The sequence below is a fragment of the Camellia sinensis genome, chromosome 8, assembly GCF_055761805.1.
Source record: "Camellia sinensis isolate YWXY chromosome 8, ASM5576180v1, whole genome shotgun sequence".
Taxonomy (NCBI): domain Eukaryota; kingdom Viridiplantae; phylum Streptophyta; class Magnoliopsida; order Ericales; family Theaceae; genus Camellia; species Camellia sinensis.
Window position 1 is genome coordinate 130586884 of NC_138968.1, and position 72089 is coordinate 130658972.

Sequence of the window (72089 nt, forward strand, 5' to 3'; positions counted from 1 at the left end):
ATTTTTTGTATCCTTGAGTAATTTTTAGAACCCTGCTTTTCATTAAATTTTAGCAAATATATCATTAAATTTTATGCAAATTTTATTCAGCATATAAGAATAATCTTATAATAATTAATATATTATAATTTATTATTGTATGATGTATTATTATTATACTCATTTAACGGGTCTCAACACTTAATATTTATTAATGTTCTTATATTTTCTTAAAATAAATAAATAAAATAATAAGATTATCATGGTATGATGTTATTGGAGAGAAAAAGAGCCCAACTGATGATGACTGGAGAGAAAAAAAAGGAGCCTGGTGCGACTCAAGTTGACAATTCATTCTTGTCCATGTGCTTTTTAACTTCTAAGTAAGCCTCCTTTAAAAATTAACTATTTTAATTAATTTTTTAATCTTTTTTATAAAAGGACATGTTAAAAAAAAGTAAAGAAAGTGATATGATAATTGGTAGTATTTTTTGGCTAAAAATCATACTCTACAAACAAGGCCTAAGTTATGTTTAAATTACTTTGATTATTTGATGATTTTGAAATTGACATGGATAGGCCCACAAGGCACACGGCCCACGGTAAACCACCCCGAACCCAGTGCTTGGGGCCAATGGCACAACCCGGTTGCCTGGGTGACAAGGCCCAGAACAGCTGGAGGCCACCTAGACATGAAGGGCCAACGGCATTTAGGCACACGGCAGGTGGGACGCGGGCCACATCAGCAGACAAAGATCTGCAGAGTTATTATCACAACACATCACCATTAATGCAACCCATCACAGCATTTATTACAACAGCACTCCCCGCCGGAACAGAGTCTCCATCACCCTAAACAAGATGAGCTATGGCACAGGCTTTCGGCGAAAAAAGCACGTCACAAGAGACAGGAAAAATGATGACAAAAGGATATAAGCAAGGATAAGAGGCCAAAAAAAAGGAAGTTAGGTGGCTCTCTCTCTTGATCTCTCGATATACAGTCTTTTCATACTCTGCTCTTCTAATTCTTGCACCGGAGGGTTCACTGGGGGACTACCCCGTTCCCCCCCTGAACTTGCTTGCAGGTCATCTGACGGAGCCAGCCTTCCTGAGCCGGAGTCTGGAGAACCTGGGCCGGTCCGACCCATCCACCCGGGAATCGATACATCATCAGTTGGCGCCGTCTGTGGGAAGTTACTGGTTTATTCGCGCGGTAGTTGTGTTCACTACCGCCGGAGCCCTCCCTTCTCACTATCACCTCTCCTTTTTGCCCATCTAGGTGCATGGTCACGACTAGGTCCATGGCTTCTCACCACAATGCCTCCGGCCACCAAACAGACCCCTCCCACCCAATCAATCCACCGCAATACATCATCGAGCTCACCAACAGCATTAACCGCATGGCCGAGCAAAACCAGGCCCTGATCAATGCGTTACTCCAAAGAAACCCCCCCGTTCCACCTCCAAACGTTCCCCCCAACCAAGGAACAGCCCCAGACCATCCCGCTCCACAGCCCCCTCCACCTAACCCAGAAGGTTCGCAGCACCTTCCTCCCCAACATGAAAACATACCACCTCCACGCCCGCCGGTTGCAGTACTGACCCCTGAGGGGGAAGCTAGCAGCGTCCAGCCTCCATTGGCCGACCATGGCGACACCACCCCCCTCTGGGACGCTGAAATCCGAGCTATGAAACTCCAACTACAAGGGGTCATGCAGAACATCCAGCACAAGCCCTCGGCCACCGCCAACTCACCTTTTGTTGCCTCCATCCGCGACAAACCATTGCCTGCCAAATTCAAGATGCCTACCATTGACTCCTTCGATGGCACGACGGACCCAGTCGACCATCTGGAAACCTACCGCACCCTCATGGTCCTCCATGCCTTTCCTGATGAGATCATGTGCCGAGCTTTTCCAGTGACACTAAAGGGATCAGCTCGGCTGTGGTTTAGCCAACTACCGGCGGAGTCCGTCTCCGCCTTTCAACACCTCAGTGACTCCTTCCTGAGCCATTTTATTGGAGCCCAGCGTCAGAGGCGCCCGGCCACCCAGCTCCTTAACATTCGTCAGACAGAGGGGGAGTCGCTCCGCAGCTTTGTCACCCGTTTCAATACCGAAGCCCTTCAAGTAGCAGAAAATGACGACAAGGTCATCCTCACCGCCTTTATGGCCGGCCTGCGGTCGTCTGACTTCCTCTTCTCCCTCTCCAAAAACCCCCCAACCACCATGGCAACCCTACTATCCAAAGCTCAGAAATACATGAATGCTGAAGATTCCCTGGCCGCTCGACAAGAGCCAACCCCTAAAAATCCGACTCCCAGAGAGAAGAGGAAAGACTCCGAGCCTGGTCGGTCCCTTTCCCACCGGTCGAGGTCAGACCAAATTCGCAATCGTTGCCATCGATTACTTCACAAAGTGGGTCGAAGCTGAACCCCTTGCCACAATCACCGAGCGGAACACAACCAGGTTTATCTGGCAATCGATCATTTGCCGATTTGGCATCCCTCAAGCCATCATCTCTGACAATGGCAAACAATTCGATAACGCGAAGTACAGAAAATTTTGTGCAGATCTCCAGATCCAACCGTGCTTCTCCTCCCCCGGTCACCCCCAGGCAAACGGCCAAGTTGAAGTCACCAACCGTTCCCTTCTCAAAATCATCAAAACCAAGCTCGAAGCCGCTAAAGGCCTTTGGGCCGAGGAACTGCCCAATGTACTCTGGGCTTACCGAACCACTGCTCGCACCCCCACCGGCGAAACCCCTTTTCGTTTAACATATGGCGCTGAGGCGGTTATCCCGGTAGAGGTCGGCCTCCCCACTCCTAGGGTTTTACACCCGGATCTGGCCTCAGCCGAAGAGCTCCATCGAACACACCTCGATCTAATCGAAGAGCTCAGAGAAACCGCTGCTGTCAGATTGGCTTCTTACCAGCAGAAAATGAGAACACACTACAACCGCCGAGTCCGACCTCGGGAATTCTCCGTCGGGGATCTTGTCTTACGAGAAGTGACTCTCGCCACAAAGAATCCAGCCGAGGGCAAACTGGCAGCCAAATGGGAGGGCCCCTACATCGTCAAAGCCCGACCACGACCAGGCACTTACCGACTCCAAGACATGGAAGGCCGAGACCTGCCCCATCCCTGGAATGCAGAACATCTGAAGCGTTACTATCAATAAGTTCATATTTTTATATTACCAATATTGTTGTATTCCCCTTTTCTTTATATATAAAGCAAATTCCGATTGCAGATCTACACTGTCATAATTCAAATGTTTGTCTGACGATCCCAGCAACTCAAAACTTCACAACCTCGGCCAACCTCAGCACTTCAAAGCCTCGGCCAGTCCGAGCACTTCAAAGCCTCGGCCAGACCGAGCACTCAAAGCCTCGGCCAGTCCGAGCACTTCGAAGCCTCGGCCAGTCCAAGCACTTCAAAGCCTCGGCCAGTCCGAGCACCTAAAAGCCTCGGCCAGTCCGAGCACTTCAAAGCCTCGGCCAGACCGAGCACTCAAAGCCTCGGCCAGTCCGAGCACTTCAAAGCCTCGGCCAGTCCGAGCACCTCAAAGCCTCGGCCAGTCCGACCACTTCAAAGCCTCGACCAGTCCAAGCACTTCAAAGCCTCGGCCAGTCCGAGCACCTAAAAGCCTCGGCCAGTCCGAGCACTTCAAAGCCTCGGCCAGACCGAGCACTCAAAGCCTCGGCCAGTCCGAGCACTTCAAAGCCTCGGCCAGTCCGAGCACCTCAAAGCCTCGGCCAGTCCGACCACTTCAAAGCCTCGACCAGTCCAAGCACTTCAAAGCCTCGGCCAGTCCGAGCACCTAAAAGCCTCGGCCAGTCCGAGCACTTCAAAGCCTCGGCCAGACCGAGCACTCAAAGCCTCGGCCAGTCCGAGCACTTCAAAGCCTCGGCCAGTCCGAGCACCTCAAAGCCTCGGCCAGTCCGACCACTTCAAAGCCTCGACCAGTCCGAGCACTTCAAAGCCTCGGCCAGACCGAGCATTCAAAGCCTCGGCCAGTCCGAGCACTTCAAAGCCTCGGCCAGACCGAGCACTCAAAACCTCGGCCAGACCGAGCACTCAAAGCCTCGGCCAGTCCGAGCACTTCAAAGCCTCGGCCAGTCCGACCACTTCAAAGCCTCGACCAGTCCGAGCACTTCAAAGCCTCGGCCAGACCGAGCATTCAAAGCCTCGGCCAGTCCGAGCACTTCAAAGCCTCGGCCAGACCGAGCACTCAAAACCTCGGCCAGACCGAGCACTCAAAGCCTCGGCCAGTCCGAGCACCTCAAAGCCTCGACCAGTCCGAGCACCTAAAAGCCTCGGCCAGTCCGAGCACTTCAAAGCCTCGGCCAGACCGAGCACTCAAAGCCTCGGCCAGTCCGAGCACTTCAAAGCCTCGGCCAGTCCGAGCACCTCAAAGCCTCGGCCAGTCCGACCACTTCAAAGCCTCGACCAGTCCGAGCACTTCAAAGCCTCGGCCAGACCGAGCATTCAAAGCCTCGGCCAGTCCGAGCACTTCAAAGCCTCGGCCAGACCGAGCACTCAAAACCTCGGCCAGACCGAGCACTCAAAGCCTCGGCCAGTCCGAGCACTTCAAAGCCTCGGCCAGTCCGAGCACCTCAAAGCCTCGACCAGTCCGAGCACTTCAAAGCCTCGGCCAGTCCGACCACTTCAAAGCCTCGGTCCTCGGCCAGACCGAGCACTCAAAGCCTCGGCCAGACCGAGCACGTCAGAGCCTCGGCCAGACCAAGCACTTCAAAGCCCCAGCTAGACTGAACACTCGACCAAGCACTCCAAAACCAAACAAGGCTACATCTTTTCACACTTGGTCACATTTTTAAACTTCCCCGCAACACTTACTTACTCTTACCTTCATGTTTACACTCTCACTCGTCCGTTTTGAAACCTCCTCATAACACTTACCCTTTTCACATTCACTTTCAAATTTACACTTAACTGTCTAGCTACTACTTGTAACTTACCCTTTACCCTCATGATCGGCACGTCTCACGGCCGACCTCTCCCGCTCGGTCACCCCCGTGGTCGCCCCGCCTCACGGTCGACCCCTCCCGCTCGGCCACCCTCGTGATCGGCACGTCTCACGGCCGACCTCTCCCGCTCGGTCACCCCCGTGGTCGCCCCGCCTCACGGTCGACCCCTCCCGCTCGTGGTCGGCCCGCCTCACGGTCGACACCTCCCGCCCGGCTCTCCTCGCAGTCGGCACACCTTCCAGTCGGCCTCTCCACCCGTTTCACACTTCTCTCCCTTCTCACTATTCCCTTCGTTGGTCTAAAGCTGCACTCGGAAATGGGGGACTACTGACATGGATAGGCCCACAAGGCACACGGCCCACGGTAAACCACCCCGAACCCAGTGCTTGGGGCCAATGGCACAACCCGGTTGCCTGGGTGACAAGGCCCAGAACAGCTGGAGGCCACCTAGACATGAAGGGCCAACGGCATTTAGGCACACGGCAGGTGGGACGCGGGCCACATCAGCAGACAAAGATCTGCAGAGTTATTATCACAACACATCACCATTAATGCAACCCATCACAGCATTTATTACAACAGCACTCCCCGCCGGAACAGAGTCTCCATCACCCTAAACAAGATGAGCTATGGCACAGGCTTTCGGCGAAAAAAGCACGTCACAAGAGACAGGAAAAATGATGACAAAAGGATATAAGCAAGGATAAGAGGCCAAAAAAAAGGAAGTTAGGTGGCTCTCTCTCTTGATCTCTCGATATACAGTCTTTTCATACTCTGCTCTTCTAATTCTTGCACCGGAGGGTTCACTGGGGGACTACCCCGTTCCCCCCCTGAACTTGCTTGCAGGTCATCTGACGGAGCCAGCCTTCCTGAGCCGGAGTCTGGAGAACCTGGGCCGGTCCGACCCATCCACCCGGGAATCGATACATCATCAGAAATATTATCATATGAATTTAACCAGGACTATCTCATAAATTTTCCAGTTACATAAGCAATGTTTGTGATGAGACTACAATTCATATAATTATGTGGGTGGAGTCCACATGTGTAGGTTACACACGTGAGTAGCTGATAGAAAAATTGACAAATTAATTTGTAATGGTAATAAAACTGTTGAACTTGTGACTAATTAAAAATTGATATGTAATATATCACATCATTATATGTAAAATAAGAAATTTTTTTAGATGTCTCAATTTTTCTCCTTGTAGTTAATTCTAGAATGAATGACATCAAAAAATGAAGAGTTTCGAACATAATTCAAGCTGTCTCACTTTAGTAGGTTGATTGTCTTACATTATATATGTTTTGTAATTCAAAGTAGATATAAGAAAATATTATTATTTGTATATGTTTTTGTTTTTATTTTTCACTTGTTATGCTGGTAAAAGTTAAAGTTGTAGTCCATAATTTATTTTTATATTTTTTGTTAGTGTATTTATTCACCCCCATGTTAGAATCTTAGATCTGTTCCTGTTTTGAATGCTTCCCTTTGTATCACCACAACACACACACCTTGAATTCCTCATAATTTTGTTTGGATTAAAGATTTGAGGGGCAATTTATGGAGCCAAAAATAAATAAATAAATTATATTTCATTTACTTCTCCATTATTTTTTCTTCAAATTCACAATCCACAAGTCACATTCAAGCACAATTAGACAAGTGTGAATGCCTTCACCGTTGTAATAAAAATTTACCCAATACAAAGTGAAGCAGACACCTCAATAGCACACACATACACAGAGAGAGAGAGAGAGAGAGAGAGAGAAGTGATTATCATATACTAGAACATTAATATGAATAGCAAGACAGGTTATTTATAATGTCAAGTACTGAATATCATGAGCTCATCTATCTTGCTTAGCTCACCATTAACATATTCAAAACCTTAGACAATCAAAACTGAAAAAGGTTATGCGGCTGGCGCCACACCAACATCATCATCGTCATCATCGTCATCACCATCGCCCTCACGTCTCATATAAACAGGAGAGCTAGTCAAGACCCCTTCTTCATTGGCAATCAACTTGGAGTAATCAAGGTGGTGGTTGCTGCCAGTAGAGACAATAATAATCACCACCATTGGAATAGATATTGCGCTAAGAAATAAAGCAAGACTTTAAGGTGATGAGGTAAGGGTAAGGGACATTCTTCACCTATTTATAAGTGAAGAGCAATGGCATTCATTATCAAATTTTTTTTGAGACTTTTCTTTATCTATTTATTTATTATTTTCTTGCAACTTTTATTTGATTGTCATAATATGTAGGGCAGAGCAGGGTGAGTCAAAAAGGAGGAAAAAAGAGGTGACATGGTTGAACCAGTCTCCATAGAATTAGAGTAAAAAGGTGCAATGGGGGTCAAGCATGAGGTGAGCTCATGGAGAGTGGTTGCATAACACATTACTCACGTGGAAGCAACAATCCATGCACACTCTCAACTCAAGCTAACATAATTTTGTTGTCTCATGCAGGTGCTTACTGCTTAGCCAGGTTGGAAATGGATGGTGAATCAGTTTCAACTCTTACTCCAACATGAATTTGAAAAATGTCTCTTACACAACATATTTTTTTGCTAAAGTCAATACACTATTATTAAAATCAATATATATATATTTATTTTATTTTATATTTTTACATATTTTTAAGATTCTTTTTACACATTTCTTAACATTAAACAATGTATATGGGACACTTATTAGTATTTACTATAGTATATTAAAAAAAAACAAAAATGCTAGATATATCAAAAATTCAACCAAAAGTTCTACTAAATGTCTCACATGGGTGTGGGACGACCCACATTGTGAGGGTCCCATACCAATGTGAGACATTTGGTAGAATTTTTGATAGAATTTTTAGGATAGAGCATTACTAAAAAAAAAAATCTTATTTTTGTGGAGCTACTTTGTGAAAGAATCTTGACCTTATATTCTATATTGTGGATAGTTTTTTGGTCCTTTTCTGAATATATAGGCTCTCTTAAATAAATTTGTTAAATTAATAGTTTGTAATTGTTGGTGTCTGAAATCAAATAATCCTATGGGAATTGGTCATGTGGCAGTTAAATATATAATTCTATGGTACACGGCTTCCCCCGGACTACTTACTTCGCAGGATTAGTCTTGCCTTTCCGAAAAACTAGAGGGTTAGGGATACCTGCGTTATCAAAAAAAATATATATATATATATATATATAAATTATGGATAGTTATAGTAGAGCCCATATAAGACCCATTTGGTAAAATTGTGAAAAAGTGATTATAGATTATAAATTATAACTTAATAGATTATGGTTTATAACTGTGAATATAAGTTGTTACCTGTTTGGTGTAGCTGTGGGATTATGGATTTAAACAGTTAAGTAGTATTTGGTTAATAAACTATAAAATAACTTTTTATTGTGTAATTGTCATTTTCTCCCTTATATGATATAAAATGATTATTTTTTCATTTTTTTTAGTTTTAATTTAAAAAAATTATTTCATTAATAAAAGTTAATATAATTAGTATTACAAAAATTATCATTTCATTAATAGTATCAATTAGTATAAAATTATTTCATTTTTTCATTATAAATTAATTAGTGTCAATTAATGGCTTAATTAGCATCAATTAATACTAAAATTATTAATAGTATCAATTAATATAAATTTTTTTCATTTTTGCATTATAAATTAAGTAGTGTGAATTTATGGCTTAATAAGTATTAATTAATACTAAAATTATTAATAGTACCAATTAGTATAATTTTTTTTCTTTTTTTCATTATAAATTAATTAGTGTCAATTAATGGTTTAATTAACATCAATTAATACTAAAATTATTAATAGTATCAATTAGTATAATTTTTTTTTCATTTTTTCATTATAAATTAAGTAGTGTCAATTAATGACTTAATAAGTATCAATTACTACTAAAATTATTAATAGTACCAATTAGTATAAAATTATTTCATTTTTTCATTATAAATTAATTAGTGTCAATTAATGGCTTAATTAACATCAATTAATACTAAAATTATTAATAGTATCAATTAGTATAAATTTTTTTCATTTTTTCATTATAGATTAAGAATAATGCTATAGGTACTAATTAATGTACACACTAGTGTCTAACAGATGATGTGGCATCATTTGTATGCTTTAGATATTTGTAATTTGTATAATAAATGTGGTCAATAATAATATTATAACACTAGTTGGTACACTAGTGTGTACACTAATTGGTGCATGTAACACCACAGATAAATTAATTAGTGTCAATTAATGGCTTAATTAGCATCAATTAATACTAAAATTATTAATAGTATCAATTAGTATAAATTTTTTTCACTTTTCATTATAAATTAATTAGTATCAATTAATGGCTTAATAAGCATCAATTAATACTAAAATTATTAATAGTACCAATTAGTATAAATTTTTGAATAATGTTATATGTACCGATTAGTGTATTAACTAGTATACCAATTGATGATGTGACATAATTTAAGAGGCTTTTGGTACTTGTAATGTTATTAATGAGTAAGGTCAATAATAATGTCATAACTAGTGTACCAACGTGTTATGATATTATTATTAACCCTATTCATTAATCACATTACAAGTACCAAAAGTCTTTTAAATTATGTCACATCATCAATTGGTACATCAGTTAGTACACTAATTGGTACATATAGCATTATTCAATGTCATAACTAGTGTTGGTACACTAGTTGGTGCATGTAGCACTACCGTAATTTTTTTTCATTTTTTCATTATTAGGCTTAATTAGCATAAATTAATACTAAAATTATTAATAGTATCAATTAGTATAATTTTTTTTCATTTTTCATTATAAATTAATTAGTGTCAATTAATGGTTTAATAAGCATCAATTAATACTAAAATTATTAATAGTACCAATTAGTATAAAATTATTTCATTTTTTCATTATAAATTAATTAGTGTCAATTCATGGCTTAATTAGCATTAATTAATACTAAAATTATTAATAGTATCAATTAATGTAAATTTTTTTTTCATTTTTTCATTATAAATTAAGAATAATGCTATGTGTACCAATTGATATACAAACTAGTGTACCAATTGATGATATGACATAATTTAAGAGGTTTTTAGAATTTGTAATGTGATTAATGAGTGGGGTCAATAATCATGTCATAACTAGTGTTGGTACAGTAGTTATTTTACTAATTGGTGCATGTAGCATCACTAATAAATTAATTAGTGTCAATTAATGGCTTAATTAGCATCAATTAATATTAAAATTATTAATAGTGTCAATTAGTATAATTTTTTTTCATTTTTTCATTATAAATTAGTTAGTGTCAATTAATGACTTAATAAGCATCAATTAGTACTAAAATCATTAATAGTGCCAATTAGTATAATTTTTTTTCTTTTTTTCATTATAAATTAATTGGGGTCAATTAATGGCTTAATTAGTATCAATTAATATTAAAATTATTAATAGTTTCAATTACTATAATTTTTTTTTCATTTTTTATTATAAATTAATTAGCGTCAATTAATGGCTTAATAAGCATCAACTAATACTAAAATTATTAATAGTACCAATTAGTATAAAAAAATTTCATTATAAATTAATTAGTGTCGAGTAATGGCTTAATTAGTATCAATTAATACTAAAATTATTAATAGTACCAATTAGTATAATTTTTTTTTCATTTTTTCATTATAAATTAATTAGTGTCAATTAATGGCTTAATTAGCATCAATTAATGCTAAAATTATTAATAGTATCAATTAGTATAATTTTGTTTTCATTTTTTCATTATAAATTAATTAGTGTCAATTAATGGCTTAATTAGCATCAATTATTATTTTTTATTCATTAATTATTATTATTATTTATTAAAAAAACACTGAAAACCTCTACACAAAAAAAAGAAGAAAAAACTAAAAACCCTAGCTCCGGCAGGCACAGCGGCGACGAACCAGTGCTAGGGTTTGAGATTGATCCACAGAGAGAGAAAGTGAGCTGTTGAGAAAGCAGAGAGAGAGCCATTGAGAGAGCAACACCGAAGAGAGAGAGAGAGCTAGGGTTTTGTCACGCCGGAAACCCTTTCTTCTTCTTTTCCTCTTCCTTTTTATCTCACCGCCGACGTCGATTGTGAAGAGGGAGAGAGAGCTAACGGTCGCGATGGTTCAAATCGTGTTGGTTCAGATCGCGATGGTTCAAATCGAGATAGAGAGCAATCGGAGAACACCAGAAAGAGAGAGAGAGAGAAGAGACAGAGCTTTGGTCTCCGGAAATCGCCCTGGTTCCATAGAAATCACCTCTCCCATTTGTATGAGAGAGAAAGAATGAGGGTTCTTGGTTTATATACATGGCACACTTGTAATAACTAAAAATTGTAAAGGGCATTTAAGTCATTTTACGTCCCCCATTTCAGCTTGCTGCATAAGCTCAAATCAAGAAGCACCCCCAGAGCTGCTTACAAGTTTAAACTGAAAGTAGCTAAATTAAAGCTATAATCTATCCCTTTAAGTTTTACCAAACATGGCCTTCAAGCCTCTATCTTTGATTAAGAGGGAGAGTTTGATAAATCAGATCTGGAAACCTCGACTCTCGTCCTATGTAGGGTATCACATTCAAAGGCTCAACAAGTAAAACTATCAGCAAAGATAGGTCAACCAAGCAAGAGAGCATAACGAGATAAAAGTATGGAGGCTTTCCAACAGTAAAGTAGTAAAGTAAGATAATGGGCTTGTTCCCAGCTATTCAATCTAAGCAGACAAAGAGCTCAACGGCGGGAAAGCCCTTTCTGGTAGACCTTTCATACACGCCTACTTTAGAAGTCACTTCCGGTGCCAATACCGTGTTTTTGGCTTCAAATCGATCTTTTAGCAATCCACTCCATCTTTGGCAGAGGTAACCAGGTCAACCAGCTGGAGTTTCTTTCCATTCAAAGTACAATCACCACCTCTTCCTGTAACGAAGGTGCCTTCATTTTCTATTCCAGTAGGGCTGCTTGAAGTCTTAGATTCTGCTTTTTCGGGTGGTTGTTCCTAGGCCGGGGCCCCGATAGCGAGTTTGATTAAACTATTGGGAGGGATGACGCTCAAGGGGTCAAACGAAAGAAGTTGATAAAGGAAAATGGCAATTTACTCGATATTCGTTCCATCTTCTAGGGCTGACTTGGGATTGAATCCAAAACCAAAGGAATTGGAGGAACCGAAGCAACTCGCTAAATCCCAAAAAGGGAGAAAGTCACTCGCATTGCCAAAGTAAACTCCAGTTGGAAAGCCAGGATTAGAAGCAGTTCCAACACCAGCTTTGGGTCAACAAGACAAGCCAAGACCCGTACGCCGAGTTGTTGTCTCAGATTCATTCTGCAGATGTGGGATGGGAACTCGAATGCTAGGAGTTCAGACTGAAGTAAGCAGGGATAAGAACTAAGCCGGTATAAGTAGATTGCCTCCCGGTGTGTCAAGATCTCCCTTTTTTCTATTTAGAAGGCCCATGTGTAACTAAACTATTCATTGATTTCTCCCTAATCCAAGGAGTGTGTGCGTGTCTTCCTAAGCAAGTATGGTTCCTTTTGTAAAAAATACCCTTATTGCGGTCTCTTTCCTAGTATACGGAAGACTGAGGATATCAAGTCTGGTCCACCGACTAAGAGTGAGTGAAGTCATGGGATGTTATCTCCTTTCCTCGGCTTCGATTGATAGGTTAGTAGTAAGTATTATTATATGATTGCAGTGCTCTTGGGTCGTCTCCCGAATGCTGGTCTTTCCTCCTTCCCGCTGCCATTCCTGATCTTGATGTGATTTCTAGCCTTTCCTCTTTCTCTGTCTGAAGGGATTTCGATCTCCTTCTTTCCGCTCATCTCAGTCTCTGGGAATAATGTATATCTGGTTAGTTTCCATTATTAAGTGTAACAGGCCCAAAAGCAGTGGTTTTTGTCCCTGATTGAGAGTAGGCAATGCTTTTCTTTGTTTTAATCCGATTCTTGGTATTAGTCCCTGATTCTAAATGCAAGTCTCTTGTATTTCTCCCTTAGTAAGCAACTCATCAGTCTCTAAGTCGGGTATAGCCTTCAAATCCTATAGAGGTCATCACTCTCCCTGCGAGAATCAAGTAAGCGTGCCCTGCTTTACCGAGTGAGGAGAGAGTGGATCCCTGGTTTAAGAAGGGTGGAATCACCTATAGTGACTCGGGCTAGTTATGCCCTGTAAGCTATTCCCTCAGTCTATATAATATAGCTATGTATATATTCTTCTTCCTATTTCAATGAGTCCAATCCGATTCCGATGATTGGAGTGAAAGCGTACCCCTTCCCTCTTTGAAGAAAGATTGAATGCCAGTCTCTTGGCGGGTAAAGGACCATGTGTAAATGAGAGGTTTAGTCAGTTCTCTTTCCTCGTTTCATGTGGACTGCTTTAAGCGTCTTATTCTCCCGAATGCTAGTCTCGAGGGACTGAGTAAGCATCTAAGTCCTATGAGGGAAACGAAGGCAATGTGCCTATTGAGAAAGAGAGGATTTCTATTTTTCTTATTTTGTTGGTTGATAAGTTTGCCGATCTATCTCTGCAAATTCCCTGAGTGAGCCTCCTCTAAAGAAGAAAGAAGTCAAGGTTCTTTCCTTGAAGGTTGTATGTAGTGCTGTCATCAAATTGCGAGTTACTCTGTGCAAAGAGAAAGCAGAACCCAACCCGTGGTTCTCGTACAGTAGTTGGAGTGTGCAAGGATTCGTCAACCCTCGTCAAGCCGTAAAGCCTTGGAGTTAGACTCTTGGAGTGAAACCTTGGAGTTAGCCTACGGGCTCAAAAAGAAATAGAAAAGGAAGGAGTTCATCGAGAAAACCACTTGCCTGACTTCTTTCTTTTATTCCTTGCGCTTAAGGCGGTAGTCAAGTCAAGCCAAGCTAAAAGTAGTGAAAGCTCTTTTCTGATCTGTCTGCTGAACGTGTTTCCGACTTACGTAACCGGAAGAGAAAGCCAAAAGCAGGAGTTTTTACTAAAAAAACAGATTTTGTCTGGTTTGTTCCCTCGAGACGTCTACTCAACGAAGAAGCCCACTCGCTAGATAAAGCCGATACAGAAACAGATACCGCTAGCCGTAACGTAAAGAGTGGATTCTATGATCCTCCCTCGAGTACTGAGCTTACCGAAAGGAAGAGAGATTTTTAACTTCACTTACAGCTGGAACTCCAAGGTTGGTTTCATTAGCTGACTTTAAAGAAAGGGATGATCACTTATCCACTTTCAAGACTCACTTCTGTTATCCCCTTGACCCTACATCAAGGAATTTGAAGAGGCCTTCAGCTTCAATAAAATGCCCTACGAGAAAGACTCTGATTCAAACAAGGGATCGCAAACAAGCAACTAAGAAAATGTAATGGCATCCGTGATAGATTCATTCACCGAAGCGATTGACCGATACAGAACGCGATTTCTTTTTTCCACCGATTAGCCTAGCCTTACCCGATTGCTACAGATACGGATTCCCGAGCAGGGAAGGAAGAGAGGGAATATACTAATGAAGACAGGAGAAAGGAATGGTTGGGCCGATACCGATGACCGTTAGCCAAAAGACAGATTCCATCAGACAGAGCAGACCGATGACCAAACAAGCAAGGGATGAGCGCTCTCTGATCGTAGACCCTTGACTAGTAAAAGGTGCGCGTTAGCGCTTTTTTATACAAGAGAATTTTGGATGAGCTCAACGCGCGAAATCCATTTCTCGATAGTTATTCAAGGTATAGTCAATCCCTAGAAGATAGCTTTAAGAAGCCCGATGCTTAAACTCAAATTGCCATAGATCGCGATGAACTCATCAGATGAACTACTATAGGAAAGAAGACCAATTCGACCGAAGACCCTAGAGACCATTACAAGACAGCTCGACCGTATACAGTATGAGGGATTCGCCTTTGCCTCAGACAGAAGAAGAACGGATTGAAGAGGACAGGACAACCGGGAAGGGAAGCCTGACATAGATATTGATTTGAACAAAGGAACTTAACCCGGTACCAGAAACCAAACAAGAGATGGAATTCCAGATTGAACAGATGACCGACCTACAATAAGACGAAAATATAATTCCTAATTCCATTCTCTAAGACGAACTAAAGGGATGTCTCTAAGCAGCCAAGGCCAAGAGCAAGCAGGAGTAGTCCTATCTGCCTAGAAGGATTCGATAAAGAGAATGTGAGTGGGCAGGAGATCAATAGACACAGAAAGAGAAGACCAAAAGGAGCAGAAGGCACTCAGTTGTTTCTGTGAAATCAAGGAGCAAGAGGTTACACTTTTACACTTTCCCGAAGGACATATGCTTAACTCATGCCCCAGGAGGTGGACTAAATGCTGCTGCCTTACTCTTCCAAACTAAAGCAAGAAACGAGGATAACTGAAAATTAGATAATTCCCACCGCTACTGGGCATATGTATTGCGCCGCATCGGGTTTTGCTTTGTGGGCTTGTACCCTAGCCCATATCTGTCAACTCAACTGTTTTCTTTAGTTTGACTGGCTTGATCTCCACATTGGATTATTGATTATTGATTCGACTAGAGGGTCTTATTCCTACCTTACCTTATATATACTATTATCATAAAGATCTTGTTCCGGATCAATTCCAAACCCTATCTCATAGCTTTAGTCAATTATATAAAAGATTCCAAAACGTAAATCAACGACCCCGAGTCTTTTTTTATTGAATTATGGGTTCCAGTCCTACCTTATTCTTCTCGGTGCATATTATCATATAGAAAGAAGCGAAGTGAAGAAGGTCCCAAGGGTTAAGGTGGTAGCCATACCCCCTTGTTTATTGACAGCAAACAACGAGCTTTTCCTATCTTTTTGCTTCTTGCTCTTGCTTATCGACAATCCCACTAAGGGTGTCAGTAAGCAACAAGGGGGCATTTCTCAGTCAGGTCATCATCAAAAGAAAGAGTCACTTACTGTTACTAGAACAGCTCTCCTAAGCTGCTATTAGCCAAGCCCATTTCTACTCCAGTTTCGTCTGGTAAAAGTTCGGGACGGGAAGCTACTCGCCCTTGGTCAGTAGAACCCTACAGAGGGAAAGAGAGGACATAATGACTCGACTTTTCAAGATAGGAAAGCAAAATCCATAGAGAAGAGTACACTAAAAGCACAGGAAGGAAAGCCCGGCCCGATAAGAGTGATGATTCTGCATCTCGAAAAGCACCCTCCAAGTTTGACACCAACCTCGTCTTATATACGCTAATTCTGCCGTCTGCAGGTCCTCAATCTTCACGCGAAAGCAACCTCCTCGCAAGGGGGGACGCTCATTTCGACCCAACTACTCTCACCCTGTCGAGGCCTGAGTAAGGGTTTTGGTAGGGAAGGAACTTGTTAAGCCATAGAGTCTTGTTATTCCCGTCTGCTGCCTGCACCTCATTCATTTTCATGAATGTCGTAAGTGAAAGGTGTTATTAACATAAAGTTGTTTGATTTGCCAGCCTTGGCCTAGAGCAATGGAGAGGACTGTTCGTATAGTAGTTGGTTTGACAACTGGCTCATAAACATGCCATTAAACGCTAAGAAAACAGCCTTCTCGTGAAAGTCCCTCAGTGGGTTAATTGTTTGTGATCCTTCCGATGAAGGGAAGGATTTAAGTTCTCTTGTCAAGGAAAGAAAGACTAAGTAAAGGCAGACAACGAGGCGAAGATAGCAGACTTGCCTCGAGACAGGAACATAGGGACATTGCTCCGGACTAGTTAAGTAGTTGAGCCCGGTTCCTCCGCTTGGCGAGCTTCTCTTTGCTCCTAGTAGACTACTAGACATATTGTCTACTCTGCTTTTATGGAAGAGCTAAGTCCAAGAAGGGCTCTCCAAAGTCAATTGTCAAGCTTTCGAACTCGCCTTGAAGTTGATGAATGATTGCAAGGCTAGCAACAAGCAGGCTCGCTTATGATCTGCTGAAATAGTACATCCGTTTTTTTTTGATTAATCCCTCACATTCATGAAGCAGATTGTCGAAAAAGGGCTTTCTGCAAGCAGGAAAACGGCCTTTTTGACGATCCACAGGTTGTAGCTTGACCCCGGTCTCGAGACTTCCCAAGTCACTGAGTCTTTGATAAAGTTGTAAACAAAAGGAGTATACCCTATCCAATAATATCTATTTTCAAAAGACTTATAGTTAGTAAGACACCAAAATAACTTAATTTAAGCTAAAAGTTGATTTAAGCTGTTTTTAAGTGCTACCAAACAAGCACATACACACGCGAAAGAAAATTGGAAGGACATTTCAATACTAAGACATACCTAGTTAAAATCAATTTTTTTTTTTTAAACTTTCGATGGGTACTAAAAGATCAAAGGAGTTGGTGGTCATCTTTAAAAAAAAATTCAAAATTTTGTTTGGTTCAAAAAATTTCCAAAAGTACTTACTCTCTCCTACATGTTAATCAATCACTTTTTCTCTCTCCTCTCTCATTCTCAATCACTTTTTCTCTCACACATATCTACTCAATTACAACAAAATATCAAATCATTCCAAACTTTCAAACTCCAAAAATATTTTCTAAATATACAACCAAACAAATTAAAAAAATTTCTAAACTTTCTCCCCAATTTTTTTTTTTGAAAATTTATCTCAAAATACAAACCAAACCCACCATTGTGTCAATAAATACCAATTCAAATGAAGAGATGTCTCAAATGAAACCCTGTCAATCTTAAATTTTAATTTATTTTACTCCAGTGTTTTATCTTCTGTAATTGAGAAAATTTATTGTTGAATTACAATTTTCTATGTATTTATTTATTGCTATAAGGGACATTCTTTCCGTATTTATAAATTGAAATTATGATAACGTAGGTTAAGGAAAAGATATTGATGACATTGTATTTATGATCATATTTTAAGAAATGTTTATTATAGCAATTATGATAGTCACAGTGAACCTTGTTTTGGCCTAGTTGTAGTATTATTTTGTAGCGAGAGATTGTGGGTTCAACTTTTACAAGGAAGAATTTGATATCACTAATCATTACAAGATACAATGACAAGTGGAATTTTTAATGTTGTAAAAATTGAAAAATGAAAATAATGAATTAAGATTTTTTTTCATAGACATCTCATTGCTCTATAAATAACGTCAAATTGACCAAATTATATGGTGATGATGTTCTTAAGATTTGTTCTTCAATTTCCTTTCTTATTAAGGTGTGGTTTGTTTAAAAAAAAGAAAAAAATAATAATAATAACAATAATAATAATAATAATAATAATAATAATAATTTGGACTATTTCCCCAATATAGTTTAGCTAACTTAATTAAGTTGTATAATTATTATCATTATCATTCTAATTGAGAGTTCACGCTCTCAATCATTATCATTCTAAGAGCATCTCCAATGCATCCTCTATATCTTCAAATATAGAGGATTTGTTGCTCCAATCCATCCTCTAAATCCATCTCTATTTGGGAGGAGGATGAGTTAATCCTCCAAATATGAAGGGATGATGAAAAATAGAGGATGTCCTCTAAAACACTATTCATTTTATATTTTTTATTATATTACAAATAACTTTTAATATGTAAATTTAATTTTTATAAAATTGACATCATTAAAAAATGTGAAATCATACTTTTAAAATGAGTATAATATTAAATATATTTTACAAAAACTTTAAAATTAAATATTTGTTAATGAACAAAAATTACTTTTTGATGAAGGGAGGATGAAGGGTTTTGAAGGTTTGAATTTAAATGAATAGTAACATACTCTATATTTACTTTTAGAATAAAAAAAATTATTTTCATCCTCTTGGTGAGAGGATTGGGTTGGAGATGCTCAGAGGGTCTTTATTTTAAATCCAAAATATAGAAAAGAAAATGAACGATTTTATTAAATTATTTATTTCTTCTTCAATTTGTATTGTTAAACTTTCTTAAATATTGATGTTCAAATTTGTATGTTGATAATATATATATATATATATATATATTTTCTTACCCAAAAAAAATAAAAAAATACACTCAAACATTTTTTAAAATTTAAATAAGAGGGTCTTTTCAATTTGCGTGCAACAAAAAAATAAAAATCAATTTTTTAACAAAAACATGCATTGAATTCACTCACACTCAAACTATTATTGATTGAACAATGCTATATGTACCAATTAATATACTAATTAGTGTATTAATTGATGATGTGACATAATTTAAGAGATTTTTGGTATTTGTAATTTGTATAATGAGTGGAGTCAGTAATAATGTTATAACTAGTGTTGGTATATTAGTTAGTACACTAATTGGTGCATATAGCACTATCATTGTTGAATTCCCAAAATTATCCCTCCATTTAGTTTTATTAAATGCATAATTACTTATTTAGAAATAAGAATGTTGTAAAATCAAAGGTGAATTAATTTTTAAAAATCAAGAATGACCTGTACACTTAAAAAGGTTGAATTCATCTAAAAAATCAAAGAGTTGAATGGAAGAGCAGAAATGTTTAGTGTAATTGGAGCATCCAATAAATTTTGAAAGCATTTTTTGTATGTACACTCCCACTAGATTCTCTATTTTAATTATTACTAACCCCACCTATTATAAAAATTACAAATGTTTAAAATCTCTAAAATTATACCATATCATTTGTTAGTATACTAATTAGTACATTAATTGATACATATAATATTATTCCTATTTTAAAATTTAATTTTATGAAATATTCATTTTTATAATATGCTGGATAATATAAACAACCCTGCCTAAAGCAGCTTTTAAAAGGTTTTAGGAAAAGTTGTCATATTCATCAAAATAATAATAATAATAATGGTGCACAGCCGACCATATGGTTGAATGTTCGACCGGATGATTGACCGGATGTCCAATAATAAATGATAAAATATTGTATTTCATATTCTTAAAAAAAAAAAATGGTGTAGCAACCGGTCATCCGGCAGAATGTCCGGTCACGGTTAAAAATAAATGATAAAATATTTTTTGTATAATCTGTAAACAGTGCATCATCACATGTAGTGGTTTACTTTAGAAATGCCAAATTTAATTTTGGTGTAGGGAGACTAATGGAGGAGTGATTTTGCACCTTGTTAAACAAATTTTATTCTAAACCCGTAGTAACCTCCTGATGTGAATGCTCTTAGATTCTTAATGCCTCTTCTGCTCATTTTCAAAATATTATGAAAAAAAGCCTTGGAACGCAGATAACTGAAAATTTTATTGAGTGATCTAAGTAAAATGAAGAACATAAAAAAATTGGTACGTACATGGTATATTCAAATTGGTTTTAATATAGGAACAAAATCAAGTATAAAAAAGAAAGTAAAGAACAGATCTGACTTTGATGGGGTAAAAAGGGTAAAAAAATAAAATCTATGCAACAAAGGAATCCTTTTCTATCATTCCATTCTTAACTCTATGGTGTCATATTTTTTTTAGTATATTATATGAAACCAAACCACAAAGAAAAACAGATCAGTAGAGTAGAAGAAAAAGAAGAGGAAGAGGAAGAAGAAGAAAATGGGTTCAGTGTGGACATGTTGTGCGACTCTTTGCTTATTCTTAATGTTGTTATCTTTGGTGTGCATAACTGATGCCCGAGGAGGAGGAGGAGGAGGAGGTTGGCAGCCAGTGTTTTTTGATGTAACCCAGTTTGGTGCTGTGGCAGATGGCAAGACTGACAACTCCATGGTATCTAATCTATCTATCTCTATGCAGTGTGCAATACAGTCTCGTGATAGTATTAATTACATTTTTTTTATATTTTTATTAAAATCTCACTTTAATCACTTCACTTTAATTTTTAACACCTCCATACTTTTATCAAAATAATTTTTAAAATGGTGTCATAAAAAAGTGCCCAATTAATTATAACTTGACTAGAAATTTATGAGTTGATTGATACAATTAAACTAGGTGTAAAGTAAAAGCGTAAAAAGTGAAATTTGTCTAAATGTGTGCGATACAATATGGTACGTATCAACTGATATATGTGACCTGTATTATATTGATAGGCATTTTGGAAAGCATGGAACGAAGCGTGCCGTTGGAAGGGAAAGAGTAGGATATTGATACCGCGGGGGACGTACATGGTGAATTCTGTAATATTCAGGGGACCATGCCAAGGTCCAATGGTGCTTTTGATTAATGGGACGCTTATGGCTCCTTCTGATCCGAAACTGTTCATGAGTGACCATTGGATTGGGTTCCAATATGTCGATGGATTGGTAATAAAAGGAGGTGGAACTTTGGATGGACAAGGTCTTTCTGCTTGGTCTTACAATGATTGCTTCACTAATTCTCAATGCAAACCCCTTCCAGTTGTAAGTTCTTCTTGCTCTTAATCTTCTACCATATCATCATATATATACACACGCAAAATCTTTATTCTAATCAAATGTATGGAATAAAATAAATTGTTATTTATTTTTCCCATTTCGCTCCACTTTCTATTATTTTCACTTTTCAACATTTTTTTTTTTTTTAAATAATCCAATGGACATCAAAGCAATTGTTTATATAAATCTATGTAAATTGTAGTACATTTGCAAGTGTCGTTTTAGGGATCTTTAAGTATTTTTCTTTATTATTATTAAATTTGTTTTAATATTCGAATATTATCTATTTCTATAAGGGTTTATACAAGAAAAATATTCAATAATTGTGAATTTTTCATATTGGAATTGTTTCTACCTTCTTGATCATTCTTCTGTTTTTGGGTCTTGTTCTATTTCTTTATTTTTATCGTTCTTGATAGTTAAGTGGTACACTGTGGATCCAGATTTTGGATGAAATTTCACAAATGCCAGTGTTTGAATAATACTACAAAAAAAAAAAAAATAATAATAATAATGAAATTTAAGAAAACAGAAATTGATCTCAAAATCAGACACAACTCTTTTACATAAGGTGAGTCTTACTTTTTTGTGAGTCCTGGATTCATGAGAAAGGATTCTATGTGGTATTGTGATTGATTTCTGTACAAATAGAAGAAACTATACAATAATTAAAGCTAAATAAATTTGGTTTTAAGTTCTATTCCTTGATGAAATGTAAGGACTTATTAAATCTTGATGGTGATGTTAAATTTGAATTGGATTGGATCAGACAATGAGGTTCGATTTTGTGAACAATGCAAGGATTCGCCACATAAGATCAATTAACAGCAAGAACTCACACTTCAACATTTTTGCCTGCAACAATCTCAACATGAGCCACATTAAAATCTCAGCCCCTGAATTCAGCCCCAACACAGATGGTATCCACATTGGAAGCTCAAACAACATCAAGATCGCCCATTCCGTCATTGGCACCGGCGATGACTGCATTTCCATGGTCTCAGGGAGTCAAAACATCGACATTTCTGATGTCTCCTGTGGACCTGGACATGGCATTAGTATTGGTAGCCTTGGAAGGTCCCCGTATGAAGAACATGTGACCGGTATAACCATCAGAAACTGCACTCTCAACGGTACTCAAAATGGGGTCCGGATCAAGACATGGGCGCCTTCTTGGCCTAGCGTTGCTTCAGATTTTAAGTTTGAAAATATTTTCATGAGCAAAGTGAACAATCCCATCATCATCGATCAACAATACTGTCCTAGGCCCAATTGTGATGAAAATGTACGTACACTCCGTTTATTTTGGCGAAAAATATTTTATATCGAAAAGAAAAAAGTTTTCAAAGAAAATGGTTTTCTATATTTGGTTGTGAGCAGTAGTAGTGATGGTGGTAGTGGAAAAAAATTTAGTTAAAAAAACATTTTCTACTTTTCAAAAGTAAAAAATATTTTCTATTCAAATAAACTTGTTATCTGCTGCTCACAGAAACCTTCTTCACGTACTCTCATTTTCCATTGTACCAAATGCTAGAAAATAAGGAAAATGTTTTTGGCAAAACAAAACAAAACCTAAGCACTAATTTGTTTTACTCTATGAAATTTTCATTTTTCATTATGCACTTGTTAAATTAAATTTCATATTTTTTTCTTTTTTTCTTTCCACCCCTCTGTTTATAGGCTCAATCTGAAGTTCAGATCAGCAATGTGACATTCAAGAATATATGGGGGAGTTCAAGCTCAAAAGTAGCAGTGACGCTAAAATGTAGTAGGATTGTACCTTGTGAGAACATCACGCTTGTGAATATCAATTTGTCATATGATGGCCCTGGTGGAGGACCTTCATCTTCTTTTTGTTCTAATGTCCGAGGTCAAACTATTGGTACTCAAAACCCACCTGGTTGTCTATAGTCCTTTTTTGCTTTCAATTGTTGTTTTCACAACTTAGTTTTGTGAAGGGCCATAATGCAAATAACAGTTGCCTTTGTTTGTAGAGATTGACGAGTAATTGCAAGAAATTAGGACTTGCATTTTGAATTGAGCTATAATATGTTACTCAAGTAACTTCTAATAATTTCCAAAATGCATACAACCATGACTGAAATATTAATAAAAACAACACATTTGTAAATCATTTGTCAAATTGAAATGAACGACTTTAGACCTATCCAAACTGATCTAAGCTAGGTCATTGACAGTGTTCGCCCTGGTGCCCATGAATACACTTGCGGTGGCAGTGCCCCATTTCCTAGCATGTTTTGTGGCACCCCATAAATATCTGACACGTCGATGTGATGCTGCTGCTGACGCGCTGCAGCAGCAGCAGCCACTTCATCATCGTCCAATGGCAACCTATCAAAAGTGGCATTCATGAACGATGCAGCCATGATTACGACAGGTCCTGAAGCAATAAGTGCCCCCACCACAACCCCACCAACGACCTGACCTTGTGCCCCTGCAATGTAAATGGTTAGGCCTGTGACCCCAGGTGGGGCCGGCGGAGGCAAGATAGATCCGAGCAGTGACAGTATCTCAAACCGGCCATGGAGGGTCACAATTGCCCCTGATGAGGCCGGTTGGCGCAACGTGACGTTCATGACACAGCCAGTCACGCTGAGCACGCAGATGCCTCGCTGCTTCCGCCGTGCAAAGTTAGCCAAGCTTTCACTTACATCGCATCCAGAGCTCACCTCCATGGCGTGAGCTCGAAGGGCGTTAGCACTGTCCCGGGTGATGATAATGGGCGGCTTGGGCTTGTTTCTTGAGCCAGCTGGCCTTCCACGTGGCCTCCGATGAATGTTTTCTCCCTCAGCTTGTGATGACAGTAGTACCGGTATTGACTTTGGGACTTTAGGAGCCATTAGTAACCCCCTTGCTTCTGAATTGTTGTTCATCGTGCTTTTGGACCCGGTGGAAGGGAGAGTAAGGTCAGCACTGCCAGCCATTCATGCAGTCGACGAGAACATCACCAAACCTGTCTATGGAAATGATGAGTTTAAGTAAGGAATTTCGGCTATAAATTTATGACGAAAAATCAAAAGAATGATTGAGGGTTAGGAGATGGTTAAGTAAGCACAAAACCTGTAATTAATAATCTATTTCTATTATATGATTTTTCTTCCCACTGCCTAACTCTCAACAGACTTTTCTCTCATGTCGATTGTCTTTCCCAACAAATTCCCAAAATCTATATAAAAGTATTCAATTTAAGGCTGATCTTATTACAAGGAAATGAAAGTTTATTGATCTAGAAAAACAAATTCATACCAAATTGTTCCTGAACAAAACAGACAACAATGAAGAGAACTGAAAAAAAAAGGGGTCAGAAAAAAAAGTGAGTCCAAATAACATCTTGTAATGCTGACCAAAAGTCTACATTTTGAGTCCCTGCAGCATTCCAAAAGAACAAGGCAATTAAAGGATTTTGGCAAGCAATTAATGCATTATTCTTAATAACTAAAACAATTACAGGTAGATTTTCTTTGTAAAGTGCAATGTTGGAGACTCTAATCTGTTTTACTTTACATTCTACTTTTGAAATCAATCCGTACCTTAACAATAGATGAGCACAGTACAAATTCCAAAAAACAAGCTTAACATTGATCTTGAGCCAGACCCATTAACCCACATAGCAGGACCATCACTCTGTTACCACAATAAAACAAGGGATTATACAATACTGAAAAACAGGAAAAGGAAGGTATATGGAACAAGAATTTGGTCCTATTATATGCAATGCAAGGTCAATCATGGAACTATTCACTCCACTCCTTTACTAAATATTCTCATATTTAACGACGCAAGAAAATTCTTTCATAGCCCAAGACATATTATACCATTTCCCAATTTTAAGACAGTATTTTTTTTTTCCGTTTTCTGTTCTGTTTGCCAAATCCGATATCTTGCATTACTCCGACAAAAATTGTCAATCACCAACAAACTCATATAATAGAATATATTACTACATTAAAAATGAGTAAGAAGAAAGATCATATGCGTGAAAGTTTTTATTGTTTCTCTTTTATGCATTTTTCACTACTTTCATCCTAATCAAGCTCAACAAATTTTAGGATCCCATGATGCAAACTCACGTCCAATACAAAATAGAGTTTGAATAGAAAAATTGGAAATTTGGCCATAAACCCCTCCTAACTTCCTTTTCTTGTTAAAAGGACAGAAAAATAAAAATAAAAATTAATACTTTCAAAACCCTCTCATAATTATATAGTGCTGTATGAAGGACAAAATTTGTTATTTAAATATTTTATTTGACACTTATACCCTCTCTTTCTTCTCTTTTTTTACAGCTCTCTCTCTCTCTCTCTCTCTCTCTTCACCAACTCGATGTTGTTCATCATCTCCACCAGCTTCATCGTGTATTGGCATCGCTCATCCTTACCGTCGGTCGGCAACCACCATTTTTACCTCAAACCACCACCATCTCAGATTTGGTACTCATATTTAAGATCAATAACTTCATATCTGAGATTTAAAAAAAAAAAAAAAAATTTCGATTTGACAGAAAAATGAGAAATCGAGATATTACAATAAAAAATCAAGAGTTTTTTTTGTTTGTTTGTTCATAAATCTAAAAGTTAAATTTGACTCTGACTCGTTCATTTAATATTCAGAATAAAATTTTACTCTTTTATTTTTTATTTTTTATTTTTTATTACAAAGTAAAATTTCACTCTAAAACAAGCTACGAGGATGGCTTCATAGAAGAGTGTTGTGTCATGAACCAAAGTAAAATTTTACTGTTGGAATAACAGAACATCATGAGAAGAAGAAAGAGAGAGAGAGAGAGAGACAGAGTTCGAAAACAGAGGATCAAGAAAAGAAGTAAAGAGAGAGAGAGAGAGAGAGAGAGTGAAGTATCTCAGATTTGAGGTTTGCGAACCGTCGCAAATCGTCATTTTCCAGCGACGACGACTGTGAATGATCTCAGATCTGAGGTTATGGATGCGACAAGTAACGGTGGCGATGAAGACGGTAGAGGAAGAGTTCCATGGTGAACGGTGGTAGCATCCGGTGGAGAGCTGCGATGATGCTGATGAAGAGTAACAGTGATAAGAGTGAGACAAAAAGAAGAGAGATTGAGATAAGAGAGAGTGGTTGCAATCTGATATACACACCCACACACACACACACACACATATATATATATATATATATATGAGGGTATTATAGTAAAAAAAATAAGTTTTAAAATACTAGAGGGTTTTGAAAGGATCTATATAATTCTTGTCATTTTGAAGCACAAGTTAGATATTGAGTGGTCTGTCACCAAATCCTCCTAGAAAAATTTGTTGCACCTTGGAACAAAACAGACTATTTCTTTGTAAAATGTCAATTATCCTGGAAATTTTACCGAATTTGGGTCGAAAACAAGTTGTTCATCATCTTGTAAAATCAAGCTCAAGCCATTCAGTCATTGGATAGATAATATATTTCTTGGATTTGAGGATTTAACCTCCTCCCACCAGCTACAAACTCATGAACTACTCCATCTATTTCGATTGAGCTGCATCCCGGTTGCTTCTTTTTCATTGCAATCCTCTCTGCCATCGCTTTCTCAAATTCACCAGATGCTGCATAGAAATTGGACATTAGCACATACCCACAGCTCTCGCTTGGATTCAACTCAACTAATTTTTTCGCCACCCGTTGGCCTATCTCTACATTTCCATGCTTCCAGCAAGCTGAAAGTAAAGACCCCAATATAACTTCATCAGGGCTCATTGGCATACTTGTCATTATAACCTCTTCTGCTTCTTTGACTAGTCCTGCCCGCCCTAGTACATCAACCAAACAACCATAGTGCCTCATTGACGGTTCAATATTGTATTTCTTGGTCATTAAGGTGAAATATTCTCCTGCCTTATCAACCAAACCCGAGTGATTACAAGCCGTTAGAACACCTATAAAACTAACACAATCTGGTTTGTGTTCTGACAACGATTCAAGCCTTGAGAAAAATTGCAGTGCTTCTTCTTCACGCCCGTTTGTCGCTAACCCTAAAATTATTGAGTTCCAACATGACAATCCTTTCAGTGGGGCTTTCTCAAACACCTCAAGACCCTTTTCAATACAACCGCACTTGCAATACATGTCTATAATTGCAGTAACAACAATCACATTATTCAAATCCATATCCTTCTTCCTCATATAATCATGAATCCATTTGCCTTGTTTAATTGCTCCTAAGCAAGCCGAAGCGTTCAACAAGCTCACCATTGTAAACTCACTCGGTTCAACATTCTCCGATTGCATATGGTTAAAAAGGTCTAATGCCTCAACCCACTTGCCGTTCCTAACATACCCACTGATCATACTATTCCATGAAATTTCATTTCTAGTTGGCATTTTATCAAACAGTCTCTTTGCATACTCAATTTCCCCACTTTTCGCAAGACCCATTATCATCGAATTCCACGCAACGATATCAAAATCATCATCTTCATCAAACAATTTACAGGCCTCTAACAAAAACCCACAATTCGCATACATATTTAAAACAGTGTTTCGTATAAAGGGATCAAATTGAAGACCCTGTTTGATGATTCTGGCATGAAGCTGAGCTCCATCACGAGCTAAACCCAGTTGAGAATAGGCCTTGAAGAGTGATGGGTAAGTGAGATTTTGTGGTTGAATTGGTGAAGAAACCAACATATCAATGAAGAGAGAGATTGAAATTTGTGGAGTTGAGCTATTAGAGAAGCCTCTGATTATAGTGTTCCAAGTGAACAGATTTGGATTGTGAATTTGAGTGAAGACAAGGTAAGCATAGTTCAAATCCCCAGATGGGTTGGTAGCGCAAAAGGCTAATACGCGACTGGAAGCAACAGTGTCTTTGGCTAGACCAATCTTGATGAGTTGGGCATGAATTGTTTTGAGGTTGGTCATGGACTTGCATTGTGTCTCTAGCATGGAAAGGTAAGGTTGGTCAGAGATGAATTTGGAGATAGAGGATGACGATGATATTGGAATTAGAATTGGTATTGGAATTGGTGGTGTCAAACAACAAAAACTTGGTGCCATTTTTTTCTCACACTTCCTTTCCAATTCTGGGTACTACCTCATAGATTGATGACTAGTGCTTGAACAGAAGGACTGTAATTTGTGGTCACTCATCGTTACCCCATTAGCCACAATGGATAAGGTGCATCATCTCATTTGGCTGCATGCACCTTTATTGTCATTTTAAAAAATAATAATTTAATTGTAACAAACTAATCTCGACGTCACGTGAATTTGTTCTTAGACTTTTTCTTGGTGTCTTTTCAGCTTATCAATAAAGTCGTATTATTAGGTCAGGCAATGAATGTAAAATCCAAACCTACTAAAGACAAAATAGGTTTGGGAAGATGGGTTATGGACAGTTTTTTTTTTTTTTTTTTTTTTTTTTTTTTTTTTTTTTTTTTTGACTATTTTAATTACAAAAGATAAAATAAGTTATTTTAGTCACAACAATTAAAATATCACATCAAATTCATAATCATTACACTCTTCTCTCATAAAAAAAGTCAAAACGTCAAAAGTCCTTCCCAAACTAAACTTTTTAACCCAGGCTAAAATAGTCAAAAAAGTTAAAAAGTCAACCCACTTCCTAAACGACACCTTGACGATTTAAGATTTAAGTCTTATTCACTATGCTTGGTTATCATTTTTCAAATACACTTTTCAAAAAATTTATTTTTTTATTTTCCGTGGTTTTTTGTTTTTATTGATTTTTTAAAATATTTTGAGCAATTTTTTTAATTTTTAAACATACTTAACATACATATATCTAAAAAGTAAAAAAAATTTGAAAAAAACCTTTTAAAAATTCACTAAATACCAAAAAAAAAAAGAAAAGAATTCAATACATTTTTTTATATTTTTATGTATTTATTAATTTTTAAAAATATTTTTTCACAATTTTTTTACTTTTTAGATACTTCTAAGTAAGGTGTATCTAAAAAAGAAAAAAAAAATTTAAAATTTTAAAAATATTCACTAAAAACAAAAAAACACGAAAACTAAAAAACTCAATTTTTAAAAAACTTAATTCAAAAAACTCAAATTAAACATACTGATTATTTTTATTTTTATAAGAAATAATTTTCATAATTTTTTAGGGCTTGTGAGCCAGGCCAACGGCCAAGCTTCAAACCCAACACTTAGCCGGACTGCGGACGCCAAATGTTGAGGCTTACCTTCAACCATTCTCTCATGTGTTCTTGAGCTTAAGCCCATCACCAAAAGTGAAGATAATTCCCAATTATCTTGACCCCACAAGTGCAAGCGTAATATTAATTTGAATGAAACAAATATGCCAAACTCACCAAGAACGTTATCTATATCTCCCATTACATAATTGTGCCACGTGACAACACTCTATAGATTAGTCATTTTTTAAGTGCAAACATTCACACAATGCACTTTCTATATATTAGATTATAGTACTCCCACTAATATAGCAGCAGATTAAATCCTTTCCCCACTTTTTGTGCATGCTCGCGATACCATTTTTTCAAGTTTAATGTCAAATCTGATTTGGTCTATCCACATTCTTTTGGGATGATTGTCTACATTTTGAGAATGGTTTAGATCCAGTAATATTACAAATTTTTGAAAGAAAAAAAAAATCAAAAAAGTATTCAAAAAAACACATTAATGGTATTACGACTCATTAATGGCTCATTAATCTACTTTAAAATGTACTTAAGGCATTACCACTAAAGAGTATTTTTTGTTGGTAAGAAGGACCCGTTTTTAGACTTTTGGGACACTTAAGTCCGAAAACCTTTTATTTCTACACACCATTTACTCTCCGGTCATACGCTTAGTTTTTATTTGTATATTAATCTTTTTTATGCCTTGAATAACAACAATGATAGAGACCACTAATTTTTGAGCTCTAAAAAGACCACTAATGACATGGCACTCAATAAAAAAAGAAAAAAAATACAACACCAAGGCCAAAACATCAAATCATTCATGGTGAGGCCTACTGCCACATCATTAGTGGTAGCACTAATTAGTGCTCCCACTCATTTTCCCTTGAATAATGTCCACTTGTTAAGTTTTTTCTTAATTTATCCAGACCATTTAATGGGATGAAAATGGTTTTTTTAGTCATAATAGGAACTGTTAATTAAGATACTTTAAGTGTCTTTAACAAACACAGTCCACATTATTAAGCACCAATGTGGGGCAACGATCAAGTAATGCCTTTCACATGGAGGTTAAAGTGGACCCTAAGATGATTATATATACCTATCCCTTGGAAATTTTTGTAACCAATTGGTCAAAAAGGGCAGTTTTAGTTTATGACTTTGGGCCATCATCACTTTAAAGTTCATTTTCAACCATTTGGTTTACTTTTATAACATGGTTCCCAATTAAACTTATATGAGATGGACATAAATCCATTACACAATCCCAACATAACTTATATGAGATGGACATAAATCCATTACACAATCCCAACATAACTTTCGAAGATTGTGACTAATTTTATTATTGATTTTTATATTTTTTAGACTTTTCTTTATTTACATGATACAAAAACAACACAATTATCACCTTGCGGCAAAATAGTTCACATTTAAGGGTGAATTGGCTCACTAATCAATTATGCCTGTTTTTTAGTATAATAATAGAAGGTTTTCATTAACAAAGTAGCTTTGATTTTGTTAAAACAATATCATTCATATGTACGTATAAAAATATTGAAATATTTTCGGATAAATTATACTAATTGCGGTTTAAGGAAAAAAAATACCAAGTTCTACAAATTTAATATAATTGCACATGTTCATTTAAGATTTTAATTTATTTAACATTATTTTTTTTCATCAGTCATTTGTTAGTCATATTAATATAAAAATGATTTCATCATATCTTTTATACTAAAATATATATTTTATCCATTAATTATCTATGTATCTACACATCATCATCTGTATTAGCTTTGTTAAATTTGTCTAGAAAGTGAATTTTCTTGCTTTCTTGGAAGAAAAATACATCAGTGCATTCTTTATAGGCCTTATATTGATGTTCATGTGTGGAATGTTCATGTGCTCATTTAATAGAGGCTTTTTCCAAACTAAGCCTAGGTACTAATTTATTTCTCAAACTAAGCTTAGTTTTGTTAAATTTTCCAAACTAAGCTGAAGCGTGTTTACAAAACACGCTTTCAGCATGTTTCTGACCTAGACAGACAAAATAAACAAAATCATAAAAGCGTAGTTAGAAAACACGACTTTAATTAAGAAAATGCTGTTGCTATTAGCGTTTTCAGGTTTAAATAATAGCACGATTTGGAAACACGATTTTAACAGAAAGCCATTATAAAATGGCTCACCCCCCCCTCATTTGCAACCACGCTTTTAAACACGTCTCTTTCTTTTCTCCCAAAAAGGGCCAGTGCTCCCCAAGGCGAAATACTAGGGCGAATAAAACCCTTATCTAGTAATTTCTGGAGCTGACCCTTCAACTTACTCAACTCAGCTGGGGGAAAACGATACGGTGCCATGAAAATCGGTGCCTTGCCAGGCACCAAATCAATAGAGAATTCAATCTCTCGGTGAAGTGGTAAACTAATAAGATCCTCGAGAAAGACATCCGAGTACTCACAAACCACTATTGGCAATTCAACATGGACTTTATCACACTCACTATTTATAAAGCTAGCGAGAAGGTAACTAAGCTCATTCTGCCCGCGTAGATTATACACTGGTGGTAAAACTCTACCAACCCGATCCCCCAAGAAATGAAAACAATCGCCGCTCAAGGTACATACAGTAACCCTCTGACGGTAGCAATCTATAACAGCCCGGTATGACGATAACTAGTCCATACCCAAAATAACATCAAAACCAGTCATATCCATCAACACAAAAGAAAATGGAAGCCAACGATCGGCGACCTTTATGTCAGAGCCTCGACACCCCTGTTTCAAAATCATTTCACCTCTAATAGGTGATACAACACATAAAGGATATGCTAACTGTGCCAACTCCAACCCCAAAACTGATGCAAATGCAGAAGATATAAAGGAATGAAATGCACCCGTATCAATTAACACATTAGCAACCGAGTTGCAAAATAAAAAGGTACCTCTCACAACAGACGGAGCTGGTACAAGATCTGGCGTTGTAACAGCATACGCGCGCCCTGTAGGTCTCTGATCTACCTGCTCACTTCTCGGAGCATAAGACTGCTGCACTGACTGAGTCGAAAAGGCTCCTTGGTTGGCCCTCGAGGCCTATACCGACTGAGCTGGTTAGTGACTTTGTGTCTGCCTCAAACCAGATGCACCTGGTGTGCCACCCAACTGTGGGCAAAACCTCTTCAAGTCCCTCGCCTGCCTACACTGATAACAAGTGAGCGGCTGACCTCTACCCTGACTCTGGCCCTAATAATGGGCCGAAAATGAAGCTGCTCGCCGCCCTCCTCCCCTCTGTGGGCAAGCTGGAGACTTGTGGCCCAGCTGACCACATTTGAAACAAGTAACGTCTCCCTGATCGCCTCTCCCAGAACCCGAACTCGGCACTGGAAAGGTAGATCTCGAATGCGCTCCCTATGACTAATGAGCGTTAGAACTCCTCTACCTCTTACCGTCCTCCTGACTATCATGATTCCTCTTGGAGCCCCTCATCCTCTCCTCCTCCGTATGCATAATAGTCTTAAGATGGGCTGCAGCCTTCACAAGGCGCCCATAATCCCTAATCATGGACCCGACGACTCTGAACATGAGTCCGGTCCTCAGTTTTTTCTCGAACTCCAGACAACGACATTCCTCAGTTGCCACTAACTTCGGTGCAAACCTAGACAAGCTAGTAAATGTGGCCTCAAACTCAGCCACTGGTGTATTCAACTGTTTGAGCTGAGAAAACTGATCCCTTAACTTCTCCCTCACTGTAGCAGGCAAGTACTTATCCTGGAAAGCTTCAACGAAGGCCTCCTAAGTCCCTCCAATGCACCCCCACGCATACTTCCACCATTGGCCCGTGTCTCCCTTCAGCTGGAAGGATACCAAGGTCACTTTCAGACTTCCGTCTTCGATGCCGAGCATCTCAAATGTCTTCGTCATCTGTTCAAGCCACTCATCAGCCTTCAGTAGCTCTTTAGGGTCACCCAAAAACTCGTCCGGATTCGATTGGAAGAACTCCCTCTTCAGAAAAGACGGCCCAGCTTCAGCTGCATGGGTCTGGACTTAATTCTCATCCCTGAGAATGTCCATAGATTCCCTCAATGCTCCGGCCATTTCACGGGCTAAGGCACCCATGGCCTGTTGACCTACTGGCTCAGCTACGTTGGCCTGACCCACTCCTTCCTCCTACATCAGAATCTCATCTGGTATAGGCATCTCATGCCTCCTAGGTCTACCACGCCTACCACTACGACCTCGTTCTGACATCTTAATAAAGGTAACAAAGAGATTAGTACATTTACAAATGTGCCGAAGCTATCTCACTCGCGTCCTAATACAATGGACAACTGTAATTCACTCCACGTAAGCACATAATCACATAAACACATACGAATTTCATTTTTGGATAATGATCGTCCCATGGCGTTGCTAGAGTTCCAGTTAGAAACGACAGTGATCAAGTGCCTTTCTAACGGGACTTCTAGAAACCCATAAACCCGATCAACATCCTAGAAACTAAATCTCACACCCATATAATCACGTAAACATGTTATCATATAAGCACATAACATCATACAAACCTATTGTGGTACTAACCACTTCCCATGTACCCAAAGTATTCAAACTCGGTACGCTCTGATACCAAGTTGTAACGCCCTCAAAATATTATATAAATCAACCATTCATAAGATCTATAGGGATAATAGAAATGCTATATTCCATTCATTAGAGCCTGTATTACAGAAGATATTACATGCATTACACTTTCATAAATACTCATCTTGAAATTATAGCATGTAACTCTAAATGTCAACAACAGAATAAGTGCCCTACGGGTTTACATCTTTCCAAGTTGTTACTTGGTTACAACAAAAGAAAAGTCCTAGCTTTATACATATAAAGCCCTCGGCTTGAAAGGAAACATATAAACACAAAATGTAACAACAAAATGAAGCCTTCAGCCCCTAAGCCTCCCAAGCTATGTCCTTGGAGATGGCATGTCACCTGTACTTGAAAATGGTTTTCCAAGTAGGGTGAACCAAAGCCCATTAGAGATATACTAAACAATATATGAGAATTAACTAAAATATGAGTATCAGATAAATGTGCAATATCCTTAACCAACACGTATTCTTTTCAAGATCATTTCATATAGATAACCAATATCTCAATTCCTTTCCATTCTTCCATTTCGGGTAAATCAATTAACCAAATTCATTATTATCAAAACAACCAATATGAGGCTACAACTCAATGGTTCACAATTCAATACATTCAGCAATCCAACACTTTTATTTCTTGCCATTTTATGGAACCACGTCCGAAGGAACCGACACTCATAAATATATAAGGTTTTGGGACTTTTACCCTGGACACTCCGGCCAACTTAGTTATCAATGGAGTCCATCCCCTATCTCCTCCCAAACAATGGAGTACATCCCCTATCTCCTCCTAAACAATAATACATATACAATGTATTTAAATACGTTGTCATATACAATGACTAATCAAATCACCTATTTAATGGTTTAATCAAACCGTCATATTCAATGACAATATTTATATGACTAGTTTTAATTTACCTAGTCCTCATATAGTTTCTATAACAATCACAGCTATCCTCCACTGATAGCCCAAAACAGATATATCTAAACAGATAAATAAATTTATCAACAGATAATTTATCAAATTCCATAGATGAATGATTTATCAAATCCACTACACATCTCACTTGTGCATTCTTCCAATTTCATATTTCTTATAACAATTTTATTATTTATACCAATAATTTACTTAACTCATATTGGGGCAAATCTCCTATTTTTTCAAACATCAACCCCCGAGGTTCAATTTCATCATTTATATACAAATAATCCCATTTTCAAGACCTCTCACACACATATGGAGCCCAAAATAGAAAACCCCTCTTTCAAAAAATTCAAACCCAAACCCTAACTTCACCTAAACTTCCCAATTCCACCATTTATGCAAAATGACAAATATCTAGGTTAAAACCCATATTAAAGAGTAAAACATCCCTACCTCAAGTAGAGAAGCTCAAAGAGAAAGAAGGAGAAACTTGAAGATGCTCAAAACTCAAACTTCTTCGGATCAAAAGGAAGCCCACGCAAAACTCTATCTTTCTAACAAAGGGAGTATGATAGACCAAGATCATGGAGTATTTGTAGAGAGAGGGAGACAATTGGATTAGGGTTTTGAGTAAAAAAGACCAAAAAGTGATATAAAATCACGCTGCTACAAACTGATATACGCAGTCCTCGTTTGAACGAAGGAGTCGTTGCTCGAGCGACTAGACACAACAATGACCTCGCTCGAGCGCAAGAAGCGTCGCTTGAGCGTAGAATATAAAGCTTCAGGTCTGCCACCAACGCAGATGTACGCTCAAGCGCAAGAAGTCTCGCCCGAGCGAAGAAACAATTTCACAAGGCTCGCTCGAGCACAAGAAGTCTCGCTCGAGCGAAGCACTCCACCTTCCCGAAAAAGCTGCGTCTGGGAAAAGACCTAAGGACTTTCAATCCTTGCTCGAGCGTAAGAACCCTCGCTCGAGTGACGAAGCAGATTACATAAGGTTCACTCGAGCGCAAGAGGTCTCGCTCGGGCGAAGAAGCCAAAATTTGGGCAACAACACTCTAGACCAACTAACAACCAAGCTGTTTCAAACATGCCCAACAAGTCCCATAACTCAAATTCAAAGAATTAAAGGGAGAAACAAGACATAGATAACAACATACAATCACGGAACCCGAGTCCGGAACACAATAAAGGTCGGGGTAAAACTGGAATCGCTATATCAATTTTCTATCTATTTATGTAATAAATCATTATTCGAAGATTTATATTGATACAAATTGATAGTTCTATGTAACAAAGTGTGATAGTTTAAGCGGGTGAAGTGTAATTTGCTTACAATGAAAGGGTATTTTCATTATTAAAGTCCAAATTGAAAAGACAAAAAAAATTAATAAATAAGAGGGAAGAGTGAAGCGGAGGGAGAGGGGGAGGGGAAGTGTTATAATTTTAAGTTCAATGGGAAAAAAGTGATATGAAGTGTAATTTGCCTAAAGATCACTGTGTTACAAAGGTAGGAAGTAAACTTCTTAAAAATTGACTTACAAAATTTGTAATGATAAGTTATTTTAGAGACTATGCCAAAAAATATTTTACTTAGTTTTAAATGAACCAAATAATAAAAAATATGTAATTATTAAAAAAAATTATTTTATGTCAAAACAAACCAACATTCTTTATGTGTTGATTTTGATCGCAACTAATAAATTATGTTTTATTTGATTTTCTCATTTGGCAATTCCATTTTTTTGTTAAAAAGTCAAAAAATTATTAAAAAAAAAACAGTTAGCCAACAAATTATACAAAAAAGTTAAAGATTCAATTTTCTCCCTACTTTTTGTAAGTTTTTTTCTTAAAAAGCCAAAAAATATCCAAAACATAATAATTTTTTTTAACTCATATTTTAATTAAAAAATCAATAATTATTGTTGGATTACAATTAATGATTACTTAAATAAAGTTCTTGACTCGCAAGTTCTATTTAATGTGTTACATTGATTGTAACGTTTGGAAAAAATACATTAAGAAGTTTTTTTGAAATGTTATGTTTAGTAATTTCAACATTATGAGAAAATTCACATTTGGTCTCAACATATAACACACGCGCATTTATACTTGGCCATTTTGTAATTTATACTAGAATCAGACCGTTGGGTCCATAAAAAAAAAAGAAAGAAAAAAAGATCAAACAGTTCATAAGATCACTATTTGGAATTCATTGGTGCATCACCCTTAATTTTTTTTAGAAATAAAATATTATTTTGAAAAATATTATGCATAGCCGTAGACAATGTTTTCAATTTTTTGAGTTTATAAAAATATAAGAACTCATGTGTCATTTAATCATTGATTTTATATAATTTTTTTACAATCAGTTAAACCTTCATAATTTAGTTTATAAACTCATTTTATAAATTGAAGATATTTCTAAAAAATCATCTTTCGATTGAAGCAAAAATTATAGCAAGAATTGGGACTTTTGCATAAGTTTATTCATATTAAACAATAATTTATTCTTAAATTTTAAGAAGTTTCAAAATTATCATGAACCAATCAAATTTAAATTGATTGATAAAAATTTAAAATAATGTCTCTATGATTAATTTAACTTCTCCAACCTGAATCAACACTTAGGCTAAATACATTCAGAAAATTGATTTATTTATGAAAACTGTAAAAAAATTTGAAATAATATACTATAAAATCAAAATTAAGATATTAAGATTTCAAAAAATATTACGATTGCTAGACATGACCCCACGCCACTCATAATAAATTGTAAACTAAAATTTCTACCAAAAAAAAAGAATTTTAATTCTTAATGTTACACTAAAAATATGAGTTGTACTAAATTAATCATAATTAAATGATTATGTTTCTCAATACCGTTCTAAGTAAAATCACATTATATTAAAGTAATGGAATGATAATATTTGAAATTTAATTTTTTTGTTATGACAAGGTTTTTAGTTTTTTTTTTCAAGAGTATGAAAGGGTTAAATTTAAGAATAAAAAATTAAAATCCATGCACGAGCATATACAAATTAAGGAATAAGTCCATACACGAGTTTTAATTTAATGAATTCATTAATAATGTGTTTAAAAATAAAAATTTGTTCTTATTAAACTCATTTCTAAATATAAATTATAATACAATATTCAATCAAAGTTTTGCTACGAATACATAGTTCCCTACAATTTTTGTATTAAGAACATTTTTCATAATTGAAAAAATTAAAATTTTAAGTTGATTAGACTTGAATATTAAAGTCTAAATTGAAAAGAAAAAAAAAATTAATAGATAAAAGGGGAGGGGGAGGGAGAGTGTTATAATTTTAAGTTCAATGGGAAAAAAGTGATATGAAGTGTAATTTGCCTAAAGATCATTGTGTTATAAAGATAGGAAGTAAACTTCTTAAAAATTGACTTACAAAATTCGTAATGATAACTTATTTTAGAGACTATGACAAAAAATATTTTACTTAGTTTTAATTTAACCAAATAATAAAAAATATGTAATTATTTAAAAAAATTATTTTATGTCAAAACAAACCAACATTCTTTATGTGTTGTAAGTTTTTTTCTTAAAAAGTCAAAAAATATCCAAAACATAATAATTTTTTTTAACTCGTACTTTAATTAAAAAATCAATAATGATTGTTGGATTATAATTAATGATTACTTAAATAAAGTTCTTGACTCACAAGTAATTGTAATTGAATGAGTTAAAATTCATATAATTCTTTTATAAGTAAAATTCAATATAAATATATTGTTGATATTTTAAGTTTTTTGTTTCATTGAAGCGAGTGTATAGAGAGTGTTCCAATTATCTTCTACTGGGGGGAAAACATAATTCAGGATCTCGATGAAGGTGTGTCATATGATGCTGAGTCGAAAGAGATATATAGGGTGTAACTTGGCACCACGCTTAACAATTTGGAGAAGATGTTCATATCCAAGGTGGCAAGTTACGGCAAAAGTGTCCAATTGAACTTCAAATGTAGATATCTTTATCGCCAATGGCAAGCAATCAGCAAATTCAAGACATTACCGATCAATGACAATAAGGCATTAAACACCGTATAAGTATCGGTGCAAGTTTCCAACCACCAAATTGTTTGGAAGTGTATATTGATAAAGAGGTTGTACGCAATGTCCCGAATATGACACAGATGGATTCTCGTCCCTTCACTACATTGCTTACACAGGGAATTGACACGACATCGTTTCGGTCTCCTATGTACGAATCAGATCAACGTTATTCAGTGGTCTACACACAACAGACATTTGAGGGCCATGGTGTGGAATCAAGTTCGTGTCGTGGATATGATTATGAATTTCATAATAACACAGAAGATGTGCCCACCTGTAACCATCGTACCACTCCAGTTGAAGTTGATAGGAGTATGGCGGAAACGGTGAACTATGTGTAGTTTGTCGACAATATTGCTAACAATGACATGTATGGTCCTGATGTCGCCCTAGACGATGATGAAAATGAAATGTTTGATGATGAAAATTTATTGGCCGGATCAGATGATGATAATGAAGAAGATGATGTCGATGGCCCCATTGACCCTGAAAATGTCCCCATTCCACCTAGACCTGAAATATCTTTCTATGAGAACATTTACATGGGTGGTGATTTTGACATGAGTAGTCGTGATGTCGTTCCCCGTAACCAGATCTGGAATGCTGAAAATGCAGAGTTGGACAAAAGGATGGTTTTCGTCGATAAGAAGCAACTTGTACATGTTGTGAAATTGTACCACGCAAGAAATAATCAAGAGTACAAGGTCGTAACCTCCAAGCGAGACCTTTGGGTGTCTGCTTGCAAGCACGATTGTAGTTGGTGGTTGCGTGCATCTTTTAATAAGAAAAATGGCCTTTTTGAGATAAAGCAGTACAAGAGTCTTCACCATTGTTTGTACCCAAGGATAAACAGGGACCACATTAATATTGACTCCAGTATCATTGCTTTTCATCTTTTGGGACAAGTTGCGGTGAGTATAAAAAAAATATATATATATATATATATATGTTTGTTTATAGTGTTCACACCCAAATAATCTAACTCATATTTGATTGTTGTATGCAGAGTGAACCTCATATGCCAATTAAGAATGTCATCGAAGATATCAAAAAGACCATGAACTACAATATATTATACAAGAAGGCGTGTCATGCAAGGTCAAAGGAAATTAGAATGGTATTCGAGGATTGGGATGAATTGTATAGGCAGTTGCCTAAATTCATGCATCCATTATAGACATCTAATCCTGGCACCATCATTAAATGGAAGCTGTAACAACCCTAACCCATGATTAATGTTAATCTATGATTTCATGAGCCTAATAAGTTATTAAGATTAGATTTTGGATTAATTACATGTGCATTGCATCATATTGTGTTTATAGCTGTTTGACGTAGAAAGATTTGTTCATGTTCTAGTTTCGGTTTGCGAATCGAAGGCCCTTTTAGCATCTGATTCTGAAATTGATTTGATTTATGTGTTATTTGAAATTTTTAGAACCTTATGGTAGGTTTAATTAAAATTCGATTTGGAACGATTAAATTAGATTAAGTTAATGTCCACTTAATTAACCTTAATTAACTACACTTTTATCCAAGCCTATTTAAGGTACCAATTAAACTCCCACTCATCTCTTTTGCTTCATCTCAATACATTTTGAGCCTATTCAAGTAAGAAAATGTGAGAGAGGGAGAGTTGGAAGAAATTGAGGTCAAACAAAGGATTTGCTAGGAAATGTTGTGAGATTGAAGAGAATTTCGGAGTTTCAACTTCAACCTCTGTGAATTCAAGTCTCTTGGTAAGGAATCAAACTCTTAGTTGTGTAATTGAGTTATATTTTACAAGACTTCAAGTGAATTAGGTGAATTCATGTAGGAATTGAGCTAGAATTGAAGAGAATTAAACTATACCATGCATGCATGTCCATTTCTTCACAAAATGAGCATTATTTCAAATAATTCTTTCATGCATGTGTTCATCTCACCTATGTTTTGACAATTCATCATGTTTTCTATCAATTTGCCTAATTTGATCATGTTTTGAGAGGTTTGAGTTCAAGGGAATTCATGCATGTTATGTTCATGAAACATTCATAAAGTCTAAGTTGAATTTGTGAACAATTGGTATGCTTTTGGGCCTTGATTTCATGAAATGATCTTTAAATCATGATGTTTTGTGAGTTCCAAACGTTTTCCAGAATTATGGCCCAAGAGGATGAGTTTTGAAGTGTTTAGTTTGAGTTTGAAGCTTGGAGATCAAATCTGGAAATTCCAGAATTTGCATCTACGCTCGAGCGTAGGAACCCACGCTCGAGCGACCACTCAGAGTGCGTGCACTTCCGCTCGAGCGACCTGAAGTACGCTCGAGCGTGAAATGCAAGCCCTCAGAAGTTCATGTGTTTTGAAGCACGCTCAAGCGACAAAAGACACGCTCGAGCGAGGGTCTGAGCCTCACGCTCGAGCGGGGATCGAGTGTCCGTTAAGTGTAAAAACCAAGCAACCAGTACTTTTTCAAAGTTTACAGTTCGCTCGAGCAAAGGAAGTTATGCTCGAGCGAACCTTCACTTTTTGCATGTCCGCTCGAGCGAGGAAAGCCACCCTCGAGCGTAGATCCTATTTTCAACAAGCTTTGAAAAATGTTTTCGAGTGCATTGTTGCATCCTCATTCTATCCTAGGCATTCCTAGGCTATGATTAAGACATTATAATGAGGATAAAGGTTAGAAACACACTTAGGACAGGAAAATGTGTTATGTGCAATTCGAGCATGTGTTTCAATGTATGTCTCTGTCATGTTATGTAGATCACGCACCGCGAGTTAAGTGAATTACCTATTCTACTCGTTTACTCGGAGCTATCTGTTAACGGTGAGTAATAACTCTGTAAAGCTATGTTTAATTATAAGTATTTTCTGATTGATATGATACAATCTGTTTTCTGAAATGCTATTTTATGAATTATGAATGAATGTCCATTTTTCTGAATATATTTGTGGTATCCTTAGTTCACGTGGCCCTCGCCCGAAGGTAACAATAACGTGCCCAATATGCACGTGGCCCTTACCCGGGGGTAACAATACTGTGGTTTATATTCACGTGGCCCTTTCCTGGGGGTAACAATACCGAGACCTATGTTCACGTGGCCTTTACCTGGGGGTAACAATACCATGGCTACTTACGCGCAAGCTATGGACTTTTATGGTCGTCGGTACCGACTATACATGTGGGTCTCAAGACCAAGTTGATATGATAGCTAATGGGTGTACCACGTATGATCTTATACAAAATCTGAATATGAATATGAACATGTATCTTAATCCAATTATGATTTGAAATCTGAATATGCATAAGACTCTGTTTTTGATAAGAATATGTTTTTGATATAAAGTCTGATTTCTAACTCTTTGATGGACATCATTCATTAAAACCCTTTACCTTGTTATTATTCACTGGGCTTCCGCTCACTATTTATTTGTATGTATGTAGGTGAGCAGGCGCGTAACCAGGCCTAAGTTGCTGCCTAGCGAGTTTTGGCGTCAGCCAGCCATCATGCCTCCCGTGGAGGTTCCCTTTTGAGATCTGCTCAAGTTTTGTGACCTTGGGACTTTTGTACTTTCTAAATGCTTATGTCTGGTCTGAACACGTTAGAAAGTTTTGTATAAGTGGCTTGGGTGATGTAAGACTAATGTATTTTCGACGCCACATTTGTGTATATATATATATATATAAGTTGTTTTGAAATTTCATGTCCCATGTATATCTGCACAGCTCTATGGACTATGTATGTTTAGTATATTTGTTTCCTCAGTCCCTGTTTATATATTATTCTGTTCAGAGGCCTTTGGTAATCCCAGGGATTACTAGCCGGTTACGATGCTAAACCTATGGGGGCGGGTTTGGGTCGTGACAGAAGCATAGATATACCGGAGGTACAACCATCATGCCCGTCTTCCACTTTGTTTTATGGTCTTTCAAACCTTTCATCGATGGATTCAGATATTGTAGGCCTATTATAACCATAGATGGTACATTCTTATACAGTAAATACACTGGTGTGTTGCTTGTAACAACGATCATCACTGCTAATGGCAAAGTATTACCGCTTGCATTCACTGTTGTCGACACGGAGAGTTTGGAGTCTTGGTCGTTCTTCATTTCAAATATCAAGGAACATATTGTCATGGACCGACAGGGAGTGACTTTGATATCTGATCGAGTTGAGAGTATTTTAGCTGATATGAGACAGCATTGGCTGAATCCCTCGCTCTAATTTGTTGGATATCATCGGCACTGCCTTCGACATATTTGTAGTAACTTCAACACAAAGTTTAAAAATAAGGAGTTGAAACAATTTCTATAGAAAGCAGGGAGTGCTCATCAATGACGAAAGTGTAATGCCTTCTTAGAACAGATACAAGCCATTAACCAAGATGCCATCGATTAGGTCCGCAAGATGACTCCTGTGGAGTGGGCCCTTGCGTATAACGGTAGATATCGGTGGGGGGTATTGACCAGCAATGACGCAGAGTGCTTCAACAGTGTCTTGAAAGGTGCAAGGAACCTACCTATCTCAGCGATGGTTGAGTTTACATTTCGACGGCTTGTAAAATATTTTGACGAGATGGGAGCCCAAGTAGAAATAGATGCACAGAATGAGTTCTAATACCCTAGAGAGATGCAAAAAACTATCAAGGAGGGCATCACAAGGGGAAATACTTTCCAGTTGATATCGTACAATAGGTTGGTTTGTAATGTAAACTAAATTGTGCTTATTATGTTGTGAACTTAATTACACCTAAAAACATGGCAATTAGTTTGTATGAATAATGTCTGATAGGCCTCGCCGCGTCTTTGAGGTGCAAATATCTTTTTGCCATGGACGAGGTCGCAATACACAAATTGTACGCATGAACCAACCCACGTGCAGTTGTGGCAAATACAAGATAAGACACTATCCATGTTCTCATATGCTCGTTGTTATGTCTGAATGCGGTGACAATCCATTCGAGTACGCTGATCCAGTATATAGGCTTCCTATATACCTGAGGGTTTGGGAAACTAAATTTAACCCAATACCGCATCAAGATTATTGGGATGATCTGCAATGGACCTTAATGCCTAATGCACTTCGTCTGCGAGAAGTAAAACGGGGTCGTAAATCTATGTCTCGTATTCCGAATGAGATGGATATATCAGATAGGCGTTTGGCCGCTCGTTGCAGTGAGTGCCAACAGACAGGTCATGACAAGCGGACATGTCCGGCGAGGCTTGGTCAATGAAGATTATGTAATGCTTACCTGAGTTTCGTGAATTGTGAAATTGTAAAATGGTTGCCCTTTTTAATTGTGAGATTGTAATTGGACAGCCCATGTGAATTCTTAGCTTGTAATGCAAATGACCCCATATTAAACTATTAATTAATTATATTTACTAATGTTTTAGAGGTTAGACCACTTGAACATTTTGCAAACCCTAAAGCCATTTTCTTAATTTGAACTCTAAATAGATCATTTTTAATTTTTAATTTTTTTATATTAAAAAAAATTACAACTAATATACTAAACAAATAAATTAAACTAAATATGTATGCAAAAAAATTTAATAGTAACACATAGATTTAAGGTTTTTATTGTGTATTTGATTGAAAATGTGTATTAAAAAATTGTATACTTAATCAAATAGTTCTTCTACCATTTCAAAATTGGGATTTTTACTGATAAATCCCATTTAGAAGTGTTTTAACCCAAGAAGTCCATGAAGAAATTTTTTTAACCCATTTAGTCACATGTATGTATAGTTTTATTCCATGAAGTCATTTTTCTTGATTTACACTATTTTTTTGGACACTTATGCCCTTATATTTAATTTTGATACCCTTATAAATATTTTTTGAATGGTTAGCAATTTTGTGATGTGAACATTCATATTTTAAAATTCACATTGGTAAGAATGTAAAATTGGCCTGTGGGCGGCTCGAAACCCGCCCGCGATCCGAGGCGAGCCCGGCCCGTTGACAATGTGAATATTCACATTGACATGTTAACATTCACATTAATAGGAGTGTAAAATTGGTCCGCATCCCGTGGCGACGCGAAACCCGCCCACGGCCCATGGGCGGCCCGTTGACAATGTGAATATTCACATTGACATGTTAACATTCACATTGATAAGAGTATAAAATTGGCCCGCGGCCAATGTGAATATTCACATTGACATGTTAACATTCACATTGATAGGAGTGTAAAATTAGCCCGCCCTCTGTGGCTACCTGAAACCTGCCCACGGCCCACATGGGCAGCCCCGGGCGCGGGTCCGGCCCAGACTGTTAACGATGTGAATATTCACATTGACATGTTAACATTCACATTGATAAGAGTATAAAATTGGCCAACGGCCCAGGGCAGGCCCGACCCTGCCCGTTGACAATGTGAATATTCACATTGACATGCTAACATTCACATTGATAAGAGTGTAAAATTGACCCGCAGTCCGTGGGCGGCCCGAAGCCCGACCGCAGCCCGACCTGTGACATTGTGAATATTCACATTGAAATGTTAACATTAACATTGATAGGAGTGTAAAATTTGCCCGTTGCCCGAAGCTTTCCCGCGGCTCGGGGTAGGCCCGGCTCGTTGACAATGTGAATATTCACATTGGCATGTTAACATGTACATTGATAGGAATGTAGAATTGGCCTGTGGGCTGCCCGAAGCCTGCCCACGGCCCGGGGCAGGCTCGTTTGGGTCCGGGTCCGGGCCCAAGCCGGTGGGTCGAGCCTTGGGTCTGGCCGATGGGCCTAGGCCTAGGCCTAGCCTCAGGCTTGGGTCGGGCTTGGACAGGTCTAGTCATTTTTTTTTAAATTCTTTTTAATTTTTTCTACCAAAATTTTATTATTTTCCACAAAAAAAGACACTAGGCCTCGGCGCGAGCCTTGAATGGGCCTTAACCAGGCCGATGGGCCGGGGCGGGCTTCAAAGTGATGGCCCAGGCCCTAGCCTAGGGTCTCGAACTAAGCTCGAGCCCGGGCCCAAACGAGCCTTTCCCGAGCTGCAGGCAGGCTTCGGGCAGCCTACATTCTTTTTGACTATTCCATTAAGTCCTATTTGAGGTAAAAAGACCAAAATACCATTTTCATCTACTTATATTCTATTTAGTCCATATTATTTTCTTATGTTTTAATAAGTCCTATGGGAGACATAATTATCAAAATACCCATAATATGAATGTTCACATCGTCAATGTGAATGTTCATATCATCAATGCGTAGAGGCTCGGGCCAGCCCATATCGAGTCTCGTGGGTGTCCAAAAAAATCCGAGCTGGCCCGACCCGATCCACGGGTCAAAAAATTAGGCCTAGGCCCTAGCCCTGGCACAAGGGTATTCGAGCTTTGGACGGGCCGATGGATCGAGCCTCGGGTCGGGTTGGTGGGCCTGGGCCTAGCCTCGAGCTTAGGTCGGGCTTGGGCGGGCCTGACCATTTTTTTTTAATTATTTTTAATTTTTTCTACCAAAATTTTATTATTTTCCACAAAAAGAGACATTGCGCCTCGGGCGGGTTGGGACTCGAACCGAGCCTTGAATGGGCCTTAAGCGGGCTGATGGGCCGGGCCAGGCTTCAAAGTGATGGCCTAGGCCCTAGCCTAAAGTCTCGGACATGCTCTGGCCCGGACCCAAACGAGCCTGTCCCGGGCCGTAGGCGGGCTTCGGACAAGCCACGGGCCGCGGGCCAATTCTACATTCCTATCAATGTGCATGTTAACATGTCAATGTGAATATTCACATTGTCAACGGGCCGGCCCGGGCCTACCCCGGGCCGCAGGCAAGCTTCGGGCAGCGGGTAAATTTTACACTCCTATCAATGTTAATGTACTATTTATTCGGACCCTCTGCGCGAGGGCACAACTGTAATAAGTGTGTGTGTGTGTGATGTATGTCTTCCAACCCCACGTTTTTCTCCATTTTATTTACCCGCTTATGATGGTTAGATTAGGGCATTTTTTCAATTAGCATACAGTATGATAGCATGTTTGCATTCATTCATCTGTTTTGCATGCACCGGGCTCGGCGCATCATACTAACTGCATTGTATTTTCAATTCCAAGTTGAATACATGTTAGCTGTAGCATTTCATATGCCATGTCTAGAATAGCCGAGCCTGCTATAGTTGCACTTATGCATGTGTTGCATTAGGCATTTCTGTATAATTAGAATCATGCATGGATTTCTAATTAGCTTTTGTTTTAGCTTGGAGTACTCGGTAAGTTTTATGCTTTAGCATCCTTGCATGCGTGTGAGTGACTGCCATGAATAGCATGCTTACCATGAGGCTATGTGCTTATGTGATATATCTTCCTGAATGCCTGTGGGTGAAGGTTGGGTTATTTGGATTGGAACAATTCATCAAATGTCTGTTTTAAGCCCACTAGATAGTGACAAAATCATGTTTTCTAAGCCCACCCGAGGGTGGCAAATCCACGTCTTAGCCTACTTGCGGGTAGCACCATCAAACCATTTTCAAAACAAACAAACATGAAATGTTTTGTTCCAATTTAGGCGATCCAGTCTATACTTGTATGCTGTGCGCATCACATAGTAAATCTAGGCTAATAACCGGAATAAGAACACACAATGTTTTCAAAACTTAATATCATGGTTAGTAGAGGCCGATCTTTGATCGGGCGAGCGGGGGTGCTCACGAAGTGACCTTCCCCAATCGTACCCAAGTTCCCGAGCCGAGGCAACTTTGGTGATGACGGACACGTGGCCTTAGGCAACGAGTCAGGGTTTCCTAAATTTTCCAAAATAAAATATTTAGGTGGCGACTCTGTATCTGGCAAAGCAGTCCATGTTTGGCACTTCTTTCAAAATCTGTTTTCTCAAAACGATTTGCCGGATTTAGACTCTTTGGTTCAGATTACAAACCGTGACAATCTAAGAATCCTGAACTGTAGTGAGCCCAATATCGAACGGAACGGGGGACTCGTCCCTCCCAGGGCGTTCGGGGACGTCTACAGGCCCGTACACATTGACGATATGAACATTCACATTGACGGTGTGAACATTCACATTAGGGGTATTTTGGTAATTATGTCACCCATAGGACTTATTGAAACATAAGAAAATAATGTGAACTAAATGGAACATAAGTAGATGAAAAGGGTATTTGGGTCTTCTTATCTCAAATAGGACATAATGAAATAGTCAAAAAGAATATGGGTTGAATGGAATAAAGCTCTTAGAAAGTGAATTTATCAAAAAAGCTCCCTTGAAAATTTAATATTTATGAATAAGTTTAATATTTTCAAATACTCCAAGTATTTTTCACATTTAAAATTTATGAATAAATTTATATAATTTGAAGATTTTATACTTTATTGAAACTTTTAGCATTACAAAATCAATAATTAAGTTTTGTCAAATATGCCATAATCTAATCACCAACCTATTTTTTAAACAAAATTTCCTCATTCAAATTTTGGCAAATATTTATGTAGAAAAACTATCCACATACAACTGCACTATATTCATGGTCATTATTAAGCTTATGTAACTTAGGCCCTAAAATAATTTTGAAAAAGATTTCTATATTAGTTATAGCATAGATAACGTAACCATTTGAAAGGTTTTTATAAATTTTAGATTTTGTTAAATTGTTTATCATATTTAATGACACATAATTTTAAATCTTAAAGTAGAAATATATATATTTTTAAAAATCATAAATTATGGAATAATTAGAGTTTTTTTTTTATGATTATAATTAGATTTTAGTGAATTGCTTCCATATTAGTGGCACACAAATTTATAATTTTAAAATAACTGAGCATATTTTTCTTTTAGAAGTCGTAATTTATGGAATAATTAGAGTTCAATTGTTATAGTTAAATTAGAGTTAACCAATAGACTTTTTGAAATAAAAAATAATTAGATTTTAGTGAGTTACTTCCATATATAGTATCACACAAATTTAAATTTTGAAATAACTGAGTATACTTTCCTTTTACAAATCGTAATTTATGAAATAATTAGAGTTTTATTGTTATGATTAAATGAGAGTTTTATTGTTATGATCTAGTATTTCACTTGTATAGGCTTCATGGCATATCTACCCGAGGAGGTCTCACTTCTCATTCATCCACATCGGGACGACAGTATATGGGCGCATCTGGTATGCAATGTTTGTTGGACTTTATGCTTACAATTAAAATACCCTTTATTTTGTTCTATCTTACGCGGTAATACTGTTATTTAAACTAGTCATTCTGTTATGCAGGAGGAGGCATAGGTAGCGTTGACATGCTGCCAGGCAGATTCTGGCCTATGGAAGCATCCGTTGAACCATAGAGTCCTACAGTATATACAACACGCAGGATTCTGTGGTGTCTACCGTATCAGTCCTATTAGACTGGACCACTAACTGATCACTGCTCTAGCTAAGAGGTGGCGCACGGAGACGCATATATTCCATTTTCTGATCGGAGAGGCCACGGTGACATTGCAGGACGCATCTGTCCTATATGGTCTACGGATTGACGACTGAGCAATTATTGGTATTGACCTAGCATTTACGAGAGACCAGTGGATAGCGCTATGTGGTGAGCTATTGGGAGTAGCACCTACACCTACAGACTTAAAGGCAGGTAGACTGAGGGTGAGGTGGCTAGCCGAGCATTTTGGTCCTCTTCCAGAGCAGGCGCCAAATGAGTTGGTATGGCAGCATGCCTGAGCATATATTCTGCAGCTTATTGGGGGGTACTTCTCCCAGATAAGTCACAGAACCTGATTAAGCTTATGTACTTGCCACTGCTGAGAGACATCGACGAGATCAGTGAGTGTAGCTGGGGTGGCACAGCTTTGGCATGCTTATATAGGATGTTGTGTTAAGTGGCTCAAGTGGGTGTGAAGGAGATCGAAGGACCACTTGTATTACTACAAGTTAGTAAGAATTTTAGTACATGTCAATTCATATTGTATGACATATATCAGTATTGTAATTGGGTCCAAACTATTGCAGATTTGGGCATGGGAGAGATTCATTCGCATTGCCCCGTCTAGGCGGCAAGTGGTTGCGCATGGGGAGCTTCCCATGGTGCAGAGAGAGCAATAGTTGCCACCCAGACCTCGAGGCAGCCGGTGGAGGGTTGACTTTGACCACGAGGTCATATTGACCCATGTAGTCGTTGTTTATACAGACCAGTTCAACCGAATGATCGAGGGCAAGGTTTGAAATTTATTGCATTTTAGCTGTCTTGTTCATTGTATATGTTTTGAGTTCACGAGCGAATTTTAATATACTTGTCGTTGTTGTAGTTTATATGGCAGTCGTATGCTGGGGCCCTCAGTACACTGCCAGATAACTGCCAACTAGGCCAGGAGATATGAATGGCGAGAGTGCTACTTATTTGTTTCGACGTGATTGAGTAGCATCTCCTTGATCGTGTCCTCAGATAGTTTGGTCGGGTCCAGTCTGTGCCGGACCGGTTCAACACTGACTGGCGGTTGCATTCGACTGATAGACGTAGCCAAGCTAGTACTGACTGGAGTCAGTTTTACATGCGATATATACATCAGTGGGATGCCCGTCGGGACACGATTGTACAGGCTGACTGAAGCGATAAGGTACTCCCGTCATCCAACCCTTACATGTTTTGGTATCAGCGACATACACGTCTACTAGTCGGTAATCTGAGCCACCTGTTAGAGTCCGGGTATCAGGGAGTTGGGCCTTCTCTTGAGGCATTAGTGAGTATCATAGTATGTGTCAGATAATTATTAAGATCATAATTGATTTACTTTCAGTCAACTGTAGCATAATACGACCGAATTTTTGTTCAGGTAGTTCGAGCTAGGAGGTTATATCACTTGGCAGAGGACGCCCTATTGAAACGTGATGGACAGCATGCCTTGCAGGCTGTTGGAGAGATCCGAGACTTATTATAGAAGGCGATCCAACATGTATATCGAGGGGATCGTCTACGTTTTGGCTACTACAGTGTACAGAGTGTAGCAGCTGCTCTAGATACATTAATGCTATCCACATCAGTGCCTTCCACTTCAGCGCTGGCCACATTAGGTCCTTTGACATCAGGGACCCCACCGTATGCTACCCCATACATATCTCTAGATTCTCTCCATGTACATCCTACCCAGCATACTCGCAAACCTTATGTAGCTGACCTTGATTGGACACCTCCCTGATACATGCATGAGGTTGTTACCCCACCCACCTAGTTACCACCACCACACGGTTCAGGTGTATGTAGTGTTGGAGTTGATACATCTACATCACATATTCCCACACTACATACACCTACTTTTGTGGGGACTAGTTTGACCGTGACCACGACTACACATGATACAGTTCTCACTGACATCTCCCACGCTCAGGATAAGGTCTATATTGAGACCCTTCCTATAGCGATCCCGGGTTTACCCTTGTTGAACAGTGATCCGGACATGTGTCCGTGGATGTTGGTAGTTGATTATTATCTTGTTTACATCCTTTTTATTTCGTATTTGAGTTATAGGATGTGTTGGGCAGGTTTGTTATGGGTTGGTTGAGTTTAGAAACCAAAACTAGTTGCCTAGATTTTGGCCTGTCCGCTCGAGCGGGTCTTCTTGCGCTCGAGCGGGGATTACACACTTCCAGTATTTCGTGTTTCTGCAAAACTTCTGCAGATGTGATTTTTGCGCTCGAGCGGGTTTGTTTACGCTCGAGCGGTAGCGCTCGAGCGGGTCGGTGGGCGCTCGAGCGGGTAGTACTTCCAGAGTATAAGTTCTGGGAGGGGGAAATCCACGCTCGAGCGGAATGGTTTTCGCGCTCGAGCAGAAGTGCTTTATTCTTGTGTCTTGGCGCTCGAGCGGGCCTTATTACGCTCGAGCGTGTCCAGATTTTTGTTCTTGGCGCTCAAGCGTCGTGTTCTCCGCTCGAGCGGGTCATGCGTATATGAGTTATCCGCTGGGTGATTTCAAATCACTTTTTGCTTTTCTTTCTCTCTCCTACTTTTTCTAAAAGCCATTTTGAGAGCTCATTTCTCTAAAATCTTGTCTTCTCTCTAGATTTTGATCTAGCTAGGGTGAGTTCCTCACCTTCGGCCTTTGTAAAAGTCGTATTGATCGTCGAAGGCGTCGTTTTCATCTGAGAATCTTGGTCTTTGGAGCATTTTGATTTTGGTTTTCATCTCTTTTGGAGCTCAAACTTTGAGGTAGGGATATCCTACCCCTCTCTATGGATTTTGTCTTTAAATTTTGGTATTTTGAGATGTTGGGGTTGGTTTGGTAATTTTGTGAAAGTTTGGGGCTTTTGTGTTATTTTACAAAAGTTGGGGTTTTATTTATAATAAACCTAGAAGCATGTTTGGTATAGAGAAATGGAATAAATGTTGAATCATTGATGAAAATGGGACCTAAGGGTTGGGTTGGTAATTATGGAAAATGACCTAATTACATTGTTTGATTAATTGAGATAATTAATTGTGAGAAATAAGGAAATGAAATGGAATTGTTGAGATTGGGAATGTAAGGGTTAAAGGGTGTAGTTGAATTATTTATCACTCACCGGAATGAAATGTTGATTGAATATCCATTTGTGCATTTATTTTCTGTTTAGAAATAATTGCTTTGGGCTATCGGTGGAGGATAGTCGTGATTGTTGTAGACAATGCATGATGATTAGGCAAACGAAAACTAATCAATGGAATGTGTCATGGAATTTGACTGTTGATAGAATACATTAACTGTATGTATTGAGTGATCGTATATAGAACCAATGTGTTTGTATACGTTATGTGTAGAGAAGGAGATGGAGGATGTACTCCGCGGTTTAGGGGAAGATGGGGGATGTACCTCTAAACCGGATAGTATTGGGAGAAGATAGGGGATGAACTCCGTAGATACAGCTCATATGCTTGTCTAGAGAAGTAAAGATAGAGCTCATATGCTTGTCTTTGTGAAGTGTGGATATAGCTTATATGCTTATCTGTGAATGTGGGATATTGTTGTTATACATATCTGTTGAGATGATGATAGAGCTAATATGCTTATCTGTTAAAAAGGGAAAAATGAAAGGTAACTTGGACTCATAAGTCGTATGACATAAAATGTGATTTATGTGGATGTATCAGTATTGGCCATCTATCAATTGCTAATCTTATAGTCATTGTTCATGGTTGGTTTAGTGTATTTCTACTGGGCTGTGGCTCACCCTATATGGGAATATCATTTTCAGGTACAGGTAGCATGCCACCTCCAAGGACATAGCTTGGGAGGCTAGAGGCGGACATACTTTTGTCGTTTTATTTTTGATGTATTACATGTAAATTCAAGCCAAGGGCTTAATGTGTAAATGAGTTAGTACTCTTTTGTTGTAACCAAGTGTTAACTTGGAAAGCTGTAAGCCCATAGGGCATTTGCTTTTGTTGTTAACATGTAATACTTTTTGTAATGAAACTCTGATAAATGGAAGAATGTGGAACTTTTACATACCAATGCATATCTTTATTGATGGGTTTATTGTTGTTATTTTGAGAGCGTTACACCTCCAGAGTGAGAGGGAGAGGCCAAGGTTATGGTCGTGGCGGACGTCGCGGCCGAGGTTGAGGTCTAACTGCAGGTCATGGTATAGTTGCACCAGATGAGGGAGTTTCACAACTCACAGCAGTATTCGGTGTTGTGCCAGAGGGAGGATCAGAGGCAGCACAGACAAGAGAAGGAGGGTCACAATCACAGGCTCCACAAGCAGTCACTAGAGGGCCACATGCAGAAGAGGGAGAGCCACAGGATCCGCATTTGCGATTGGGGGTGCCACATATTCAGAGAGTCTATGGCAGGAGACTGAGGAGGGAGGTCCACGGTCGAGGTTGTGGGACTGGGGGCAAGTTAGGGTATCAGAGGGTGTGATACGGAGTGTATAGTATTTTTTTTTTATTTATAGTTTTTGTAAATCAAACTTGTACAGAGGATGTAAATGTGCTATATTTATTTATTCTAAAATAGAATTTTACAATTTTTGATTCTTACTTATTTTGAGGCTTCCCTAAATACTTCAAATATTCAAATCATGATGTCACAATGGGTCAACCAATATGACTCGTAAAAAGTGAATACATAGTTATTTACTAATATATTTTGCATCAATAGAGGACTATACAAAAACAATACAATAATATTGAATGACTTGGACAAGTGTAATGTATGATGGCTAGGGTTATGGGGTAGGAGAAAGAATTGGTTAGAGAAAGTGATTATCTATTTTTTTTCAGCCCCAAATTTTAGTTTTTGTGAAGCACTTATTGTCACGACCCAAACCCGGCCCTATGGGTTTAGCACCGTAACCGGCCAGTAATTCGAGATTACCGAAGGCCTGCAGAACAGTGGAACAGTAAAACAGAGTACAGGGCCTGGCAGAAGCCAAAACAGTAAATAAACAATGTCCAATGAGCTGTGACAGTCTGTATGCAAAAAGACTTTCCAACCATATTCACATTCAGTGGAAATGTATACACAACATATATACAATCATTCAGAATAGGGACTTACTCCCTACATAACAGTACAGTAAACATTCGGTCTATACAGAACAGTAAGACAGTACAGAAGGGGGAATTGTAAAACACCCCTAAGCCTTAACACGATAGGCTCGGAACCTCACAGTGAGGGACATAGGCTGGCTTGACAAAACTGGAGTAACTCTGACGCTCCTAGCCACGGTCTGGTGCCTGTACACCTACATATATATATGAGCAGTGAGCTAAAACCCAGTGAATAACATAATGCGTAAAGAGGTTAAGAATGAATGTCCTTACAGTATGAAAACAGTTCAATTAAACAGTATTTCAGTTGTTCAGTCAGTACAGTCATATGTGGTACACCCATTAGCATAACAGTACAGTAAGCAGTAGGTCTTAAAAGACCGAACAGTAATGATGGCCATCAGTCAGTAAACAGTAGTGGTTCCAACAAGGGAACCGACAGAGATTTCTGTCACAGTAACAGTAAACAGTAGGTGCTAAGGATGCCACAATACAGTTCAGAATATAGGACATACATTCATTCAGTTAACAGTAATCAGTTCAGAAAACAATACAGTTCAGTTGTTTAGAAGATAATCATTTGTGAACATATCTTTACACAATCGTTACTCACAGAGTTCTGGGCTACAGTATGCTAGAGCGTGTCTCCCCAGTCGCCAACCCTACACAGTTAACAGATTGAACACACTAAGCTACACAGCTGGGAAAGATAATAACTTAATCCCTAATTTGCCTCGGTGTGTTCTACATCTACGCCCTCATGAAGATGTCTTAAACTAGGCCTAAGAGTGCTTAGAATGGGATGAGGATGCAAAGATGCACGGTTAAAAGCATTTTTAGATTTTTTAGAAAAACAGAGTCCCGCTCGAGCGCGGTTTCCCCGCTCGAGCGGTCATGCAACAAAGGTACACGCTCGAGCGTCAACTTTCCCGCTCGAGCGTACTGTAAAAGTACTGGATGGGTGAAATCTCCGCTCGCCGGACGCTCGACGCCCGCTCGATCGTGAGACACATGCCTCCGCTCGAGCGCCAAATCCTCCGCTCGAGCGGACTGTAAAACAGTGCAGAGAAAATACTGGATGCTCGGATTCCACGCTCGAGCTCCACTTTCCACGCTCGAGCGGGAGTGCAAAATCTGGAAAAACCCAGATTGCACCACCAAGCTCAACTCACATCAAATGCATCAAAACCAATCCTCTTGGGCCCATTTTCTGGAAAACATTTATATACACATGGAATAACATGGTTCAAAGCTCAATTTGAGAAATCAAAGCCCAAGGGTGTTTAATTCAAACTCAATTTCAAACCATTTTTCAAAAACAAGATGAACATGCAAACATGCATGAATTCAAATCATTTTGAAGCTTCAATTTGATGCTCTAAGGAGCCAATTGATCCAAAAACAAGATGAAAACATGGACCATTACAAAATTATGGACATACATGTACCATTTTATCATGAAATCAACTCACAACTCAACAATTCGAACATGCATGCATGAATTATGCTCTATATCAACATGTATGAACTAAACCATGACTTAGCTCTACAATTTAACATGGACCATGCACGAATTAGCTCAAACACAAGAATGAGAAGATGAAATCCTTACCTAAGTCTTGTATTCAAGGTTTGGGGAGCTCAAATATGCGATCTATACATCAATCACCAAGTAATTCTTCAAGTTGACTAAGCCAATCCCTCAAGGACAACTCTATTCTCTCTCTCTCTCCCTCAAGGTCGGCAAGAACAAGAGATATGAACTGACGAAATGTTTGTTTCAATGGAAATGAACTCAAAGGTGTATAGGTAGTGGCCCACTCAAGGGCAAGGTTGTAAATAAGTCAAACTCTAGCAATCTATCAATATTTAATCTAATTTAATCATATCTAATCAGTTTTCAGATAATTACACCATAAAATCACATTAATTATGATGATCATAAAACATCAATCAATTCCCGGTTCGGCCGCCGATAAGGCCTTCAATTAGCAGTTTAAATATAAAACGTGAACAGATCAAATAATCAATCAAACAGATAGAATACAAATTAACACACACACTCAGTCAATTCAATTCTAGTTTTCAATCAGTCAGTTCAATTCAGTACTTTAATCAGCTCAGTTATCAATCATGATCAGTTCAGTTTAACGGTAATCAGTGTTTATCGGTAAGCAGTGGTGAGGGTTATTACACCTATTCCTTCACAGAACTGCGGTGTCAGCGAACCACCCACTTGCGTTTGAGATTGTGTTGTCAGCCCCCAAATGTTGTGTTGTTATGAACCCCCCCATCAGTGCTTCAGTTCTAGGAATTGAATGGCAACTCTTATTGCTTTATTGTGCCCACTTCGTCTGTTTGAACTTTATTAGTCCCCCAAACCCCCCCTTCGTTACCGTAGTCGTCATCTTCATTGGACTTCCTAGAATTGAATGGTGGCTCAGTTAACGAATTGAAATTCTTTACCCAGACTATCACTATTTGAAGAGCCTCAATTAAAAGAAGCTCTTGACTGAGCTACCTGTTCTGTTTCCTGCGCCCTTGAAGAAGGAACCTCATCTGTCTGAACTGCATTAACCCCCCAACTGGACCAATAACTTGCAAATGAGATTGTTTTTGTAGCTCCCAAATTCTGGTTCTTGCTAATCCCCCATTCCTTCCTTATCACTGTAGTCATCGTTCTTACTCAACTTTTTCCAGGAATCGCTTGGTGAATCTTTTTGCCATCCTATTTCCGACTACAATTCAACTTTACTGTGGCCCTCTTCACTTGAAAAACCCCAACCCCCTCTACTAGACCCTCAGCCATTTGCCTTCGACGTTGTGTCATTCCCCAAAATCTGATTTTGTCAATAGCCCACTCGTTGCCACCATTGGATTCACTATTTTTATTACAACTCCAGATATTAGTGGATAACTTATTCTCATGCCCGGTTTGAGATTGTATTTTAATTTTACTCCCCTCAGTATTGGAAGAACCCCAAGCAATAGAAGTTTTTGACTGAGGTACATGTTATACATCTTCTTACTGGATTGTATGAGCTTTCCAATTGGACCAACCACTTGCTTTAGACACCGTAGGCCCTGACCCCCAATTATCTCTTCTATCCACATGTCAACTAGGTTACTAGCTTGCAGAACAAGTTCATCTGGTACTATGAATAGGTTCTTAATTAATGAAAGTTCAATCATGAAGAAGAAATTTTTTATTTGTGAAAGAGAATTGAGCTTCTCTGTAATTTGGAATGAAGCCAACATTTCATCTTTAATAATAAATAGTTTCTCTGGCTCCCAAATTTTGTTTCTTGCCAACCTCTCATTCTTTGTTTTCCATCATCACTGTGGTCATCATTCTTACTCAACTTCTTCCAGGAATCGCCTGGTGAATCTTTTTGCCATCCTGTCTGTGACTGTAATTCAACTTTATTGTGGCCTTCTTCACTCGAAGAACCCCGACCCCCTCTACTAGACCCTCAGCAAAATGCCTTTGACGTTGTGTCGTTCTCTAAAATCTGATTTTTTTCAACAGCCCACTCGTTGGCACCATTGGACTCACTATTTTTATTACAACTCTAGATATTAGTGGGCGACTCATTCTCATGCCCAATTTGAGCTTGTATTTCAACTTAATTCCCCTCAGTATTAGAAGAACCCCAAGCAACAGAAGTTTTTGACTGAGGTACATGCTCTACATCTTCTTACTTGACTGTGGGTGTGTTTCACAGTGCTGCGCGAGAGAGAGAAAATAAATTCGGTTTTATCTCATGTAACTTAGCTTATGGGCATTTCAAGACACTTGAGGGTATTATGGGCATTTCAGTATTTGTTTTTGATGACATTAGCAGCTTCAGTTAGTTGGGTGAACAACAGTAAAAAAATGAGAGAATCTTGATATTGTCAGTTACAGTAGAGGAGATTTCTGTAATTATTAAAATTACAGGAGAGATTTCTGTATTTGTCAAAAATCTCAAGGGAGGTAAGTGTAATTTACCTAATAAAAAAAGAAGAAGAAAATGTAAAGAGGAGAAAATGGGATGACTGTGAAGTTTCGTAAAGTAAAAATAAGATGAAATATAGGCTGCAGTGCCAATCTTCTTTAGATGTCAAGTGGCCTTTTTATTATTTTGTTTTGTAGTGGGATGACAAGCGTCATAAAGGCAACTGTTTTATTTTGTTTTGTTTTGTTTTGAACATTGTTTTGGTGAAAAAATCAACGATAGTTTTGTAGGTCGAAGTGAGTTGTAAGGTTGCGTATTTATCTGCACTCTGTTTCATAGTTGTTCATGAACAGTATTGCTTTAAAACAAAGAAAATTAAAGCCTCTGTTTTATTTTATGATTTAATTTATAATTTTTTAAAAACACCAATTTGTACTGAAATCGTCAGTTTGAGGTGACTACTTAGTGTATTAAAAAAGCAAGTATTAGAAAACAATTTACTGTGGCCATGTGAACTTGATGCTTTCATAGCGGGATGAATTTATTTCATACAGTCACTGCATTACTGATTAATTTGACAACTCACTACTCGAATATGAAGGGATTGCATTGTGAAAAAGACGACCAACAATTATTATTTTATTTGACAACCACGTTCATTCATTTTGTGCTTTCGTTTCTAACTTTATGAAATTGTAATTTTGGTCTGCAAGCGCATGTCTGATGCGACTACTCACTGTGACACCAAAACAAGCCACGTTACTTGAGCTTGTCATAGTGGGATAAGGGGTGTCAGAAAGGTAACTATGATGAATTGAATGGCAATTAAGTCTGCTACAGTGACTGCATCACATGTACACAAAGTCACGGACAACATATTACTCAGGGTTACATGAAATGAATAAGATAAAATAATATCACGGGTATCACTTCTTCCATAGTGCCCCAACATCTCAATTATCGTAACTATGTCATCTCTTTTGCATGTCTATAAATAGCACTACCCCAAGTATGATGTTTGCTCAAGTCATAACAATAGTAATATATCTACAATTATTATTCTTTTATTTTTTATTTTTAATGAACAATGTCTTCAAGAGGTGCAGGAAGTTCATGCTATCAAAGAAATCCAAAAGTGTGGCTACTACCTCCATTTACTTATGACTATAAGAGCGAAAAGTACTTGAGTCCGAAGGATCATTATGTTGGTATCCGAGCAGAATGGGCGTTCAGGGTAACGGAGTAAGAACAATTGTTTAATGATCTACGTAACTTTGGGGCACCAATACCTCATCGTCGTTCATTGACCATGGCTAGACGAAATATGGGTGACTATGAAAAACCAGTTAGCAAAATTAAGAAGGAGAACAACAGAATGTTGATGCGGAGATGTCGACATTTCATGCTTCAACTAGCCACCGAAATGACAGAAGCAAGCAACAGAGAATTGACAGTGATTGAGCGAAATAATGTCTTAAACAATGAAAAATATCTCTCTGACTACTACATGTTAGATGAGGAATAAGAAATCAAACACCTTTATCTTTCATATATGTTTGTATGTTGTGTCGTATCTTCGTTATTGGGGTGTAAGACAATGTTGTTGTTCATCTAGGTTACGGATGTATTTCAACTATTTGTTATATAAAGCTGAAGTTTATGAAATCACTACATTTACAAGTACACATGTCAAGATTCGTTACAAATTTCTCTTCCTATTAATAACTCATGTATAAGCATTGCAAAGCCATTACAATGAATGAAAACATTTGGTCATACATACAACCAAGTTCATTTAGTCTCATCATTATATTCCACTTCAATAATGCATAAAATCATGAAAGCGTAGTTCAATTAGCGTTCTTCAAAATAACAATAACGAAGAGAAAACAAAGGTAATTGTTATTTGTAAAATTACAAGAACTATTCAAAAACTATTGAAATTTCTCCATTCATTGATAAGTCATGGATAAGCATTAGAAAGCCGTTACAAGAGAAATGGTTTGGTCATTCATCCAAACAATTTCATTCATTGTTATCATCATCTGACATCTCAATGTCAGATTCATACATAGGATCCATGCTCCAGGTAAAGTACTGGTGCGCATCATCCATTAACCCATCTTCGGCATGCTCATTTGTGGTCTTCATTAGTTCGGATCTTTGCAAACGTTGGGTCATGTGATTAACTTCGTCGCGGATACGATGCAATGTCCTTTGCAACAACTATGGAGTGTCAATTGGCATACGCATAGCTAATCGTCGAGGAAATTTAATATTAAATTCATGACATAGCTCAATGAGAATGCTTGCTTGAGTTATGTGAAATTCCCACTCAGCTCTCATGGTATTGACGGCGGCATGTGAGTAACGCAAATTTGGATTTAATGGGTATTGAAATTCATCTCCATCTGCAACCCAATGGTGACCCATTGCTGAATATAGATCAATCACCATATATCTCATGATGATATCGCTCGATATATCTATAAAACTTTTGTTATGGTATGATGCGATATTTATAACATATATGCACATTTATTGCAACATGTACAAATTCAAAATGGAGATGGACACAAGTATTCATGTCTTATAAACTCTAAACTCACATGCTGACAATGACTTGTCATGCTTCAAGAGGTTCACATGGTAGCTGTATGTTTAAAATTATTGTAAAAGAGTTGTCATGTCAACCTTTATGACCTGAACAACTATGCATAAACTTTATAGGAGTTGTCACTTCGATTTTTATTGACTACATAGTGCATATCTGAAGGTTTTAAGCAAAGTTCAAATCCGCTTAGAAATTTAATTTCATTTTTTTTGCTTACAAATATAATTCAATTTATTTTGCCTTGACAATATATTTAATTTCACTTTTCACCTTACATATTTAATTTAATTTAATTGGAGAAATTTAACCAATTTAATTTCTTTGTCTTTTATAAGTATTGTGAGCTTATTTAGATGTACATGATGGGATTTGGATTCTTCGGTTCAGTAGATATCTTTTAACTTGTTCCGCTTCCTTGATTTTCTCGAATTGTTGCTGTATTAACTACTCTTAAAATCTCTTTGAACTACTTTTTATGATTTCTCTCAAATTTTTAGTTGACTATGTGTTGATTTAAGTCGGTGTTGTTCTTGTCTGCATACTAGGCTAGCTTTTATCTGTAACACTTTCAAGTTCTATACATCCAAAAACCCATCTATAAATACTCTACTACAAATTAATCTTCAATACATTCCAACTCTATAATATTTTCTCTTTAAGGTTTATCAATCTATTTGAAGCTACATAGGGTGGCTTTTTAAACACAAAGGGTCTAATTGTTTTATTGTTTTGTTCTGACACCCCCTCATCCCATTATGAATTTCTAAAGTTCACATGGGCACAATAGCTATGGTGCGACTTCTTACTTTTTTCGTACAGTGAGTAGTCTCGTCAAAGTCATCGCAACATTTCTCAGTGATGTAGTGACTTTAACAGACGTAATAAATTAAAGGACTCAATGAAATGGCCAAGTTCACATGGCCACAACAAACAGCGTATGGATGATTGGTCTTTTTTGAAAAAGTGAGTAGTCACCTTCGAGTGACGATTGAAGTACTGATTGTGTGGAGCGTGTTTAGCATTGATTGTTTAGTCCTTACAATGACAACTCATAAAGATGTGTTGGTATATGTGGGCTTTTAATGGCATGTGACTTTGTGTAGCGCGACTTAGATGCTTTGTTTTTTCCTCACATTTCAAAACTCATCTAAGTCACATTAATACGATCACATGGCAATAGTGTTGACAAACAACTATATAAATGACTGAAGGAGTGATGGTAAACACACAACCTTTCTACTCAGTTCGCCCTAGGAAACTATCGTTCATTTATTGAGAAAAAATCAAATGGAGTATAGATTCATGGCAGGGGGTAGGAATCACCGAGGTGAGAGTTCACGAAGAGGAAGAGGAATGGGAAGGGGACTCGTAGGGGGTAGGAACTTTGAAAGAGGTGAGAGTTCACGCCAAGGAAGAGGAACGGGAAGGGGAAGTGGCGATGCTAAAGATAAAAAACCATTTGCTTTGTTAAATGCCTCTTGTGCTTATCATGATAGGTTTGGGAAGCAACATTTTGTCATGCCCAAGTACTATCGAGATCCATGTGGTTTCGTGGAGGATCCATCTGATAATCAAACAGGATATGGTTTAGCAGACGCTACCCTTCTGAAGTGGCCCGCATTACTTATAGAGCGAGTGCAAATAGAAAGATTATGTCGGGAAAATCGACTAAAGGTGCCGAAAGCAAGTTCAGTTGAGATCCAAAAGGAAGATCTAGATAATGTTGATTGACTATGTGAAAGACTTCGACGTGAGATTTCTCAAATGCGCCGTAGGTTAGCCTGCAATATGAAACTATCTATACTTAAGTCGGATGCCAAAAAGAACAGAACAGCACCAAATGCTGATGCTATCAAGGCTATCAAAGAGGATCCTGCACTTCTCTCTGACCCTGAGCTCTCAAATTGTTCGGACTTTGAGATTGTCGATTTGAGCTGACTGGATTAGGTGTCTATCTATCTACTAAATTATATTAGGTTATTGTAACAACCTTCATACTGTTTACTGATTAATGACTGACCGATTACCGATAATCACCGATTACTGTTAAACGAAACTGATAATGACTGATAACTGACTGATAATCGAACTGAATGAAATACTGAACTGACTGACTGAAATTGAAACTGAATTGACTGAGTATATGTTAGTTAATTGCATTCTATCTGTTTGATTGTCTGATTATCTGTTCATGTTTATATGTTTAAACTGCTAATTGAAGGCCTTATCGGCGGCCGAACTAGAAACCGATTGATGTTTCGTGACCCTCATATTTAATGTGATTTTATGGTATAATTATCTAAAAATTGATTAGGTATGATTAAATTAGATTAAATAAGCTAATTAAAGAGTTAAGCTTAATTACCATATTGCCACCCTTAGTGGCCCACTCAACATACATGTTTGAGCCTCATTACACCTTGTATCAAAACACATTTTGATCAGCCATTTTTCTTGCTTTAGCCGACCTTGAGAGGGAGAGAGTGAGTTTCATCTTGCATTGCTTGGAACTTGGTAGAATTGCTTGAAGATTGAAGTGTGGATTGTTAATTTGAACCTCTAGACTTGCATTCAAGGAACCTAGGTATGAATTTCATCCTTTTGACTTGTGTTTAAGTTGATTCATGCATGGTTCATGTCCAATTGTCATGAATTGGTTCATTAATGGTGAATTGAAGCCCAATCTTTGCATGCATGGTAGTATTGTTGGATTTTGAGTTGTTTTCATGGCAAAATGTTACATGCATGCTCATATTGTTGTTATATACCATGCTTTCATCTGGTTTTGGAAAGAAATGAGCTCATTTGAGCAAGCTTTGGAGCTTCAATTTGGTTTAAAACTCATTCATGCATGTTTGAATGTTGTTCTTGAAAATGGGTTTGAATGTGATTTTAATTGACTCACCTTTGGGGCTTGAATTCATAAATTGAGCTTTGAAACTTGTTATACATTGAATTTAGTTATGTTTTCCAGAATTTGGGCCCAAGAGGTCGAGTTTGGAGTGGTAGAATGCTTGGTTTGAGCTTGGGAGGCAGATCTGGAAATTCCAGATTTGGCTTCCTCGCTCGAGCGAAGGATTCCCCGCTCGAGCGAGCACCTTTGTCCAGGGCTCCGCTCGAGCGACCATCGAGCGACCATCGCGCGTAAAATCTCAGCATCCAGTACTTTTACTGTTTTGCAGACCGCTCGAGCGAAGGATTCCTCGCTCGAGCAAAGCCTTTGATATTGGACTTACGCTCGAGCGGAGAAAGTCTCGCTCGAGCGAAGCCCCTATTTTCAGCAAAGTTTGCGAAATGTTTTCTAAGTGTATTTTTGCATCCTCATCCCATCCTAGGCATTCTTAGGCCTAGTTTAAGATATTTAGATGAGGATATCGTTGTAGAACACACCAAGGCCAATTAGGAATTAAGTTATGATATTTCCCAACTGTGTAGCTTAGTGTGTGTTCAATCTGTTAACTGTGTAGGGTTGGCGACTGGGGAGACACGCTCTAGCATACTGTAGCCCAGAACTCTGTGAGTAACGATTGTGTAAAGATATGTTCATAAATGAATATCTTCTGAACAAATGAACTGCACTGTTTTCTGAACTGATTACTGTTAACTGAATGAATGTATGTCCTATATTCTGAACTATATTGTGGCATCCTTAGCACCTACTGTTTACTGTTACTGTTACTGTCACAGAGATCTCTGTCGGTTCCCTCGTGGAACCGCTACTGTTTACTGACTGATGGCCATCATTACTGTTCGGTCTTTTAAGACCTACTGTTACTGTTATGCTAATGGATGTACCACATATGACTGTTTGCTGTACTGAACAACTGAAATACTGATTGAATTGAACTGTTTTCATTACTGTAAGGACATTCATTCTAAACCCCTTTACGCTTTATGTTATTCACTGGGTTTTAGCTCACTGCTCATATATATATGTAGGTGTTCAGGCACCAGACCGCAGCTAGAGGCGTCAGGGTTACTCCAGTTTTGTCAAGCCAGCCTTTGTGCCTCACTGCGAGGTTCCGAGTTGCCATGCTATGGCTTGGGGGTGTTTTGTTTGTTTTTCCCCCTTCTGTACTGTTTTACTGTTCTGTATAGACCGAGTGTTACTGTACTGTTATCTAGGGTCGAGTCCCTAGTCTGAATAATTGTAAATATTGTGTATACTGTTCTGTACTGTTTATGTATAAATATATGAAAAGCCTTTTTGCATACAGAATGTCACAGCTCAATGGACACTATTTATTTACTGTATTGGCTTCCGCCAGGCCCTGTACTCTGCTTTACTGTATTACTGTTCTGCAGGCCTTCGGTAATCTCGGATTACTGGCCGGTTACGGTGCTAAACCCATAGGGCCGGGTTTGGGTCGTGACAGTTATCCATAATTATGTATTGTGTGTGTTAAAATAAGTCTTTCGGCAATGAGTTTGTGAAAGATTTGTCTAATATTTGTCTATGTAACCGTTAAGTATTGTACTCATCGCCTTCTTTTATGTACTGTGTTATGTTGAATATTTCCACAAATTATTTTTGTGGGATACTTATGCTTGAACTAGTTACGTTGTTTTGAAGTGTTATAAGTATTATAGTCATACCTTTATTTTGTTTCCCTGTTCGTAGTAGTAATTAGCAAATTAGATACTTTGTATATGCTGTGTGAAGTTTTATTTAAATATTTCTTGGCAACAAATATTTAAGAGAACAACAAATATTTACTTTGGAAAATTCCACAAATATTTAAGAGAACAACAAATATTTACTTTGGAAAATTCCACGAAAGTAGGTTTAGTTTGGGAAATAAATTAGCATAGGGGTTTAGTTTGGGAAATAAATTAGTATAGGGGCTTAGTTTGGAAAAAGCCCCGAGAAAATCTCTCTGAAACTGCGCGAAATGTTCTCTGGGGAAGATGCGTGTCTCGAGGCCATTCTTTTCTTCTTCTTTTTTAATTTTTAATTTTTAATTTTTAATTTCTTGTTTTTATTTTTGTCCATCATCGATCTCTTTTAAATTATATTTGAATTATAAATTTAAATAAAAATTTTAAAAAACAAAATAATAAGGTAAATTAAGTAAATATTTAATTTATATTTTTTCATATTCTTTTTTACTTTTATGTTTTTAAAGTCATAAGTGGTGATCATTGATTCAATGGTAAAATCTTAGTCTAAAAATCTTTGAAATTATGAGTTCAAATCTCGGGATAATCACTTTGTGCACTATGTCAAAGGTTAGGTATGTACCTAATCTTTTTTCTCTGAATAATGCTAGGGACCCCAAACGTTTTACCAAATATTTTACTAAATATTTCACATGGGTGTGAGACCCACGTGGAACCCCCATGGTGTGAGTCCTACACCCATGTAAGACATTTAATAGAACATTTGGTAAGATATTTGGGGTCTAGCATTTTTTTTTTCCTCTTTCCTCTCTCAAACACACATTAATATTAGGTGTGTACCTAATCTTTTTTTCTCTTTTTTCTATGTTTACACATTAATATGTACTATTAAATTATGTGTGTATTCAATTTTTTTTTCTTCTAAATACACATTAAGATGTACTATTTAAACGTTGTTTTTCTTTTTATTTAAATTCATAATATAACACATTATGTGAGTACCAACTGGTACTGTTTGGCTACTCAGAAAGTTGTTGAGAGAATCTCTTCATTTTGGGTTTTGGAATTTTTCAATAAGGGGATTGCATTTAGGTAGAAAAAAGAGAAAAAAAAAATTTATTAACACATGGTGGATATAAGTGTGTTTATGGTGGGTTGTAAATGAAAAATTATAGAGATGCAAGTGTTATTTATACCCCTCCATGTATTGATTGTTTTTTTCTCTAACTCTTACTTATATATAGTTCTCCCGTTCAATAATAGTGTGACAGTGTCAAAACTACGTCATTAATCATTTTACTTTTACTTTCATTTATTTGCAAGACGTATGGTCACACATCTGATTTAGACAACAAAAATGATTAAGAACTTTAATTTTAGAGCTCTAGGAGTAGCTTTAATGGTGGGACGCACAATGTGATATGATGTTTATGCTTGCTTATTTGTGGTTTTCTTTTTATTTTTTTATGCCACATCATTAGAGCTTAAATTAGAACTCTAGTTTTAGAGTTCTTAATCACTACTCTTTAAACAATTCAAGCTATTTATTTTTTAAAAATTTTATGTATAATATATTTATGTAAATATCAAATTGATCTGATAATCGTATATATAATTTTATCATTTTTTTTAAAATAATGGATAATAAACATAATTTTAAAATTAGATAATTTATTTTTAAATATTTAAATAATAAAATTTGGTAGCTAAGATTGTTTCTCAATATGATATTTTATATGAATAATTTATATATACAGATCTAAAAGATGACTGAGTGAATTATAGAATGTGGATTAAAGAGAAATCAATCAAAATAATAATAATAATAATAACAATAATAATAAACAGTTTTTTACTAATTTCATATGATGGACAAGCAAATATTTCTTTAAAAGCGTGGTTACAAATCACGCTTCCTGTTAAAAACGTGTTTTCAAATCGCGCTATTATTTAAACCTGAAAATATTAATAGCAACAGTGATTTTTTAATAAAAGTCGTGTTTTCTAACCACGCTTTTATGATTTTATTTATTTTGTTCGACTGGGCCAGAAACATGCTGAAAGCGTGTTTTGTAAACACGCTTCAGTTTAATTTGAAAAATTCGGCCAATCTAAGATTAGTTTGAAAAATAAATTAGTACCTAGGCCTAGTTTGCAGGAAGCCTCCATTTGATAGACATCCATAAAAAAATAAGAAAAATAAACTGTAGTCTCGACAGATTGGAATAGTTGGTCAGGGTTTAGACTTTGTGGACTGCGTGAGAAAGCAAACTGGGTAAGTGGGAATGGAACCACCAAATCTCATATGTTTTTCAAAAATAAATAAATAAATAAATAGTAGGGATATTTATCAGATGGGGTAAAGTTCACTGCAAGACTCTTGTGTACAATAATGGGTGGATTGAGAAAAAGTCATATTTGTAAACTATTTTGCTTTTGATTTTATTTTAGTGAGATCAAGGGGTGGAACTAGTTTGCCTTTGATCTATGACTAGTGAGATTAAGGAGTTACCTAAGAAATGGGGCGGTTTCTTACCCCATTATATCTAATTTTGAGTCTTTTCCATTTGAGTGTAATTTCTCTTATTTTATTTTTCGCTCAATTATTATCAAAAAAACAAATAAAATTTATGGTTTAGGTCAAACATAAGTAGTTGGGGGTGGGAGAGGCGTCTTGCACTATGTGCAAAACCATGCAGCATAAACAGGAGGATCCATTACCTTCTCCTGGCTTGAAGGAAACATTTGACTACATAGTTTCACCAAATGGAAAATCCTGATAATTCCAAAAAAAAAAAAAATTAAGAATTAAAAAAAAAAATTGCAAAAGCATGATGCTTGTGGACTATGCACTTGGTCGTCATGGTCACATAACAACCCAACAAAAGAAAAAATAAAGGGAATAAACAAAAGGAAAATTCTTGATTGTCACTTTTCATGAGTTTTGGGCACCACCACCTAGAGACAAATTGTGAAATCCTCTTCTTCTAATGACATGCTTGTTCCCACATTTACAATTATTGAAAGAATAAATTGGCATGTTTGGTACGGCTTATAATATTTTTTATTTTGAAAAATTATATCAAAATGTTTGATGTAATTTCTTATTACAATTTATAAGACAGAAATAATATATAAGTTAAAAAAAAAATTTAATTATTAAAATATAAAAAAATAATGTTTTTAACTTTTATTTTTTAATTATCGATTTTCAGTTCGTAAGAAGGTCCACTAACACAAGGGAACTTTAGAATTTCCTTGGGATTGAATATGAGATGGGTTGCCACACCCAAGTCACCAGGGACTAGAACTACTGTGCTTGGCCAACTTTGGCTATTGGGTACTAAAGTAGTTCCATGAGGTGGTGAAAAGTAGAAGCACCAAAAAGATTAAAGTAAAATCCACACATATCATCACCATCATTACTATCATCACTTGCTTCAATTCACAACCCCACACTCCCCATAGTCTAATTCCAAACTATTCCCTCTTCTGCTTTCTTTTCTCCTCTCTTCCTTCCACCTTTTTGCACCTTCTCTTGCTTGCACCACCACCTCCATGTCTCTTTTCTCAAGTTTTCTTTTATTCTCTCTTCACTCTTTCTAGCTCAAACAATTATTCACTGTTCTATGTGGCAATAATATGGTATTTCATAAACATATTTGACCAGTTAATTGATGTGGAGCTCACGTGGGACCTACATCAATGAATGGTCCAGATCTGTTTGTAACATTGTCACATGTAACCTGGAATAATTTTCTCTCCTCTCTCTCTCTCTCTCTCTAAGCTGTTAGTCATCAAGATATATTTTAAAAATACCATGGAGGATACAAAGTCCTCAACTTTTCAACAAGGTAATGATGTTCCTCTTGTTTGAGATATATATTGGATTGTCTTTCTTTGTTTGAAAGAGAAGTAAAAGCCAAACATAGATTTGAAAAATAGTCCAAAGAAAGAGATGAAGCAGAAGCAGAAGCAGAAGCAGAAGCAGAAATAGCAGCAACAAAATACAACAACAAAAGAAGAAGAAGGCTTGAAGTTTGGAGAAAGAGAATGGGTACAAGGATTGTTCATTGTCTTATCCTCTTGGGCGTTTTTCTTTGTTCAGGTGACTTTCTTGGTCTTGAATTCACTATCATGACTCTCTCCAATCTGGTTTTTCTTTGTTTCATTGTTTGATTTCTGATATGGGTATCTTACTCTCTGCAATTATGAGATTGTGATTCCAAATGCTTTTATTCTCTTTTCTCACCTGGGAATATACCCACCCGCTCTTCATTTTTAAGCTACCTTGCAATTAAATATTATTTTCTGAAATATATGTAATTGGAACCTACATTTCTTGTAACAAGTCATGTTTTTGAATTTTGAAATTCTTGTTGATTTCCTGTGGATTTTTGAATTTGATTGCTTTTCCAAGTGGGCAGTACTACTAGTTTCTGTTTCCCCTGTTTTAAATCATTGCTCTTTTATTCACATTCATGATGATGCTTTTGAATGACTATTTTTAACATATTTGAAATTTTAATGATGGCTTTTGTTGATTTAAAATTATCCACACTTAAATCTTAGTAAATTATGCCTTCAATTTGTATCAAAAGTATGACATGTTTAGTCATCGTCTTCGCTATGCATCTTTCCCCAGTTTGAAATTACTTGGAAATTATTGGAAATGCATTTGATCCTTTCATCTGGGTTCATGTTTTCTGTCCTAGATCAAAAGCTCTGTTTGGTTCATGAAATTTATTAATCAGTGATTCATAATTGAAATATTTGCAGATTCTGTGTTTTTTTTTATATGCTTAATCTCTAATAGCCTGAATTGCCTTTAATTAGATATCAGCATATAGTAATATATTAATTCTTTAATTGATAGGTCTTTTTTATATCTGACCTGATAATATGGTGAATTTGAAACTTAAATAAGTTCAGTTTCGAAATTAATCCTTTCAATTCGATTTGTTGATTCTCAAAGAGTATCCAAAGTTGAAAATAGAGTATAAACTCGAAATTGTATTAATTCTCAAAAACTTAGAAGCCCTAAGACCTAGAATAATTACTTATAATAAATACAAACATAATATACTAGGAAACAATCGGAATTGGTAATTCCTTAATTAACAAGACAGAATCAAAGAAATACAAGGAAAATTACTAAAAAACTAATGATTTAGGCTGCTATGATGATGATAAACTAATGATTTATCAACCATTTCTCTAGTAATTTACTAATTGTTACTAAAACGGAAGCAATATTTTGTGCTTGAAAAGTCAGGAATTCATCTGAAATCTATTTCAATTTCAGGTTCAATTTCCACCACCCAAGCAGATATTACCACTCCTCTACCAACCGTCCCTACAACAAATCCCTCTACTCCAACAATAACCACTAATCCTCCTCCTGTTATTAACCCGGCAGTTTCAAACCCAGACTCACCAGCTATCACCAATCCAGCCATGACACCGACCACAACATCATCATCCCCGGTATCTTCAAGTGGAAGCTGGTGTGTTGCAAGCCAATCTGCGTCACAAACTGCATTACAGGTTGCTTTAGACTATGCCTGTGGGTACGGTGGCGCTGACTGTTCAGCAATTCAGCCCGGTGGCAGATGTTACAACCCGGATACGCCACACAGCCACGCTTCTTACGCATTCAACAGCTACTATCAGAAAAATCCAGTCCCTAATAGCTGTAATTTTGGTGGCACTGCTGTTATTACTAGCACTGACCCAAGTAAGTCATTGTCTTAATGCCAACATGTGCCAGGTTATTTGTGTTTTGAATCATATTTGAGAAAGAGAAATGCCATCTGATATGATACACATTACTTGCTTCAGCCACTTCTTGTTCTGGATATATGTCTTGATTGTCATTTTACCGTAAACTATTTAAATTGAGATCAATTTTATCCATGTCACCCCCTATAATCTGAAGGCAAAATGAAGTATTTCATGCCTATGTACAACAACCTTACACCTGAGGGACACCCATAAGTGTGGATTATATTAGGATTCTTCATTAAGGTTCCAAATTGAAATTAGGATAGTCCTTCATGTGTGGAGTTGTTGTATATAGGTGGAAAACACATCATTTCCTCTCCTAAGAAGAGTTTGGGAGGACAAGTTAGCAAATTTCGTTTAATTGTACACGACAGGTGACGGTAGAAGTCAAATTAATCCCAATTTGAAGTGTAAAATTGATATATTTGTGTTTGGGGTTTGACTTATTTTAGTGACTTTTTACGTTTTTTATGAGGTGAAAAAAAGTTAATGTGTTTAGGAATGACTTTTATAAAATGTGAATGACTGAAGCGTATGACTTGTTTTATAAGTGGTTTT

At 37.4% G+C, this 72089-nt stretch overlaps 4 protein-coding genes across 7 annotated transcripts in view; 2 read left to right on the forward strand and 2 right to left on the reverse strand.

Annotated features, from left to right (window-relative positions):
• The first annotated feature begins 20961 nt into the window (after positions 1–20961).
• On the forward strand, positions 20962–24260 carry LOC114297629 (exopolygalacturonase). The gene is made up of 3 exons (XM_028242089.2): positions 20962–21264; positions 22049–22564; positions 22960–24260. The coding sequence occupies exons 1-3, from the start codon at positions 21031–21033 to the stop codon at positions 23188–23190; spliced, it is 981 nt and encodes a 326-aa protein (XP_028097890.2). The 5' UTR covers positions 20962–21030; the 3' UTR covers positions 23191–24260.
• On the reverse strand, positions 23288–24224 carry LOC114297174 (Putative AT-hook DNA-binding family protein). The gene has a single exon (XM_082883476.1). The coding sequence runs from the start codon at positions 24222–24224 to the stop codon at positions 23463–23465; it is 762 nt and encodes a 253-aa protein (XP_082739602.1). The 3' UTR covers positions 23288–23462.
• LOC114297158 (Pentatricopeptide repeat (PPR-like) superfamily protein) lies at positions 23288–28440 on the reverse strand. 4 transcript variants are annotated; one of them, XM_028241548.2, is made up of 2 exons: positions 26651–28440; positions 23288–24257 (listed from the first exon to the last, which is right to left on the reverse strand). In XM_028241548.2, the coding sequence occupies exon 1, from the start codon at positions 28318–28320 to the stop codon at positions 26707–26709; it is 1614 nt and encodes a 537-aa protein (XP_028097349.2). In that variant the 5' UTR covers positions 28321–28440; the 3' UTR covers positions 23288–24257; positions 26651–26706. The 4 variants fall into 4 exon arrangements, with proteins under 4 accessions (XP_028097349.2, XP_028097340.2, XP_082739601.1 ...); XM_028241539.2 differs by having other exon boundaries at positions 23288–26318; XM_082883475.1 differs by lacking the exon at positions 23288–24257 and adding an exon at positions 24788–24924.
• A 40658-nt stretch (positions 28441–69098) lies between these two features.
• The window catches only part of LOC114267085 (glucan endo-1,3-beta-glucosidase 4), a 3793-nt gene continuing 802 nt past the window's right edge, over positions 69099–72089 (forward strand). The window contains exons 1-2 of the mRNA XM_028208072.2: positions 69099–69855; positions 71053–71484. Of these exons, the coding sequence (XP_028063873.2) occupies positions 69801–69855; positions 71053–71484 (487 nt within the window). The 5' untranslated portion in view covers positions 69099–69800. The remainder of the gene's footprint in view (positions 69856–71052; positions 71485–72089) is intronic.

What these genes read in the sequence shown, in the direction of transcription:
- LOC114297158 (XM_028241548.2), bottom strand. Translation starts at nt 28,320, where the DNA reads ATGGCACCAAGTTTTTGTTGTTTGACACCACCAATTCCAATACCAATT.
- LOC114297629 (XM_028242089.2), top strand. Translation starts at nt 21,031, where the DNA reads ATGGTGAATTCTGTAATATTCAGGGGACCATGCCAAGGTCCAATGGTG. An exon ending in AATGCAAACCCCTTCCAGTT is followed by an intron (nt 21,265 to 22,048) that starts GTAAGTTCTTCT and finishes GGATTGGATCAG; the next exon opens with ACAATGAGGTTCGATTTTGT. An exon ending in GGCCCAATTGTGATGAAAAT is followed by an intron (nt 22,565 to 22,959) that starts GTACGTACACTC and finishes CTCTGTTTATAG; the next exon opens with GCTCAATCTGAAGTTCAGAT.
- LOC114297174 (XM_082883476.1), bottom strand. Translation starts at nt 24,224, where the DNA reads ATGGCTGGCAGTGCTGACCTTACTCTCCCTTCCACCGGGTCCAAAAGC.